The 72089-nt window shown below is 44.6% G+C and overlaps 1 protein-coding gene and 1 long non-coding RNA gene across 2 annotated transcripts; one reads left to right on the forward strand and one right to left on the reverse strand.

The window, feature by feature from the left end:
* Nucleotides 1-11735: 11735 nt before the first annotated feature.
* On the reverse strand, nt 11736-13646 carry LOC135384693 (uncharacterized). The gene is made up of 3 exons (XM_064613884.1): nt 13467-13646; nt 12249-13031; nt 11736-12179 (listed from the first exon to the last, which is right to left on the reverse strand). Exons 1-3 carry the CDS (start codon nt 13635-13637, stop codon nt 11796-11798), a joined length of 1338 nt encoding a protein of 445 aa, XP_064469954.1. The 5' UTR covers nt 13638-13646; the 3' UTR covers nt 11736-11795.
* Nucleotides 13647-34932: 21286 nt separating this feature from the next.
* Nucleotides 34933-35452, forward strand: LOC135368602 (uncharacterized). The gene is made up of 4 exons (XR_010414828.1): nt 34933-35048; nt 35106-35196; nt 35257-35330; nt 35413-35452. It is a non-coding gene; the product is annotated as an uncharacterized LOC135368602 (long non-coding RNA).
* Nucleotides 35453-72089: the final 36637 nt, after the last annotated feature.

The raw sequence follows: 72089 nt of genomic DNA on the forward strand, positions 1-72089 counted from the left end.
CCATCGTTCATATTACTCGCAGACGTTCATGACGACTCAACACTCGCAGCCGAGTGTTACAACAGCCTCCGCGTGGAAAAACATTCACAGTGCCACTCTGTATCTCGAGGAAATCGGAGACCAGTCGAGCGTGCTTATGCTGACGTTTCTTCTTTGTAAGACTGACACAGCAGAAAGCAAAGCAAAATTACACAATACATTGCATAATAAACAGAGTGTGAATGCGCTAACGTCTCTTCTTTGCAAGATTCACACAACAAAAGGCATGGTCGAAAGCAAAAGAACACAACATATTGCATAATAAACACAATTTCAACCCGCAAGTACTGTTCCATCTAATCCATAATATATACTCACTTAAAGTAACAGTCGCATCCGGAAACGGGTCTATCAAATTGATACCATAACGTTCGGTATCGCACGTTGGTCTACTTGACCAATTGTCATGACTGAGAACTGCTTACATATTAAATAAACGAATTTTAAAGATTAGAGCCACCTCCGTAGCCGCGGAGGCTCCAGCGGGACCGACATCAGCGTGACGTATTTATCTCAGCGAACCAGAGGACTGCGCTGTGTGCGAGCAGTCGACCGTGTTGTTATTGTCTTCAAGTTCGTCTGCTCTGCTTTCGACACTTGTGAATAATGGGAAATTCGCTGACATTTCTTTCACTTCTGGAACATCCGAAGTGAACATGTCAGGGGGTGCACGTTGTTACGGTCCTGTTGTTGAAGACGTTGTTGTTGAAGACGTCCACAGCGAACCCAGGGGTGTTTCACGAGTCGAGGGACCGCGAGACGAAGCGAAAGTGGGAAGATGCAATTTCCTGTGCAAACCCTGACCTACGAGAAAAACTACGCGTCTGTTCTTCGCATTTTTCGAACGACGTCTACAGGTTCACTGACATTAAGCGAATGCGCGTAGGGATTCCAGTAAAAGCAAAGCGTTTGAGTTGACGCCGTGTCGACAATATCCACGGAACAAAGGCAACTACTCAGCAAACCATTGCCCGAGGTAAGTGACATTTGTTTCGCAGCCCCAATGCGCTAATGATTTGAAGATATACTGCTACGACGACGCTTTCGCGGAGTTCGTGTGTGCCAGCTAGGATGTACGGCCCGTTGTAAAACAATAAAATGAGCAGGGGCTCAGCCACATACCATGGGCGAAAGATAGATAGCTGATCCAACCCCGCGCACTCAGTAGTACTGCAGGGCGTTATGCCTTTTGCAGTTAAGGTTTGCGTGAAATTCAAAATGTTGTCTGCGCACACTTGGAACACACCCACTGGTTCAAATCTATGCAGAAGAAGTTGATTAATTTCAGCTGGGGAATTTGATCTTATATATCGAATAAAATCAGTTGGTCAGATTAGAAGTAACTTTTTCCCACAATAAAAATTACTTCAAATTCAAATTCAATGGGGTTCCATATATGACACAGAGCCATAAATGGTACATTATTAGCATGGAATAAGATTTCTTGTTCAGAGCAATATTGGATTATTGCTGCCTAAAACAGCAGACTGCATAAGGCAACCATCTGCACTGTAGAATATGACTCATCCAAATAGTATTATAGTGTCATTTTATCATGAATTGATGCCACATTACGATACAGTTACACTTTTCAGAAACCCACAACTGTTTGCAACCTTGCCTTGCAGGTGCTCAGACCCACTTCCTGATGCCACGTAGGGCAAGCCTTCCACCTTCTAGCCCTCTAACATAATGTCAGTCGTTCTTGGGGTTGCAGAGACAAGAACAGCTGAAAGGGTGCAACTGGCATCCTTTGGCGATGTCAGCTGTTTCACACCAGCACCTCGAGATCCTGATATAACAGCTGCGTCAACGTGGTATGGTGAAGCATACGTTGTTGGAGCATAATTATTTGACAATACTACTGCTGATGTTTGAAGGGAATTGCGTCAGGACGAGAGCCCCTGATAGTTTCAACAAAGACTGTTCTTCTTCTGGGCACCATCCTCATCATTGGCATGGTGTTTAATGGGTTTGGTAACCCTTTAAATACCATGCCAATGATCCGGACGGTGCCTAGGAGAAATATCGGCAGCTGTCGTCTTGAGGCAATTCCCTTCATACTTCCTTGTACCGGTTCGCTGGATTTCTACCAGTCTATGTATTACTGATGTGCTACATGCCACAGCGATGTGACATGCATAGCATGACAAAAGCAAATTAATCGCCCTTGGTGCAGCCCGACTGACCCTCAGGATCTGAGCTTCCCCCTTTCCGAAATAACAGTGAGCTCAGATTCTGAAAAGCAAGTTTAAGTCCTGTGCTGGCACATCTCATATCTGAATACGTTCACCTTGTCTAGTGAAGAGTATAAAAAACAGTTACAGTCACAGTCTCGCGAAATCTTATGTGCATGTGACGTAGGGCATACTTTCCTCAGTATGCCCATAAGCTATACAGATATACATCTACATTGTAGATGAAATCCAGAAGAATGCTTGCATCTCATGGCTGAGTTGAGACATGTGCCGTTGGAGATATAAGAGGTGCAATAGTAAAATTTGGAGTTTTCTCATACAAGAATAAGATGCAACTGGCAATAGTGAAATAGATACAGTCACTTATCTGGCACAGTGATTGAGCGCAATCTCTCTGCACCCAACCATCCTATCTGTCGTGCACTAATATTTTGAGAGCTGATGTCTAACTAAGTCGAACAAGACTAGAGAACCCCCTAAACCCTTATCGAAGGGCCCATCTTGTGCCAAAAACACACGTCATAATAACAACAAGAGGCACATGGCTGAAAGCAACAACTGCCTGCAGTTGCGGCATCCAGAGCACATCGTCAAGCCAGCCCTGGGTAGAAAATAGGTCACTGGGAAGCACCCTCCTGGGCTCAGCCATTCTCTTTTAGGGCATTATTGTTGCAAAGGCGCTTCGCATGTTTGACATCATGAAAGTGTCTACCCTGACGAAATCACAGTATTTAAGGGCACAAAGCAGCATTTCTTATTTCATGCTGCGAATGCATGAGTGCATTAATGTGGTACAACTTTGGACAGTATAAGTCTTATTCTCGTAACTGTTCCTATTTCCTACATGTAATTAAGACTTAAGCACACTAAGAGGCGAAACTTTGATGCTGCCTTATGTGTCTTTTGTTGAGATGTTTTCATATTCTGCACAGGGCCTGTAATTCTAATTCTCCCATTATATTTGTTCTCGAGTCCTTCCATGCCCTTGAAATACCGTGGCAATGATGAGGACAGTGCACAGAAGAACAACAGTCAAAACATTGGTAGCTGTCCTCCAGGCTCCAGAGGCACTTTCCTTCACATTTCCTAACCAATTTTCATTTATGGACAAACATACTGAAAGTGGCATCAGGGAGAAATTGTTTCATAGACTACTTGTTATTTGGGACATATTTTGTGTGGGTTAGTTGCTCGTACATTTGCCTTTCACTTGTACTGCTGTTGCATTTCAGGGATGCGTTAGGTTGACCCTCCCCTGTGCACATCTGATGCCCACCTTGGACCTACTGGCTAGGCTGCTAGCCCTTGATACATCAGCCCATCACACAAGCAAATGGGAATACAGGGCCCTGCACCTGAATGAATCACTATGAAGCTGACCATGATGGAGAACTCACAGGGGCATGTACAACAAACATACACAGCGTTCAACTAGCATCTGGTTGATTTGGACAAATAGACCACCCTAGTCCAAATAAATCTGTTGCTACTTGAATGCTCTGTGTTTGTTGGCCTTGTCCCTGTCCATTCTCCAATATGTTAAGTCCTAACAGACATGCTCTATTATTGCACTGTAAAGTTCTCGAGATAAAGTAAAATTTCAGTAATGCTTTGCTTATCCTTTTATTGTGCAGTTCAGTGTACGTCTACACCACATTACAGAGCTGAAACAAGACATGGACATCAGGAATGAGACAGGTCTCAATGTTCTGCTACATGACATGAGTCACAACTGGACTGATCAGAAAGATTTACTTGCAGCTTGTTAGTTTACAACACGGGCTTGCTGTGGAGCAAAAGGATGCAAAGAGCAGCAATTCTTATGAAAGAAACCTGCGTAAAATAGAATAAGTGTGCGAACACATGTATGCTCATAATTTCCATGACCTACGAATACAGGCAATTATCTTCAGGCAGCAAGAGACAGGGACACAAACATGCACAACAAGGCTATCTACTTCACTATTGTGGAAGACTAGACAGAGAGAGGGTAGACGATGGTAGTTTATTGGAACGAGTGCAAAAAGAATGAATGAGGTGTAAAGCGCGTGCGTGGGAGGCAGGTGAAGATCGTTGTTCTCTTTATATAGATTCAACAACTTGCCGCCCCAGGAGTTGGTTGATCGGATGACTGCTGAACTTCAGCAGACTCGATCTTGTACAGGTGCTGTACTGGCCTGCGTGTATAACAACCGTTTCGCCGTTGATGGCCGACGACGAATCTGCCATTACAAGACCATGCTCCTGAATCTCTTCGTGGAGTACTGTTATTGGTGCTTCAGATTCTGTGCGCAGATCTGTTCGACTACTACTGCAATGACTGTCTGTTGCATGTCCGCAGATGTATTCCTCAATTGAATCTCTACTGCGTCAAGTAGTTGTGAGAGGCTCGCTTGGTTACCAAAAGATCCGATAGAGACCCTTTCTGTTCGTATTTTATTGTATACCAAAGCCTCGGATAAGCTTCTGTTAATAAATGTTCTTTGAGTCGCCATCGAATATCAGTCGTACTGGCCTTTCTTCTCGCGTTCCTATAGCCAGGGCTGTCGCAGATTGCAATAATACGGTACGATGAGTTGACTCAGTGACAGTGGTTTTAATGCTAACCTGTGCTGAGGTTTCTGATGCAGCGTGTGATTTTTTGGGCTTATATTCAGGATCACACATGCTGGATGCGTAGCGTCTGGAACATGTTGCACATCTTGGATTACTTCTGCACTCTTTTACGAAGTGATTGGGTTTTGTACATCTAAAGCATAGATGCCACATCGCTAGCGTTCTCTTTTTCTCATCTACCGACTTGCTGCTAGTACACTCTGCCGTGTTATGCGCTGTATCGTTGCAGATGGCGCACGACTGTCGTTTTCCGTGCTTGGTCACGCTGTGAAATATTGTTACGGGAGCTTCCATTTGCCTTCTAGTTCTATTGCAAAGATCCCCTTTCAAGTGATTCTGCATTGTGGCATGGTCCGAAGTTCGCGATTAAGCTCTTCGCGATATCTGATCTCATTCCCGAGGTAGGTGATGAGTAACTGGAGAGCTTCTATATGATACGAAGAAGCTGTGGATGTCGACGGTTCTCCAGCAGTGCTTTGTGTTTGCGGGAGCTTATCGTTGAGCATTCTGTGGAAATGCAGCGCCATGTCGTTCGGAAGTGCTCTGAGCAGTACTGGGTATGACATAGAGCAGTATGACTCCATCGTAGTGCCAAGGCACTGCAGTCCTCTGATATGAGCATGGATCGTATCATGTAACTTGAGTAGTAGGGATACTTGACGACTGGATCGTACTAGTTCTATATCGGCAAGTTTCTGTAAATGCTCCTGTGTCAGGAGATGGTCATTGCCAAACCGCTCACGTAATATGCTGAGGGTAGCGTCGTAGGTACCCGACGTTAATTGCAACCCTTGCACTGCGTTTGCGGCCTCGCCTTGTAATGCGGCCATCAGGTAATTCATCTTGTCCGCATTGGACAAACTACGGTTTTCATGTATCGTAGACTGGAGCAGGCTCCAAAACTGTTGCCATCTGTGCCGTCCTCCGTCAAACTCCATTACCTCCAATTTAGGAAGTCGAACAGAGTAGTGTTTCGTTCGGTCGTGCATTGTTGGCTTGTGATGGTTGAACATTTTCTCGACTCGTCTCAGACGTTCGATCGGTTGAATCATGCTGTGCTGCGCTTTGTACAGTCGCTGAAGCGTTCCCTTACAAAAATGTTTAATGATTTTTGTGTTGAAAAGTCAATGACTTTTGACACCAGAGCCATCAGAATTTCTTATGAATTTCTGTTTATAATTCGCCATTTTTTTGTGATTCATACTTGATCAATGAGTTTCTCATTGGTTTATGATGCTTTTCTGCCAAGTTTTCAATGCTTTCCTAATTAGTATATGATAGGTTTCTGATTAGTCTACGTGCATTTCTGATGACTTTATGTTGTGCGGCGATATTGCCTACACTGCATGTGTCCATGACATGTGACATGTCTTCTATCCCCAACAACACACTGTCATCCGAGGGATATCCTAAGAGCACCATGCATGGGCGGGGGTGACATCCCCAGGAGGGTGCATCTGATCCTCAAATCATCCTCAACATGTCATTTTGGCACTAGTATAGCGTCCCCTCGGTATCCTCAGAGCGCCCTCAGAGGACGTGAGGACAACTTGAGAACAGTGCCAGAGCACTTCGAGGATGAACCATTCTTTTTATTTTTTATGTGTTGACACATTGAACCGATATCAATGCTTTTTTTATTGCACAGAAAACAGTTGCATACTGATCCCATACACATTGGTTAACTGGCGCAATAAAGTTGGGCTGTTCGTTTCTAGCACATTCCATAGCAGACAATAAGTGCAGCGCTTTAAAAAGGAGGCAGAGAGAAATATAAAAGAATTTGAAAAACCCACTCCGAAAAGTACTAGAATTCCATTCTTTAGAAAAAATCTTCCCGGAAACAACACCGCAAGCGATGCTGCCCCGACGACCGTTTTACGGGCCGCGCATTCCAAGACACGGCCCACCCGGGGGGCGTATATCCGTAACCTAGCCAGCAGCACGCCATGGACGCCTATACGTACCCTGATTGGCTGCTGCAGCGCAGGCGACCCATCAAAACCCGGTGCTTGTTGCACAGCGAGTAACTGTGGTAGAGTTACGAAAAAACTACGCTTGTCTTGTGTTCTGGTTCTGCTTCAGTTGACTTCGCAGATAGTGGATTGTGGCGTACAACGCTCATACAACGCTTTCAGTAGCCGTTATCACGGCATATTATCGACCTATTGTCGCGTTTACTCTGGCATGTGTCCGCTTTCTTAACGAAAGGATAGAGAGGTAGCAAGTTATGGATCCGCTTTCTTGCTGGTGTGTTGGTAGATGGGTGGAGGTGTTTACTTGTACCGCTTAGCACCGCTGTGAAGATTCAATCTTCTGCAATTATCAGCTGCCTGTGTGTTCTGGTTCTGTGTGTACACTTCGTAAAAGCGCCATGGCGCTCTACGCCTGTGCTTTGTTTTGGTTGATTGTGGGTATGGTGAGCTGCCGCTATCACGGTATTACCGCGTTCACACCGCTGTAACATGTGTCCGCTTTCGTTTTGTGTGTTGGTAGATGGGTGACGTTTACTTGCACCGCTGTGAAACTTCAATCTTATGCAATTATCGCCTGTCTATGTTATCTGTTACGCCTATTTGTGTTTGTAGTGCTCTGTCCCTTGGGCGTCGTCTTATTGACAAGATAATGCGATAGTTTTCAATTCGTTCCACTGCAGGCCTACAACGAGCGTCCTGTGCTATTGCACAGTGCGTAAGTCACGTGCTGTTGCCACCCTACGCTTTGGACAGAACTAACTTGACCTTCTTTTATTTACCAATACTACAGCCTACTTGGCCATGTAGGGTTCCGATACAATAGCGTAGCATAGCCACCATAACATTATACCTTACTACTTTAACACGATAACACTTTTATCATCAAACATATTCTATTTCAAACTTTTTCAAAATGCATCAACTGAGATTGATGCACCTATTTTATTAGGCAAGGTATTCAATGCGAATAAGGTGCAAGGGAGAAATGAGTGCAAAAGGCACCTGTTGGGATTATACCAATTTAGTAGCTTCTGATTGGTGTAGCATCGACTTTGTGGTAAAGATGGCTGTGTTTTCTGATCATGTTAGTTTAGATGTGGATCTAAAGGGGCAGTCCAGATCTCCTGACCCTCTGCTATGTTTCTGTCTTGACAAAGCGTTTAATTCCCCCCCTTATGTAATGCCCTCGGGCCTTTAAGGGTTAAATAAATGAAATGAAATTGACACGGGATCAAGTGGCGTAGCCACGGGGGGGCTAGGGGGGGCTTGAGCCCCCCCTACCTGCCACGGACCGACCCACACAAATCGTGCAAATCCGAGAACATAATATATGTGGGGGGGGGGGGGGGACCAGTGTGACGATCGTGAAAGTTCTTGTAGTTCATGGCGTCTATCTAAGAAGCACTCTTGAATGGTTTTTAAAGTATGAGCTTTCAAAATACTTCCAATCTCGTGATACCACCTCATTGGTCATGACAGCCTATACATGTAATCGTACTGTGAACGTCTAAATCAACTATTTTCGTTCCTTTTTTTAATCCTCAGTTTGCAGTGTGCACAAGTATGTGTGTGTTGTCGACACAGGATCAGCGGGGGGGGGGCGAGTTTTCGTATCGAGCCCCCCCTACCTTGGAGGTCTGGCTACGCCACTGACGGGATCATCTGACTGGCATTGTGTCTGAGGCTAGAATCCGTAGAGGAAAATACTGGATATGCCCCTGTATTACAATTTGCATACAAGTGCATCACAGATGGTGCACGATGCCAATTTCTGCTACTGTGAACAGATAACTAACATGTATTTGGCCCATATTATATTTAAAAATGAACGTATTGCCTGTGCATGAACAGCTTCTATTTTGATATTCTGGCCAGTATAAGGATCCCACACTGCATCTGCATATTCAAGCACAGGCTGCACACAGGATCTATAGGCTTGCAGTTTGGTAACTGTTGTTGCATACCTGAGATTCTGCTTTAGCAAACACGCCTTCCTGAAGGCTACATGCGTGATGCGATCAATGTGCCTGTTGTACTTAAATCCTTAGAACAATAACATCAAGGTACAACATCGCAGGACACTTTGCCGAACGTAGAGCGTTCGAGCTGTCTTGACATTATATACTTTTTTCAACTACGTACGTTTTGCCCTTCTTATGTATTATGTTGCTATACCTTGCTTGAATCTTAAATATTAGCAGGCCTTCTGGGCTAACCATAGCTGACAACATATTTTGTAGGAGATAGATGGACCAATGTAGAAGAAATATTGTTTGATGCATTGATTTTAGATATATGTTTTTCCAGTGATGAATGAGATTACATTCCTCATTGGAGGAATCTTTGTGAGTGATCACAAAAGCGAACAAAGCACAAAATGTGATCTTTGCCATATTCTGAGCGTTGGGGAGAAGCTTTAGGGCCTAAACTGAAAATGTAGCGTCGTGAAGCTCTCGAATTTACATAAATCTACCAGACAAGATGTATTTCACACAAATTGAACAATTTCTCTCGATGCTGTGAGCTATTGAAACTCTTATTGCACCTGAAGGGTGTCACATGTTTGAAATAGCTCTTCATCCATTCTTTTCCAATTTTGTGGTCAGAATCACTTTGTGCCAAGTAACTTTCACCTACTGATGCAAAAATAAAACAGAACAGACATGTCAAGTCATGACTAGTCTAGACAATGTCTAGACTAGTTATCATTGGAGCAAGGAGAACAGACTGCCAGTCAATAAAAAGCAAATTAGAAGCACCAAACAGAAAAATTGGACAGTCAAGATACATAACAGATAAAGTCAATCAGAATTCCTGCAATGATTTGTCAAATGAATTGCTATTAGCTAGTGGATAACAAATAATAACACTTTTTATTATGTGCCCAAGAACAGCCACAAGGGCCTTGGTGTTTGTAAACGCTCTGAAAGTTTTTCATATGCTGAAGACAACAGATACCCAGGAAATGGAGCATACACTAGCAGCTTACGTACACATAGGTCACAGAACATATATACAATAATGTTGGTGGACTGCTTATATCTAAAATTACAGGCATGTCTGGAATAACAAACTGCACATTACATATATGTGAAACTAGGACCAAATATATGAGTAAAATATCACAAAAATTATACGCAATAGTGATCAGAAAAACTGCAGTATGTCGGGAAAAGAAAAATTGGCACAAGCAAAATGGGTGAACTTCACAAATGAAAAACTTTAGATACAACTTCTTTGCATACAACGGGAAGGGATACAGAAAAAATATCACATGACAGCGAGTTTATGAGGGTCTTGCATCGCGAGATAGTCACCCTTACATACATTCGAGTAAAAAAATGTAGGATGCTTCCGTGAGGACACACGTGGAATAGCAGAATGCAGAGATCCTAGCAACTGTGGGCAGTCAATTTGAGAATGAATGCACTTATATAAGAAAGTAACTTTGGTAATGTCGGACTGAGTTGAAAGGGGAATGAGACCAACATGTCGGAGTAGATCTTCATAATTGTATGACTGGAGTCCCGGGGTGTTACAGAAATAGATAGTGCAAAATGTGAAGTCTTTTCTTTCGAACATCCAATAATTCGCTTCCCTTTGAGTATACACCTGCAAGCACGCTGAAGTCAGGTAAAAATGCATTCAGTATCCACAAACAGGGAAGTAAAAAGGACTGATCCACACAGCAAGCAAGATGATAAACACATAGTTATAGTTACAGGGATTGAGAAACACATGCAACCCACTAAATGTATGGCTCCATTTCATATGTTGTATTTGTCATACATACGTTATATGCAGCCCACGTTCCCTGCTTTAATGTTTTTTTCAGCCACTGTTGATGGTGGAACAATGCTGCGACACCTCGACAGAAGAATAGGAAGTGACGTTTATCTGTGCAGGCTTGCCCGAAGTCCCCGAAGGTCACCATACTGAAAACAGTCTGGTGGCCTGCCCACTCTTTATAAGTGCTTATGTTGTCATGGCAATGGAAACGAATGTGCTTCCTTTCTCCACTCTCCACTATAAAATGTTGCGTGACCTGGGAGTGACGCAGCTTCTTAAAGGGGCACTAAAATGCAAAAACGAGGTCACTTCAAATTACGTCACATGCTGTGTTAATTTCGTACCTGTTATCATAATTGAAAACTTTGATTCCGTTGTGTAGCTACAATCAAAATTTTACCGAACCCTTTCTTGCGTCGGCGCTAAGCAGTGAACGTCGCTTCAGTTCGTGGTGTTCATCGGTGTTTTTATTCCATTCTGCGCATGCCACGTCATGGAGCAGTCCCGGTGAAATACATAGCGCGTGTTGCGAAATGTCCAAACGACGTGAAGATAAATGTTGTCAGTGGAACATTCGTGAGAACTGTTGTGGCTACAATTCAGTGAATCTGTATTCAAAAATGCAGCAGTGTGCATCATGCCGCACATACATGGAACACTACGATCGGACCCGTTCCAAATCCACACTCCCACGATAGGTATGCGCACGCTTCTCCTGTGGTCTCATTGGATGCCACTAATTTTTGCCTCCTAGGGATCCAATTCGTTGCCGCCAAACTCGGCTCTGTTTTCATTGCACTTTGCTTCTAAATGGTAGCGCTATGTGAACTAATTTTGTTTGAATTGTACCAATTGAAACACTGACTTACTTTTGATAGCATTTTTTTTCATCTTTGTGCCCCTTTAATGCGATATTGCAGGAACAGAGTGTTTTGATGTGCATGTTTAGTACACATACATCAATATTGACACCTTCTAAAGCCTGGCAATGGTTTCACAACCCCTTTAAGGTTTCCAAGCTTGTGTATTGTGCAACAGAAATAATTTTCCCCTGCTGGTACGATACAAAATGATTAGACATGTACCTTGTTCTACACAACTAACAAGGTGGGAACTCAACTTTGGCTTTAAAAAAACCTTTGAACAATTTAAATACTATAATGCAAATGCAACCCAGTTAGTGACCCTGGCCATGCGACTTTGCGTGGCTAACATTGTCTTTGACACTAAGGCTCAGTCTGTGTGTGCGCTTCTTTGCTTTTTTGTGAGAAGGCTGGTTGGAGGGTCGCCCAGCTGCCACCCTCTTGGATCCTCGTGTTAGTCCCTCACGACGCCTGGATATGCTGGTGGGCTGAACTTTTATATGTCCACCACATCTTGTTATGTTACTTAGTGTTGTACCTAGGGACATCATCATCCCAACACATTGGGATGCTGTTTGAATTTTCTTGAGGCTGTGGATTGCCTTTTGGAGGTATTTGTTGTAGGTGCTGTTCCCTTTGACGAGCATATGGCATCGTTCGAGCTCTTTCGAAAGGGCATGGATGTCACCAGTTATGCACTGTAATAAGAAAGCGCTGTTCATTGAATGTTACGAAGGATATACATGAATTACATTAGGAGAACAAACCTTGTCTGCAGTTCCACTTTGGTACGATGTTGATGGCTCTGATGGCTCTGTGAAGCAAGGATCAGCAGGATGCTGCTGAGGTACAGGTGTACTATCGGCATGATGTGTTTCCTCCTGCTGACTTGTCAAGGCCTCATTTACACGAAAGTCCATGAAGAAGGTGACAGGGGGGCAGCGGTCTCCCAAAGCCAGATTCCCCAACTGATGGCGATCTTCTGCAGTAAGTGCTGGTTCATTGGGGAAGATACCACCAACTGTTTTGTGTACCAAAGCTTGATGCTTGCAAAATGCACCTTGCTTTCCTGCCCCACAGGTACATGTTCCAATATCTGCATATACTCTGTACGTCTCTCCTGTTTGTTGAGCACTTGGAACAGAGTACACATTGTGCTCCAGAGAGACAATCTTGTCCGCTGCCCCCTGTGGCATCTTTTTGAGTAGCCTGTCATATAAGAGGCGTCCAGCAGCAACACGGTTGTGAGCGTGTTCAAGGATGCGTGCCTCAAAGTATTTCTCCCATACGATTGCAACAAAATCAACTAGGGCTACGGCATTAAAGGCCTTTGTTCTTCCAAGGATAATGTCTTTGAGAATACGGATGCACGCCTCAAAAAAGTTGTTTGCGTTGTGCCCGCGTGTTGGTAACCAGTTTCGGAAGAACAGTACCCATTCTTCTTCTCTCCGCAGGAAGTCCTGCACGCGGGTAACAAAGGCTTCATGAGAGAGTGTCTGCAGGTGTGCTTTTGCAGATTCCAGGTCTTCTGCAGTAGAGGCATACATAATCTGAAAAGGGTCAAACAGTTACAAAGTATTGCCAAAAGTTGCCAGGAAGAAGAGAGGAAGGCTGATATCTAGAACCTGCTTGTTCTATAGTAGCTTTAAGCTTCTGCTTTGTGCTGTAACTTTATGCTCTGTCAGTTACACATGTTTGAAATCTCAACAAGTTTAATGCGAGTAACTAAAAGAGAATAAATATTGTGCACACGGATAAAATGAGAACTATGCAGATTGATAAATACTGTCACCAGTCTAATTCCTGTAAATCCTGTTTCTCAAAGAGAACGAGTCTGCAGAAAATAAATCACATATCACCCGAGTGACCTAGTATGGGTTCCACATAGTAGCTATGATTATAACTGTCAAAGAAATGTACCTCAGATGCAGGAAATAATAGCATGTTGGAGATGATAATAGTAAATTGTAACACAAGATAAAAACCTTCTGGAATGCAGACATCAGGGGCCTTCTCTCAGCAGGGTTGACTTTGTTTTTTGCTGACATGAGCCACCTCCACTCAGCCTGAGCCACATGGAAATGGCAAAGCAGACATGTGCTGCTAGGCCAAGTTGCTTGCAGAGCAGCCCTTTCTGCAGCTGAATCATCGGTCATAAACACAAGTGGTTCCTGTGGTCAGGTAATGTTAATTAGTTAAACAGCATGTGCTCCATTTCCAGCACACAGTGGGCAGTGTAACAGTTTGGACCTCGTTAGCCTCTCTACATAAAATTCAAACATAATTTTTCACAAAATAAAAGCAGCTCAGGAATTCTAATGTGTACCATACTGTACATTGGGTTCATAACTCGAGGCTTCATGTCTCGAAACAACTAAAAAATTATGTGGAAAATACATTAATGTGAAAGATGTCTACAAAGCACCATCGGACTTGCAGCGTTCATGTACTTGGATGCTGTTCCTAAAACAAACCTTACACAAGAAAATAGAATAACAAAGGTCCTGTCATTATCTTTTGTAGCTGACATTGCTCCGTTTTACTGAATGCATATGTCATACAATACTCTTGAGTTCTTCTGCGTTCTGTCCAAGAAATTACGTTTTACTTTATTTTTCTGAGTTGATATACTTATCCAATATGCCATGCCTTAAACCTGTGTTTTGCAATGCTAAAATTGCTTTCACATTGTTCTTGTGAAGAAATCGATGCAGTGTTTCACAAAGTTATGACTCCCAACAGGGTGTATAGGTATTAACCATCAACCTAGCAGAATTCATAACTTATGACAGGGTCTGGAGACTGGGTCAGGGACTGGCAAGCCTTAAAACAAATAGGAAAGTGTGAGCATGACATAAAAAAATGCCATTTCTTCATGTGCATTTTTCCTGAATAGTGCCAGAGTGACCATCTGCTCACCTCTTTGCCACCAAAGCAATCTGGATAGGCTTTCTTGAGGAGTCTAAATGCCAGAATGTATCCTTCAGTGCTCTGTGCATTGTGAAGTGTCACAGCTATAGGCACTGCACCAGCATTTGTTCCAGCAAGGAGGACTGTGACTGTGCTGTGTGCTGAATCACATGATGAGGTTGAGTCGATGAAAATAACCTCCGCTGCAGTCTCCTTGCCCTGCAGTCTCCTCATTATTGGTGTAACAATGAGGATGGCCCACAAGCTGCTGTCTTCAGACTGGCTGCATTCTAGTGTGATGCCTGTAGAATACAGCAAATGATTGGCAGAAAATCTAGTAAACTGGTAAGGAAGTATGAAGGGAAGTGCCTCAGGACGAGAACCGCCGATACTTCGAACAGAGACTGTTGTTCTTCTGGGCACTTATGAGGGCGGTGCCTAGAGGAACGACCGTCTCTGTTCGAAATGTCGGCAGCTCTCGTCTACACTTCCATTCATACAGCAAATTATAGTCACACACAAGAAAAAAAAAGCAGAATTAAAAAATCTCAAATGAAACACAAATATAAAATGTTATGTGTAAATAGAAGTTGCAAATGACAAAGGTTTTGAATTTGAAGCTTTAGCGTGTATCTTGAGGGTTTACATGATAAGGGATTTTTGTTTCGTGCTGGGTTTTGTTCCTCAATGTCAATGTTCGCTGATCTTCTGCTCCTATGAAGTCAACACAACTGGCAATTCTATTTCAACACATTTTACCATGGTATGCTAAAACCCACTCTTCGTAATACCACTTCGTAACAGTGGTGTTTTGTTCACATAGCTTTCGTGATACTTACAATGCCTATTAAAAGAGGAATGAGGTTACGTTTAACATGGCTTATATGACATGAGGTTACCTTAATACATTAATTAAAATACCCTTATTAATTAATGTTAACTAACATTAATTAACCAAACCTCATCATAATTAAAGATACTTATAATGTTAAATTTCAGCAATAGCTCTGTTGTGCATTATTCTCACTACCTGGAGCGCGTAGGACCTCTTTTATAACCTATAGATTTTGTTCTTATTGCGGAGGTGGTTGTACCATAGTCTAGGAGGCATAGTTCAGATGCGATAAAAACAGGGTTATACAACAAAAGCTTGATCTTAACTTGGATGAGGTAACAATTATGCGAAATAATTCCTGTAATCCGATAAAGTTTAATAACTAGACTGGTCATCTGGTATACTGGTATGCTGGTCATCACAGCTCAAGTAACTAGTGAAAGTAACGAATAAGACTTACCATACGTAGCTGTGGGTCTACTGGTATTGAAACCATTTTGTTTTTAGGTTCTAACGTAATACCTTTTGTCTCGCTAGCATTCTTTTTTAATTTATTAACTTGTGTCCAATGATGTATCCTACTTCATACTGTCTTAGTGTATTCAATCATCTCTCTACTCTACTGCAATATATCACTAACCTCACTGCCTTGGCGGGTCTCCAGTTAAATTTGTGTATCTACCCCAACAGGCATTTTGAACATCAGCACGTTTCCACATTTTGCACAACCGACAGTATGCAAAATTTGAGTAGTACATTACTGCCTGAGTGCAAGAGGTGTTGACCTTTTGCATATCTCGTGGAAGCAGCTACTAGCCGTAATTGCGCAAAGTTAGCAGTTCACTATAAAGCATCGTCACTATCAGTTCCGATACTGTATATACGTTTGTGTACGTAGTCTAGTACTTAATAGTGCCTAGTCTTCCCTATTGAAAAATACTTCAGAAAATCTCATAGAAACATAGCATTCCTTCAGAATTTCTTACAGAAGCGTCTTCGTCTCTCAGAATTTCCCACAAAGGATGCAGATTCGAATACCTATCATCACAGGCACACCAATGTGAGGATATCCTGTGGGATAATTCAGGGTCTGGCCTTGTGATTTCTATGAGAAAACAGCGTTTATTCCAACTGCCAGCAAGTTCGTTAGTCTGCTTTGAAACGTTGAAGCGCATGGACGCAGCTACGCATCTCATGAAAATATCGCCAGGAATTCAGGATTTTCGTCGCTTTTGAGGTATATAGCACGTGTGTGTGTATGGTATATAATCGTCCGTACTACGCATTCTCATTCTTTAAGCGTCTTTACCCCTGTTCGCACGTATTCTGAGGAATGGAAGGTAGAATGCAGTGAGATGGTTATGGCAACTGTGCTTTGGGCAAACGGTATGTTACATATTTCTATGCCTATCTCTCACGCACACACATGTTGTTTTAACCGTGCTTTTTAAAATGCTGTTTCTTCTAGGTTAAACTCGGAAGAAGCGGCAGCGAGCAGAAATTAATTGGATTCGTACGTGGTCGTAACCCATTCTCGTCTCGAGAAAGTTGGATGATGCTTTTACAAAAGAAAGCCTACGCGTTCCCAATGTGCGAAACAAAAAGTTGTCATAATCACATGAAGAAATTTCTTGGTCGTCGCATTGGACATTTCAAGTACGTGTACAATGCGTTGGGTCATACCTTTCTGAACTTATTGGCTGGGCCACAAATGTTCTGCAACATTCCTTACAGTGACGGCATGCGACTTACTCTCAATACTTCTCAGCAAGTAAGTATGGGATCCTTCAATTATCATACGTGGCAGTGCAGCTTTCTTAGGATGTTTCTTGCAGGGTGGCCCATTACACTTTCTCACAGGCTTTCTTGCGGGTCTCGAGGCCTGTAAGAAATCCTGTGAAAAAGCCTCACAGGCCACCCTGTAAGAAGCCCTGTAAGAAAGCTGCATTGCCCCTGCCTGTAAGAAATCCTCCCTGGAATCCTACAGGATCCCTGTGCGAAACTCCGAGAGAAATTTTGTAAGATTTAGTCTCATAACCTCATAGAAATTCCTTCAGCAGTCTGAGATATTTCTTTTGTAAGATTTTCTGAAGTATTTTTCAATAGGGTTGTGCAGCACCTAGTAATGTATATTTAGTCTGTCTTAATCTAGTATTTCCTAGATTGCCCTGTATTCCGTTTATGTGCTGGTATTGGTGTTACTGTATGTATACTGCTTCAGTCGTTAAGCTGCATTTTGCGGCTTGTTTCCCCATCCGCACCCATCGGTGAATGGGAAATAAACAACTGAAGTGAATTTGTGTAATAGAATGAAAGCAAGGGGCATTTTGTGCAGCCAAACTGAGATGACAAAGGGGACAGACAGATAACATGCTGTGCTCACAAAAGAAAAATGGAAACTGAAAAAAGCAGTCAAAGCCATGTAGAATGCCACGATAACCACTCTTGTGCTTCAGAGCATGGTCATTTTAATGCTGAGTCGATTGTATAATTTCTGTTTTCTGAGCCAAAGATGTGCGTTCGTTTATGTGGTTGGAGATATGTGGAGATAGATTTTGGACATATTTAGTTTGGTTTAAAGGATGTTGGTGGCAACGTACACACATCCATACCCACTATATGAGCATGTGCAAACTTCAACATCAGCTCAAATTTGATCAAATCTGAATAGCATTTCATGGTTTCATACCTAGCTCCTTGTACCTGGAGCTCTTCTCCTTCAATTTCAAGATAGGATCGAAGGCTGCTTCTCTTCCTCCATATTGATCTTTCCTCCATGTCTCATACCAGTGGTTGACAGTTCTAGTCGTTGGATTTATTGCTGCATTTGCTAGTAGTTCAGCACCATTAACTTCAACTGCAAGCTTAGACTCATGCAGCCTCTTTGCATTGGCTGCCGTCATGCCTTCATTGAAGTACTCTGAAAGAGAGCAAGAACATGTACATGCCTGGCTGATTCAAAGACACATCATTAACTATTGTTTCTTTGTAAGAGCAGAGCATGCACCACAGTTACTACTTCCAGGGCATGGTTATGTCACATTTCTGATACATAAAGAGAGGTTTCAGCATTCCTTCTCATCTGCAACTGCTAATGACTTCTGTTAAAAAATGATTTTGCTCCAGATTTACATGACCAAGGCCAGGTTTCACCAACGCTGGGCAACTTCGAACCGAGATCAAGGGTTGCTAAAACATTAAGTTAACACCCAATTCTTTTTTTACACATCTTGTTTGGTGATGTGATGAATATTTCAGTGACAATAACGAGCCTTGGAGAAGCAGAGTTAAAGGTAAAATTCAGGATGAGGGATTGCTAGTCTCAGATTTGTTAGTTGGGTTTGAGAAAACTGGGCCCAAATCCGACAAACATAAGATACAGCAAATACGTTTTCTAAAATTTTGCTCATTATTAAATGTGCACTGCTTTAAAATATGACTTACAAAAGTTACGTCAACATTATTTGCATGTATATGTTTGTAACTGTGCGTCTTATTAGCATCATGTAATGCAAAGCTAGGTTATGCACTGAGGTGCATGCATTTCTTTCAGATGCTGGAATTGTTTTCGTTCATGTTACAGTATACTACATGATTTGTCTTCGTACAATTCCTATATGTGCTTTTCCCCAACTATCATGATAAATTTAGTTTAGATTCTTAATCGTACCTACCCATGAATGTTGCCTTTGCTTCTGGGGTGCTACGAAGAAGTCTCAGGGCATCCGCACTTTGCGTACTGTGGTTGTGCCTCGAGTCAATCTTTATGACAGCAGGAAGAGGCACATCTCTCCGCAAAAACTCATCATACCTCTTGGTGTTTCTGTTAGTTTTTTTTATCTTCACGTCTAGTTTTGCTGTACAACCTGTCACACGCGACTACTTGACGACCGCTTGTTGCGTCCATGGTGTTGACAGCGCCAAACCTTGTGAAACACCATCCTATTTGGAAAGATGCATATTTTATGACATATTGTAATTGTAATTGAATTCTAGTCTATAGCATTTCTGTTGTTATTGCAGTCTATGAATTCTAGTCAAGCCTAGTCTCACTATGACAAATCAATACTTTCAGTTAGCCTCACTGAGTAAGTTATCATGCCATGCAGGTATATGCTCAGAGGTGTGATATATTTAATCACAGAAATATTTTTCTCATTGTGATTAATTAGTCGCTTTGGCATTGCACGAGTAGGGCACAGCGACAATTCAGGAAAACTTCTTTTATCGCATTTTGTACAATCAGTAGGGTGTCGTTCTGTGATGTCCGTGGCAGAAGTTGAGTATTGAAACATTTTCCAGGGTAACATAGCAAAAAGGAGAGCAAACAACTGGAGCTTCTGATTACAACACAGTAAATTGGACGTCCTGAGCTGCAGTTTCCAGGAGCTTTGCATAATTAAATCTCAAGCAATTTGTGGTTTACATTATGTAGCCTCAGTGGCGTAGCCAGAAAAATATTTAGGAAAGGGTTCTCTATAGGGACTTCATGGGGGAGGAGGATTTCTCTTTGTTACCCTCTCCCAAATGCGCTACCAAAGGTACTATCTCAGGTGGTTGCACCCCCCCCCCCTCCCCCTGGCTTCGCCATTGGCCTCAGTGGCATTAGCTTTCAACACCTTGAAAATTGCTGGACTTTTGACGCGCGGTGCGCACAGGGCCGCAGAAGTCGCGTGCATATAATTTTTTTTTTTATGTTAGCGGCCGCGAAGTAACTGTCGCGCGCACAGATTGCTGCGTGGCTATGTATATACGTGGTGTTTGCTCTAACGTCTCCAGAAATTATATTGAAAGCGAGCGATAAAAGAAAAGCAAGTGGTGATTTTCTTCTACTTGAGTAAGAAACAGGTACTGCTTCACTACTAGCACCTGTTTCTTAGTCAAGTAGCTGAAAAGTAGCGCTCGTTTCTCTTTTTATCGCTCGCTTTAAATAAACTTTTTGGCATGCAGTTCAGCCGAGGTTATTCGTTTTTCATTTCGAACCAACTAGTCTTCTGTTGCAGTTATGGTAATGAAGTGCTACTTTCTGGGTTGCACCTGACCCACAACGTTCAATTAAGTTCAATTCGTTTATTCTCCCATTCAGCGATGGGATGCGGCCGGAACCGCGCGCTCTAATAAGATGCGCGCCTGTCCGTATCTTATGCTGTTCTAGAACATCTCATCAACTTCGATTATATATATGGCAAGTAGCATTTACCTTTCGCAGTTGCTACGCACAGCATCAACAATCCACGACGTGTTCGTTGATGAACAGTACTGCTTCATCCATTTCCTCTTCGTTCAGCAGATTTCCTCTAAGAATCTCCAACGAAGTTGTTGACGCCTCTTCATCTTTGACAATAATATATTCTTCCATCATCACAGCAAGGCGTAATGTGCAGAGGGAAGCAGAACGTACATATAGACCCCAAACGAGCGCGATGTGAACGTATCGAAGAAAAAGCCTGATCTTGGGCGACGCGGATCGAATAAACAAACACACCAGAGCTCAAACCAGCAAAGCAATTTACTCAAGACAGCACAGCATTTTTACAGTACAGTGTGGGTAAAAGGGACAAGGACCACTGAGAATAAGGGATATGTCACAGCGCATATCATAAAACCGCTTCAAGGGTGGGTGGTTTACAACCGACGTCTCGCGAACACATGTGCCGTTTCCCAAAGCTTGAATTGCCAAGGCTTCTCGTAGCAAGAGTTTGCTTTTAGAGAACATAGCCTGTTCAAAACAACAGTTTCACTCCAGATGGAATCACACATATGGTTTCGTGAGTATAGGGCGGCATAGCAATTCCTATATGCTGCCCCATTCTGTCATTCAAAAACTGCGATGCTTGACTAATATGTACGAAACCATGCTTTAACGGGATACAACACATAACGTTTTTGACGCAATACACTGATTTTTGCCACAACCCGCTTGGCGAGACGAAATCCATTGTAAATTAAAAGTCCGACGTTGTGTTTATCCAAACTTTTTCTTCGATGGATCGCCTTACGCGGAAATCCACTCCTAATTATCATTATATTTGTTATTATTGTTATTATCGTTATTGCTCGATGGATTTCGTCCACCAGCTCGCCTGCCTTTACTTGCGTTTTTCCAATGCGCGAACGCTAGACAACGAGATTTGGTCGAGGCAGACCACACTTAGGGACGACACAAACATGTAAGCCTCATACGCCCGGTCGTGAACGCTCGTCGCATTACAAACGTCTTGCTCAAACCAGTTCAATCTGCGCGCTTCGTTGTCAAGACAACGGCGTCAACACCTGACGAGCATGGGCGAAGCGTGCGCTCCAGGTTTTGATGGGTCGCCCGTGGCGCAGCAGCCAATCAGGGCACGTATAGGCGCGTCATGCGTGCTGCTGGCTAGGTTACGGACATACGCACCCGGGGGCGGACCGCGTTATCAAGGGGCCCTTCTCAAAATATGAATTCTATTCCAAAGCGAAAGCAGAGATATTAGTTGCTTGTTACGCGACCCTCCGTACATTCGAGAGTCCCGCTCGCCTGCAACACAAAACGAAAGGTGTGCTGTCCATGTTTCTTTCGATTGCGCAAACAAAAATACTCAAAGCGAGGAGTTGATTGAAGTATTAGCTCTGCATCACTGCAAAGTCTATGTTTCTTATTCCTTTTGTTGTGAGACATCCAGGTAGGACTTTTGAAGGTGACCTTTGTTTTTTCGTTTTCTTTCTTCTCATTATTTAACTTGATTTTCGTCGCTGTTGAGGTGTATTTTTGACGTTTCGCTCACCACACTGTTCGGTAAATGCCGCTGGCAAATGGGAGCCGGTCCCTGATATACCGGAGAGGGGCTCCTTGATAACGCGGTCCGCCTCCGGGTGGGCCGTGTCTTGGAATGCGCGGCCCGTAAAACGGGCGTCGGGGCAGCATCGCTTGCGGTGTTGTTTCCGGGAAGATTTTTCCTAAAATCCAGTATCTTTCGGTGTGGCTTTTTCTACGTCTTTTATATTTCTCTCTGCCTCCTTTTAAACGGCTGCGCTTATTGGTTGTTGGTTATTGGAAACGTAGTGGTTCCAACCCGATATTGATGTTCTATCTGTCGAGTATACTCTTCTTAATAAAGGTTAATAAAGGTTCAATTTGGGAGTCTACGTCCTTAAGAAGAGCGTTGACGTTGTTGAGACGATCTAAACGTTCCTTCAATTCGGTAAGGTTGCAGTCGGCTGTTGCTATACGCTGTTCGATGTCATGAACGAGGGTTGTTACCTGTGTGCGCAACACCTTTCTCTTCTTGAGGAGTCCACGTCCGGTTCCTCTGACTGCAAAACCCACAGACGCACCAGTTGGGCTGTTGTCTTTGAAGTGGACGTCTGTCAAGCACTTAATCGAGAAGCTGCGCGTAACTGACAAACGGCGTGATCGTCGCAACCAGTTTCGTCTATCTCTAGTATACAGTGTCGTTGCAACGGATCTGTAGAATAAGGATCATTGTCCTCTATTACTGCATCACTGCTGTCCTCCACGAAATCTCTGGATAGCGACGACAGTAGTAGTAATGACAGGACTCTCATAGTGCACAACGCTCAACTGTCCTGAACACGATTTAATTAGCAATTAGAGCTAATTGGGACACCCCACATTAATCAGCACCTTCCAGGGAGTCACAACACTACCCTAGTGAAAATGTATCTGAGAGGCCTCTCAGGATTTTTTAAGAGGTCTGAGAGGACCTTTTAAGAAATTCTGAGAGGTCTGAGAGGACCTCTCAAGCAGTCCTAAGAGGTCTCAGAGGTCCTTCTACGAAATTCTGAGGGGTCTGAGAGGACCTCTCAAGCAGTCCTAAGAGGTCTGAGAGGACCTTTTAAGAAATCTTGAAAGGTCTGGTAGGACCCTTTAGCACTTCTGAAGGGTCTGAGAGGTCCTTTCAAGAAATTTTGAAAGGTCTGGTAGGACCTTTCAGGCAGCACAGAGGGGTCTGAGAGGACCTCTTAGAAAATCTGTAAGACGTTGTATAATCATTCATGTAGCCCTGAGAGGTTTGGGGGGACCTCTCAGACAGCTTTGCGACAGTGCGTCGTGCAACACCTCCCAGAGCAAGTTGCTACTTGTTTTCCGCGCCGCGGAACATGCTACCTCGTCCGCTTTGGAAAATAGATCGCAAGATTTCACGTGTTTGTGCATTATTCCTTCAAGGAACACGTGCCGTGATAACCTTGTAATGCCTTCCCCCCTTGAAGCTATTGTTCTTGCAATCCGTGCATTATTGCACTGCACGTAAGTGGAAGCGTTTCGGCCAGTCGCCAGCGGTTGAATCAGTCTGTTTTTAAACGTTGAAGTGTGAGGACGTCGGCCGCGGATCTCAAGTAATTTGCGTCTTGTCTTCGGGATTGTAACTGTTTTTGAGGTATGTAGACGATGTCTCAAATATGCTTTTGTGGTTGACAGCCATTCCTCTTCACTTTAGGCTTTTACTACTGTTCGCAGACACGCATTATGAGCGCCGATAGGAAGATTACCAACCACGTAACGTTACCAACGGCGCTGGGTGCCAAACGGTGTGTTATATATTTCGATGCCTACACACTGACTTACACTGACATTTTGAAGTTGTATTTCTTACAGATGAATCTCGTACGAAGTGGCAGGTGGTGAGAACACAAGGTGGTGAGAACCCAATCTCTCCAGTTAGTTGGTGGCTTACGCAAGCGAGGGAAACTAGACGGTGCATCGCAAGTCCCGAAGTATACGTAAAACACATGAACTTGATCACCGAGAAGCAGAGTTCCTCAAGAATATTTTTCATCGCCGCTGTACGGACATTGTGAATATGTGTCCCATGAGTTCACGCTTTGTGGAATACGACAGTATGTGTTGATGATGACTCGTACGCTTTCGTAGACATGTAAGTGCTAAATCTAGTTTCTGTTGGTGCAATTTACTGTTTCGTGTAGTTTCTTGCGAGCGATCCTTCAACAAATATTAGATATTCACAATTCTGTAAGACATTTGAAATAACTGTTACATAATCAGATAGCAGTGTGCATGCCTTGAGTGTATCTGTACAATCGAAGCAACTCAATATATGTGGAGTTTTGTGACATGTACTTGTCTGTACCTATGTCTGGTGTATCATAGCACTGTATGATTATACCACTCCGACGACAGGTGCAGCGCAGACGGCGAAATTGAACATTGATGTTCCGATGTCAGATCTGGGCATTAGCTTCTGAGAGGTCCTGTCAATCTGAGAGGTCCTCTCAACCTGAGAGGTCAGCCTGAGAGGTCGTCTCAGTCCCATAACATATTAGACCTGAGAGGCCTCTCAGATACATTTTCACTAGGGTAATTGCGGATCGTCTAACTCGTGTCCAGACCAGCTGAGCGTTGTGCACTACGAGAGTCCATAAAAAAGAAAAAAATAGATAGAGATAGAGTGGAGAGAAGGAGTTTAGTTGAAGACCAACGACGGTCATCTTGAAAAAAGTGGTCCCGAACGGCCGCTGACCATCGCCGGGCGACGGAGCACAGAGGCAGGTTGCAAAGCATCGCAGCTATGACCACAAGTGACATGTCTGGGCAGGTTAGGACAGCTCTAGACACGCGAAGAGAAAAACACTTATAATACAGAGGCTGGAAAAGCAAGAGTATGCTAACCATCAATAGTAATCAACAAAAAGAATTAATTACACAACAAATCATCCCACCACAACAGGAGCGCAGAATGATGCAACTGCTCCATCCAATAGCCATGCAGGGAACTGACTCGTAATGGTTTTTTCTCCTGTATAATGTCCCGCAGCTGCACACCCTAGCGGTTACTTTCTCAACTAATCTCACGACAAAATTATTAAGAATCACACCTGCACTACTCTCATTCCCAAGGCAGAAGAAGATAGAAAATGGCGGGGATGCCCGGACAACAGCAACCAGCGCCCGACGTGCACGGGCATGAAAATTGCAAACAAAGCGGGGACAAAGTTGGCGAAAGCATTAGTTACACAACAAATCAGCTCACCACAACAGGAGCGCAGACCGATGTGACTGCTCCATCCGACAGCCTGACACAAACTGAGCCGCGCGGGGACTGCGGAGCGACCGAGGACACGTCTGCACTACGCGAGATCCAGCGAGGAAGTGACTGGGGCGCCGCGCCGCGGCCGCTACGCATTCGCGCGCTCTTAGCGCCCTCTGCGGCGACCACCTGCGAGGAGGAGGAGGAGTGTCGTTGGGAGGAACTCGAGAGGTCTGCCTGCCTGGTTAGGCGGCATGTTTCTCGGGAAGGGAAAGATGGTGGAGAGGAGGAGAGGAAAGCGTGAAGTGGAAGACCGAGTGGAATCCGCTCGGGGGGAGGATAGCTGCGTCCATGGGCCGACTTCAGGGGAACTGTGCCGGCATACGCCTATTACACATCTGAGGAAAACCCAGGAAAAACCCCAGACGGCACAGCCGGCCCGCGGATTTGAACCGCGGACCTCCCAGTCTCCAAGCGCACGCGTTACCGCTGCGCCATCGGAGCTGGTCCCCACCACCTGCGAGAGGCTAAGAGAGAAGAGCATTCCTGCGCCCTCCTCTTACGTTGCTCATTGGTCGTGACGTCATCCCTTTGTCCCAAGGCTACACCGATTTTTTTTTTCACACGGTCGGTCGACACAACTGGACAAGGTCAACCTGCAATGAAGCCATGGCATGACGTCATCATGTACCTGCGTGGCTCAAGGACGCGTACGCTCTAGACAGGGGACCTATTATTTATTGAATCACTATCCCAAGATTATTTCCTTTATTCTTCTATAACGATTGCATAGGAAACTATTGCGAATTCCAAAGTCTTACTAGATGGGACTTGCAAAAGAACAAAATATCCTAACACCTAACTCAATCAAAGGCTAATAAGAGGACTAGGCACTCAACAAATCAACACAGAGTACGGGTAACAAGGAGCGCGGAACGATGCGTCTACTCCATCCGACAGCCAAGCACGGAACTGAATCTTAATGCCTTTTCTCCTCTATAAAGTCATGCATGTGTCCCTCTTGCGGTTGATTTCTGAACTAATTTAATCGCAAAATTATTAAGTATTGTTTTAGCACTATTCCCATTCAGAGCAGCACTATCGACATCGTCAAGACAAGAATATTCCTTGTCAAAAAAGAAAAAATACAAAGCGTCAACAAAGGAAAGCATGCATGTCAGGGCATGTCAGGACACGTCAGGACAAATCGTACGACTGCTGGGCAACAGAGGAAAACAAACACAGATACACTTGAACAGAGGGAAAAAGCACCGCATTCCCTCATTGTAAATCCGTTCGTCACAAAGTCCACCACAATCGTCACACACCATTCACCAGTGATGAACCACACATCCGCACCCCATCAGAGGCAGACGGAACCCCACCGAAGCTACGCTCTCCCACTGAGGGCCAACGCAATTGCTAGGAGCAAAATTAAGTAAGAGACCAAGTAACCAAGAAAGAAGTGAATCCTTGCGCCCCCTGCAGGCCGTGCTCATTGGTCGTGACGTCATCCTATTGTCTCAGGGCTACACTGTTTTTTTTTTCACTAATGCTCCTCTGGACAATGTCCGCCTGAAACAATAGTGTTCGTGGTATTACGTCATCATGCAGCTGCGTGGCTCAAGGGCGCGTACGCTCTAGACAGGGGACCTGTTATTTATTTATTTATTGAATCACTATCCCAAGATTATTTTCTTTATTCTACTATAATGATTGCATAGGGAACTATTGCAGAAAAACACACATGAGAGGTGATTGTAGGAATTAAGCATTTCATTCCCAAAGTCTTACTAAATTAGACTTGCAAAAGAACAAAATATCCCAACATCTTCAATGCCTACATACAACGAGCTAATTGAGACATGTCCATCCCTTCCGAGAGCCAGGCAGAAAACTGAATAATGTCGCTTTGTTCCTTGACTGGATAAAGCCATGCACCTGTCCCCCTTGCGGTTACTCTCTGAACTAAATGAATTGCAAAATTATTAAGAATAGCACTACTCCCATTCAAGGCAGCACTATCGACATCGTCAAGAATGTTCCTTGTCAAAAAGAAAAACTAGATGTAGAAGGAAAACATGGCACAACAGGTCAGGACATGTCAGCGCATGTTTGTCAGACAACAAGGGGGGAAAAAGCAAGGAGAAACACTTGAAGAAAGCAGAAAACCAACATCAAACTATTTCTAAGCACACGCACTCCTCTTATTCAAAAACAGTGCTCATCATAAATCCGTCCAGGACAATACTCACGATTTTTCTATGGCTACATTTTTTTCCAGTAACGGTCAATGCATTGCTGCAGACTGCATAACGTGATCACGTCCTGTCTGAAGAAGACAGCGGCAAAGACAAAGACTCCTATTATTTATTGAATCGCAAGATTATTTCCTTTGTCCGATTCTTAGTGACGTTCACTTTTACAATAAAATTCAACAAAAAAAAGCACCGTGCATATTAGCGATTTTTACCCCAAACGCTCATCATGGTCCTTAGAATCACAACACCAGTTAACTACCACTGCTCTTTTGAAATAATAAGTGAGACCACTCAACATCATCCCCAGGCTTATGTAATACACATAGATTGAGAAGTTACCCGCCAAAAAGACTCGTTAAAAGTTAAGTTACCGTGTGAAAAATGTAACTAAGTTAATAACGAAGTTCTTCAGCCTGAAACGTAACTCGCAGTTACTTGGTTACTTAAAAAAAAAGAACGAGTTACTTCCAAGTTACTTCGGACACAAGATAGCATTACGCAGGTGCAGCGCGCATGAACAATTGTCTTAGACCTTGAGTTGCCTGCGGAGGAGTGCAACACGCTTAAATCGTTTTCCCTTATGTCCAACAATGGACCTCTCCCTGTTTGTAAACAAATGACGTCATAGTGTTCGACAGCACCACAAATTTGGTAGAATTGAACTACGCTCGAAGCTAGAGGTGAACAAGGTCGCGCCCGAAAGCCACGGTCTTGAGGGGATTACGATGGTTCCTTAAAGGGACGCGACCTTCGATCCTGCTTTTCTTTCAATGGGAGGCAGAGAACAAGTGTCCGTTCGTGGAACCCAGCCGTCTCCTCCCGATTTGTTTCGGTTTCAGTCTGTCTACCAATGTCATGATGACGTTTCTCTGGTAGAGGTCTGTTCGAACGCTTCGCATCTTACTCCCTGTGGGTGCACAATGGTTCGGCTTCATTTCAATGGCAGCGGTTCTTACTTCCTGAATAAAATACTGTCATTGATTGAATATCACGTTTCATGGCCAAAAATGCCATGAAGGAACCGGAGAGAAAGGAAGAAAATATATGGACATGAGTGAAAAGCGAGTTAAAAGTAACTTGGAACTTAAGTTACTTTGGCAAAGTTACCTGAAAAAGGAACGAGTTCCGCTGAAAGTTACCACGGTGCAAAAGTACCGAGTTAAAGGGACTCTGACCAGAAACTGTGGGAGCTCTTTCGTACTTGCAGCCGATAAAGCGCCCAACAAGGACTCTCCATGCGAAAATTCATGCATTAAAACCCCACGGTTTCTCTAAACTCGAATTTTAAACATTCGACTTCATCCGAGTGCAGCACGCCTAGCATCAAACCGAGAAAACATACGTTTATATAGAATATCCACCCCGGCCCACCATCAAGATGACGTTAAAGGGTCTCTGACCAGAACCTGGTCAATGTCTTTGTTTGTATGGATAACGAACCTACATGGCGCCTCCAGGTTACAACTGAAACGTTTCGTCTCTGCGCAGCCGCCAACTATTCCAAACAAGGAGCCGAAAAGCGGTTTCGATTTCTGCCCTCAACTCGTGCGATCAGCGCAAAACTCTAGCTATTATGCAGTGGTTTTCCCATGTGTATGACGTCAAACGCCCGCGACGTTTATTGGTGGAAAGTCCACACCGGAAGTTCGGGAGGTTTCCGCAACTTCCGTATTGCTGGGTGCTTTTTCAATATGGACGCGGAAGCACAGCGGAGTCGACAAGTCAGCTTTTCAGCTACCTTTTAGCAGCTGAGAGGCACCTGCTACGTGCAGCAGAGTTTGGAGGCCTTGCTTTTGAAATGTTGAGCCGCGAATCGACTTCAGCATGAAGAGGAAGTTCCAACGACAGACTGTTAGATGAGCTTTCAGCATCGATCACGATGAAGCACATGAACAGTTTGTGTAAATTTCATGTTTGACGGCGCCGTGTAAAGGGGCCGGAGTGGTTCATTGCATAATAATGCCGAAAGAAGTCGAGTGCTTATGTTGCAAGGAGCTGCTCTTAAAGTAGCATATTTAGAACTTCGAGGGCAGCACGAACCTAGCGCTCATATTCACAAGTAGGAAGCGTACGTGTCTCGTGCACAATCATGCTGGTTGGTTTCAATACAAAATAGTTTTTCTGAACTTTTCGTTATTGTTCGTCACATATTCAGAAAGAGTGCAGCTGAATTAATACTCGGCGTCCTACTAGCTTTAGCTTTGTTCAAAGCTTGCGTGTCTCATACAGGAAATAGATATGTACACTACATACCAACAGTTCGTGAGATGGATGTTGCACAGACTTGAAAAAAACAAGAGAATCGTTATACCAGTCTGCGCGGTGAACAGGATACGCAAAGCCTTTCCCATAGTAACTACTACATGCTTTAAATACCCAAGATACTAGGTGGAAGTACCCCCTACAGGGGGTGCCCTTGCAATTTCAGCTGTAGACACATGTCGGTAATGATGCAACTATAATAATGACCCCCCCCCCCTCCCTCCGAACCTTTTTCAACACTCCTCCATGCTTGGGATTCTGGATAAACCACTGTGCTGACCCCTGACACAAAGCATCATCTCATCACCCTGCTCCGCCTAGTAAGAATTACATTGGGCTCTCAATTCCACCACAGACACAAATCCAATCCTGTTCTGACGCATCCTTTTGTCCACCCATTCAGTCAATATGTCGTAAGTGTTCGAACTCTTACTGTCTGATAGCACCCAAATAGTATTGTTTAAGCACCTCAAGTATTTTAATGATCGTTATGTGGAAGTAAATCAGACTGTTATGCAGGTTACCCTGTGTGTGACCTCGGTTCCTGCTCTCAGTCCTCCAGAAGTGCTCACTACACAAGTGGACTATCGAAAACCTCAATCTTCTATGCATGATGTAAAACCCCAGTTCGCTTGCTTCCTAGCCATTTTTTCATTCTCAATTTTCCTTTTGTGTGCAAAGTGCACACCCAGTTCGAGTAGGATGTAGACCTTGAGGAACCAAGCTTTGTATCTTGGGCTGCTCAAATACTCAAATAGGCGTGTTGTAGTCGAAGATGATGTAACATGAAATGTGGTTCATATAGTTTATTGTGGCACTCAGATAATATCTTCATAATATGTCTGCAGAGATTGCTCCAAAATAGCATATGTGATGCAGCGTTATACATTATTGGGCTTCTGGGAAAAATCATGATTCACCTGATACAGACGGCAGCCTTTGTAACGGTGTCTGACACATTTTTAGCAGCCACTGTTTTAAAATATGCATTAAAAATGCTCCAACTATGAAAGTATCACGAAGTTCTTCATTTCATTTGTTTACTTAAACACCCTTGTAAAGGGATTTACATAAATGCAGAGATTGCTCCAAAATAGCATATGTGATACAGCGTTATACATTATTGGGCTTCTGGGAAAAATCATGATTCACCTGATACAGACGGCAGCCTTTGTAACGGTGTCTGACACATTTTTAGCAGCCACTGTTTTAAAATATGCATTAAAAATGCTCCAACTATGAAAGTATCACGAAGTTCTTCATTTCATTTGTTTACTTAAACAACCTTGTGAAGGGATTTACATAAATGCGGGAGGTTTTTTATCCAAAAAAGACAAATACCAAACTGATGCAAACAAAATTCGTTCACTCACCACAAAGAAATTCATTCGATCTGAAAACGATCGTAGCACTTGGAAATAAATGACGATACATTTTGTTCTGATGCTATGTGGGCAGGAACGTCATTCCAGTTTGACACCATCAGCTGGTGCGGAGAGTAGAGGAATTTTTTTGTTTGTGTAGGTGGAGCAAGTACTTTGTGCGAGTCATCAAGTCTTGGAAGTAACTTGTGAGGGGATTGACAGTAAGTGGGGTGGGGAGGAGTGTGACTGTAATATAACTTATGAAAGAATGCCAGGCGTGATACCTTTCATCTGGTAATTAAAGGAGTAAGAAAGCGTTTGGCTTTAATGGCTGAGACGCTGGAAAAAGGATGATAATCACGAGCAACAAACCGTGCGGTTCTGTACAAATTCTACATTGTCGATTAAGAGATGTTGGGATGGGTTCCAGATTGCAGAGGCATATTCCACTTCTTTTGAACATGGCAGTTGATTTTCTGAGACTGGAACACATAGAAAAGGCAAATACATACAAAGCATCAAGTGCCTAAGAAATGAACGATGAAAGAAGGCAGTCACTGGAAAGGTTAGCCAGTAGTAGGACTTGAACCCACATCTTCTGTATTACCGATCCAGGGCCCCTACCAATTGAGCTAAGCTAACACGCCTCTCCAGTGACTTCCAAGGGTGCAGATGTACCCTAGGAATAGGTTTATGGGCAGGAGAACATTAGTCACTGTTATTATACAGGCATAGCTCTCTGTCCAGTATGATCACCGCAGAGCACATTTACAGGAACTCACAGGCACAAAACTTGCATAATAAATATGTAATAGCCTCAAACAGCTATTATATATAATAACTGGGACATGGAACTCCAACGGCAGATGGTCTGGCAGTACAACACAGGTAATCTTGCCATCACTATATTTTTCCCAAAATGCTGAAAATAAATCTATAGAATTACTGCAGTGAACTGCTCAATTTTTCACCTCAGATATATTTTTAGCACTCTGTCTTTCATGCTTCAAAATATACATGCATCGAACCTGCAGATGCTTCCCAGTAAACCACCGATGTCCCATGGACGTCCTGAAAAGATCCCGAAGTCCTGATCCGCGAAAAATGTCCCAATGATGTAAATAAGACGTCGTTCGAAACGTCCTAGCGTTGTCGAGCCAGGATGTATTTTAATGATATCGCTGGGACTTCGAAATGGCGTCCCGATCGGATGTTGATTTAGAAGTAGAATACAAACATACTTTCGATGCTCATTATATTTTTGTATCCTTATGATAACGTTCAACAGCGTGCAGCAAGAAACTAAAACAGTGACACTAATTTTTATCCCTGTTACCGAAGTGGCAACACACAAAAATTATTCATCTGAATTTACAAAGAAACTCCCGACATGGTCCGAGCTTAGCAGATGTACCACAGTATCTAGCTTCTGTTTCCTTTTACTGTAGTGCTAATAAAGGTAGTTGGGAAGGCCGAGAAGACCTTGATATCTCTTGCAATATCTCCATGTAGAACGGAACACACACAACTACATCTCCAGATGTGCTTCCCTGCCGGAACGAGAAGACATAACATCATTGGATTGTCGCCACAATTCCAACGAGATCCAAAGACAAATCAGACAGTCAATTCGTTCATTATGTAGCCGTCAGGTACAAGTTCCTCATTGACAGAATCAGGGTTTTGAAGATAAGCTATACCTTCGCGACATCATCTTCCACTATGTTGTGTGGCGAAGACCGTACCCACGGAATAAAGAAGCAATTCAATGAATTGGCTTAATGGATATAAATGCTAAACGCTGATTTCCACTTGATTTAATGTAATCCAACATGTTTTGTACACACTGCACCAGTTCAAAGAATGCGAAACCAATTGAAGGAATTGGCCTAGAGTATCAATAAAACAACAACTTTATTTCTAAGGTTAATAATGAGGAGTTTCGTCGCTAGTGTGGATACCCGAGCGATAAAATGCGATGAAATGTGCCCCTTCACCATAAGGATCGAAGTCCTGACGTGTCTAAAGAGACCAAAAAAGCTCTCATCACAAAGTGTTGATGGGCTGGATTTCACCAGGGGCCAAGCTATTTTCATAGAGATAGAAAGTGTGAAATTCCAACTGACTAAGGATCCGAGAGAGCGCGGTTCGGGAAGGTTGGTAGCATGGACAAATAAGAAGAATGTGCCCAGGTCCCCTACGGCACCGTAGTGACATCATCGGTCAGAATAGATCAGATATGCATAGAGATTCCAACTGAGCACTGCACATGCCACTTGAGGTGGCGGTTGATACCGCGGCGTCTTTTAGCCATCCAGTGATGGTTTAACCCCATCAGAGTGACATCGCTGTGTTTCGCGATGGGTTCCCGTGTCTAATATCTTGGCCTGCAGCGGCGATATCGGGATGCTGTTTCTTGTGACGAATTTCCCTTCCATCCCCCTACGCGTGCATCTTGCGGCTTGTGAGAAATCCTGGCGGTTGTCCAGATATTTGAAAATTCTAGGCAACCGTCGGTGCTTCTGACACCTTCAAAGTCTTGTAAATCCCGCCCGGACTGTTGGATCGAGACCAAAATTCAGGTTCGAACGTACCTGGATTAGCTGTGTGATCGCGCAAATCACACAGGAACTGATCTGTAGTGGTTTCGAACTCGTAGGCGGAGACGCGTTAGTAAAATTCGTTTTTCCTAACTTCAGTGCCCTTGTTGGAAAGAAGTTCGCCTCGGACAGGGTTCATACTTGGAGAACCCACTGTTCTCGACGCGGAGCACGTTATAAAATTCACTGCGTCTCTCTAAATTTAGCAGTTCTCGAGTTAGAGGATTCCGCGTTCACACTCCTCCCAATACATGGGACCAGCGGCTTCCCCGCCCCCCCCCCAAAAAAAAGCCTTCCCGTTGCTGCCACATGGTCATGTTTGCCTTCGTTATGAAGGTCTCAATGTGCTCTTTCCAACAGCGTTTGTCCCGCAGGCGCGCGATGTTCCGTTCTCCCGATATCGGCTTAAGAGCATGACGAGCTGCGAGGCTGGCTAGAGCCACCCTGAAACGCTTCCCACTTTTCGGTGTCGTAAGTCGATTACCCGATGTCCGATTTAGTCGAAATTTTATGTGCGCGTGCTCTGTTCCCTGCTCTACAACTTTCCAATTGAGACCAGCCGTCGATTTCCAGTGGTTAAGACGTCATTCTCGAAATTCCTGACACCGACCACCGTTCACCGATTTTTGTCCCTGTCTTCAGGCTTGAAGCCCACGGCGGATCCGACTTCCTTTTAATGGGCACACGCACTCGACATGGGAAACGCGTAGAAACTTGCCGCATCTTTCTATCCCTCTCGGTTCTCGAGTTAGAACACCGTGGCAACGGCGGTTCTCTGATACATGGGCCTGGGGCATTTTTTTCGATATCGGGTTCTTGCTGGCGTAGGAAGGTGATTGAGATGTGTTTTTGAAGAGGAAAACGTCATCTTTCCGATAGCGTTGGTCCCGTCTTCGCGCGACTTTCCGTTCCCTTGCTACATTCCGAGGAGCGCCTGGGCATCGCCTGGCGGGCAGGTGGCCTTCCTGTCGTTTCTGCGCTGCGGGCGGCGTCCATTTCGCTTGCAAGCTTCGTTGCGTTCGCACGCCTTTTTCTGGCTCCCGTTGTCTCGCGTTCCGTCGTTGCTCTGGTGCCCTGGTCTGCTGTGAATGTGTTTTTATGCCCCACAAGTGTTGCCTGGGGGTGCTTTTATGTGTGCACCCTGGAAGATAGGTCCAGAAGCCTTGCGATTTCTTAGATTAAAGGTTAGTTCTATGTTTGTACAATTCGTGCAACTTTTGTTTGGTATCATTCCTAGCGTGTGGGTTCTATTACTTTATGCTAGCAGTGTGATTATTACCCTTTTGATTCCTATTACCCTATGCTTTATCTTTCAGCTAAGTGAACTCGTGACCCTACCAGCACTTTTCAAGGTGAACATGCAACATCGTCAGTGGCCCCGTTACTAATGTCTAATCTATGAATTTCAGATACTTTCGACGTATTCATTGCGGTGAACAACGCGGTTGGGACAGCACACTCACGACGTGGGAAGGTCACAGAAATGTTGAAAGACATCAGGTAAGTTACGCTAAAGTGCGTTTCAGAGCTCTTCAGTGACTAGTGTTTACTGCGAAACAGATTGGGCATACGCTTCACCCGTGCAACTTCGTCATGTGCTCCACGGCAGCACAAGCCTTTACGGCTGTGCCACTGTATGTAAAAAATGCTGAGTGATTTTAATAAAGAATTTGCAGGGAAGTACAAATTTGTCGCACCTTGTTGACTCTTTTACAGATGTGTGGAAACGTCGTAGCGGATGAATGTGAATTATGGATCTCTAAGTGGCGTCGCCCGCGTCATTTTCAAGATTTTACCCGTTTTGAAGGTACGTAGTGAATGTGCGAGGCATTCACGTTCCTACTACGTGGTTATCCATGCGTTTCCCGTCTTCGCAGGCAATAGGGCTGTTGACAGGGAGAATGCTAGGCTACTGCAGACTGCAACCATAGGCGCTGTGTCTAAAGGTATGCGTATACGTCGATGCGTACTTCACAGTGACATTTTGCTGTAGCAGTGTTTTTGAAATTACATTTCTTGCAGGTTAAGCTCACATGACGCGGCAGGGAAGGGAGTCCGTGGCGAAAAGTGAATATAGCCGAAGTTGGATAGCGTTAATTTTTGCGCACGAAAGGCAAGCTGGACACATCGCAAATCTCCAGTTGTACGAAACACAGTGCAGCATGGTCGTCGGTTATGCCAGTGCTTCAACATATGTTTCAGCGTCGCACTTCGGACATTGCGGGCATATACCTTTAAGTTTTTCCCCTTGTGGACCGATGCTGTGTGTGTTCATGGACATAATGTTTTCAAAGACATGTAAGTTCTCAATAATAATGCGAAAAAAATGCTGGTCATGTTACGCTGTGATATAATACCTGGTGAGGTAATACGATGCTATAACGCTCAGTTTCATACGAAATAAAGTGTTTGATCTGATGTTGCTTGTTTGTGCCACTGATACGCACTGCTGTGCGGTGTTGATGTAATGTTCAGAGAACGCCAGTAAGCCTGGCTAAGGCACGGGAAAAAGGTCCACTAGAGGTCCGTAAAAGGTCGTCATTGACGTACTATGGACTTCCTTGGGACGTGCGCGGATGTTATTTTGGCAGTTCTGAGTACGTCCCAAGTATGTCAAAATTATGTTTCAGGATGTCCTCAGGATGTCTTCATCGTCCTGAAGGTAACATCATGTAGACGTCCTTGGGACATCGGTGGTTTACTGGGTTGTGTGTGTAAGTAGAGTCACACATCTCATGTGCAACAGGCAGGTCTAAGTTGTACTGAGATATGTCAATTCCTTACGCATGCTCACCACCTGTAGATTCCTTTAAAGGGAACAGAAAACTTTTGGTTAGTAACAACTTCACGCTATATACCACATTTATAAAAGAAATTGGTCCCGTACCTGACGGACAACTGTCATGACTATTGCCAGATGTCTTCCTCTCCTGTTCCTTCCACTTCCATGAAGTCATCACTCTAACATTGTTAAAAAAAAGCCATATAAATGCGATAACTGAGATATTACCATTACGAGCATACAGCAAATCACAACCACATAAATAAAATACACAAATGCACCGAGCTGTCCACATTTTCACACACACACACACACACACAAATACATAACAGAGTGGACTGTCTCTAATAACACTTCAACAAGTTTGTGTAACTCTGTTTTGAAACTGGACACAGGAAGGCCATTTCCAATCAGCTGAAAAAAATTGTTCGGAAGAGGAACAGTTTCTGCTGATTTTTGTAGTTGGTCCGTAGCAGTGGAACCTTGTAAGGTGGTACAGTGATAGATTTCATACCGTAATGGCAAGTGTTTGGGATGGTGCTAAAAGATCCTGAATTTGCAAGGCAATTTTGTGTAAATGTCTGATTTCCAAGTGAACACTTTGTCTACTGTATTTTACATGTCTTGAAAGCTGAGGGGCTGGATGGATGGATTGTAAGTGGCACCCCTGCTGGGCCTCTTTGCAACGAGGGTCCAGCACATTGCACCTGTAGACAGCCTGTAGACATGGTTGTCGTATACCAGGCATTCTTTCTTTCTTTTTTTGTGCACTGCAATTTTATCGTAGTTGCCCTCTTTGGTGTTTCCCCAGATTAGACAACAATAGTACAGCTTGGGGTAAACTAAGGATTTCAACTGCGTTGGTTTAGAATCCAGAACCCTTCTTTACTATGTGCAGTATGCTGCATATTATAAGGAAAACAAATAGAAGATAACTTGTACCTGATCACTGCCTTGTATTTCCAACATTTGGTTCCACATCTTGTCCAAGGAAGTCATGAACTACATTGGTGCACACTGCTGTGACAATTGTTATGTTACATCTAGATGCTGAATACACAGCTTCATTTTACGTACTGTGAATGTTGCTTACTGCATTGGCATGGCTGCATTCAACAACACTCAGAATTGTACAGTAATATTTTGATTTAGTGCGTAAACTTCAATTTTCTTTAATCCGTATTTTTCTTTGTTGCGTAAATGGTCTCCTAACATCTGCATGCCACAACGTAATTCTCACAAGGAGAGTAATCACTGTATAAATTATACAGAAGACACTAACCTCGTCACGTCCAGATGCAACAGTCTTGGAAGATAGATTCAAGGAAAGCACTGCGGGCTGCTGTAGGCGGAGGTTCTTTGTACTCAAACTGAGGGGTCCGTCTCATAGTCTGCATTCTTCAAATATGATTGGCAAAATCCGCCGCGGTATTATCCTGCCGCTGCGGTTGAACGCGCAGTATCGTACGGAACTGAATGCCCGCCGAGAAATCTCGCTTTGACGACACAACCGAGGCACGTCAAATGAAGTAAGGGCTGTACCTCGATAAATTGGTCGTTGTTCCAAAAGATATAAATAAAGAAAACTTGGAAATACACACACTACGCTAACGCAGTGAAATTGCGCACTGGATCCCGAAAGTCGTCGTAGCTCGTAGCCTCGTAGAGCTCTCCTCTTTCACGGAAGTCGCTAATTGGATTATCGCAGTCATAAAACAGGTCGTAGATTTCGAAGTATATACATACTTCTTATTTCCAGACATTGTGACAACAGTATATCGGCGTAAAAATGTTGGTTCTTGCTGAAAGTAGTTGTTGTAGTGCTCGATCACGTGACGGCATTCTGCGCGCTGATTGCATGGGCGATTGACGTCATCCCAGTGGGATGACCAGATGAGTTTTCTATATATGCGTACGTTTTCTTGATTTGACGCTAGGTGTGCCAGCGTCGGCGTGAACCGCGATGTTCAAAATTCGAGTTTACGAAAACTACGAGGTGTTGAGGCATGCATTTTCGTATGTGAAGTTGCTTTTGTGTATTCTATCGGTAGCCACTGCGGAAAAGGCTCTCCAGCTTCTGGTCAGAGACCCTTTAACACGAGGGCCACTGCCAACACCCATAATTGGCTCAAACGCGTCACGTGGTCACGCAATACCTGTCAGTTTCCTTCATGAAATGGAATTTATATGTTAATGTTTTTGATACAGAGCCTCAAAAAGAAGAATATACCCAACATTTATCACCTGCAATAGGTTCTACGATTTTCTTTTCAATCTGTGCACGGCGTTCCATACGCTTCCGTATCCGGTCAGCTGTAATGGATGCCGTATGACGACGAGCTTGCGAACTGCGAACTTGTGTGACTCCCGGCTCATCCTGCTTTTTTCGGGTCATTGAGTTGGTGTTGGAGTTGTTCGCCATAATCTGAACATTTTACCTATCATTGCGGTGTACTGTTCGTGATCTGCTGCACAGCAACGAACCGCAACGGCAGTCACTCGCCTCAGCGAAATTGTCTGCTGCATCTCAAAGGAGCATCGGGACCTCATGATACCGTCACCTACACCTTGATCTAAAGAAACCAAGTGTGCTCTCGTGTGGTCCTGACGGAAAAGTAGTTTCAACAAGGTTAGCACATTTATTTTTCAGTTCCAAGTCTACGCACTGAAAACCATGCAAGTGCAGCCGATCCTTCTCGTAGCTGTTGTGCAACGCGTATGCTTTCTTACGCATCCCACAGAACCCTCCGCTTTTTCAACCCAGTTATCCTTATGTGATCCTTCTGATGGCTTCTTACTAGGCTATGCCGCTCTGACGCATTGAGATGACGAAGCGTCGTGGTGGCTGCACCTGTGCTTTCGAAAGATGAAACAGTCATTCCACACTGCAGTACTTACTGGCTTTGTATCGAGTCTGACAAATCCGACAGACTTGGACTGCCTTTTTCAAGAAAGTTTGAAATGTAAGTATATGTGTATTGGTTTCACATATCCACCACATATTGAGTGTGTGTATCATTGTATTTTATATGCTACAGCATATTAGCGTACGTTATTATACAACACCTGGTGTGGCAAACTCGACATCAGTCACACAATGCCCACAATTGTTTCTGCCTTTTCTTCAACTGCTTATTTTTATCATATCATGTTTTTGTCTATATCTCAATTTACCAACCAACCAAGTATAATATTTTAGTATAATAGTCTGATTTTTAACTAGTCAGTTTTACCATGGTTTTGGCGCACTATACGTAGCCCGAGTTGCTTATGCGCCATTAAATTGAATCATCATCATCATCATCATCTTCAACTGCCATTATTCAATTCAAGAGCCAGGTCTCAGTTGGATACAATGATATGGCGAGATATATTTTTTGCTTTCATTCTTGAATAGCTCACTTCAGAATAGTCACTGTGAAGTTTGTTTTCGTTTTCGGAAACATTAAGAGGACTCAAACCAAACACTTTTCTTTCAGAGCATCCCTTATGCACCTGCATTTCAATTCCAATCTGCATTACAAGAATGACAGACCACTCAACAGCGATGAACATTTGAAGGTGAAAGAGCAGGAACGAAGATGCGTTAATCTGTGTGAAAGGTGCTTTGTATGTGTCTGAGTCGAGGACATAGGTCTCAAGCTAATTCCTGTCTTCAGAAAAGGTGACAACTACGCTCCTTCTATCTACCAACCAGCTCCACCTTTTAGGGTTCCCTGTAAACTAATGGAGCACATCATATACTAGCATGTTGTTAACCATGTTGAGTCTATCAATTTGTTTTTTTAAATTCTAGCATGGTTTTAGAAAAGGGTATTCAGGCAAAACTAACGTAGTGGAATTCACTCACAGCATTTTAAACTGTCTTGATTTCTGGGTCCACATAGATGCAGTATTTTTTTATTTTGTAAGGGATTTTGACACTGTGCTTTATGCTCGCGTGTTGGCCAAACTAGCTTAATTAAAATTTGATCCTGCTGCCATTAACTGGATATGCAGTTTCTCAACTAACCGCAACCGTGGCAACAACTCGTGAGGAGAACCTATCATATCGCCACCGTGCAGCAATGTTATGTTATGTTACAATCGCTTCACATTTTAATCTAGTCAAAAGCAAGGCCTTTTGGTGATCGGTCTTGTATGATTACATGCCCCTCCCTTATGTAACACCACACTGGGTTCTTCAACCTATGAGAAATAAATATATTGCCAAGTAAATTGTTTACAAGGCTCGTTATTCCATTTCGCCACACTACCAGAAGCAATTGTTAGAGTAGTGGCCGAGGGTATTAAGCTCGCGACTAATCATCATTCAAACAAAGTTCATAATGTAAAATCCTTTACTGAGAACACCGCAGTACAACAATTAAGAACAAAGAGAGTAAGCGTTTCGTTGCCTATCCAGGTGGCATCATGCCTACAACAGAGAACAATCAAGAACAACATCAAAGGAGTCAAATCGGTGGTGCGCATTCCTTTCATCCAACGTGTTTCATACGCCATTTGGAGGGCACTGTGCCCATCAGGCATTTCGACTGTATATGTCAAGTTGAGTGCATAGAATGTGGTGCAACCTACATTGGCGAGATAGACAAAAGACGTGGGACAAGACTAAAAGAGCACACAAGGGACGTTGCCAGGACTACTAATGCTTAGCTTAACTAACCAGGACCAAATTACTCTACCATTGCTGGCCTAAGGAACATATCTTTAATTTTGATGGTGCAGTAACCTTTGCACATGACTAGCGATGGGGCCCTAGAAAATTCTTAGAGTCCTGCTTGATCAGGCGTGATGCTTCAGCCTGTAATACAAACCGTGACTTCCTATGGCCGTGGCTCCCTAACCGTGGCCTCTGTTGTACTGATGATGCCACCCGGATAGGCAGCAAAACGTTTACGCTCTGTTTTTAATGGTTGTGTTGAGCGATGTTTGCAGTAAAGGACGTTAGATTATGAGGTCGTCACCCGACTTTTGGAATATATTCTCAAATAAACTTGTTGTTTTACAAAGCTCAGTACATTGCAGAAACCATTCTTGATTGAAGATGTGGAGATGATGTAAGAGGTGGAACTAGGCTTTAGGCACAATGAGGCAAAGTGTGACTACATATCTTCTGAGAATGTTTATGTATCATTCACACAAAGAGAGGATAGGTGTTACAATAGTTGCTACATCTTTTTCCGGTTTTGATATTTATTTATTTATGAATATACCTCAAAGGCCCTTGCAGACATTACATGAGGGGAGACATCAACATGGGTCACTTAACAAATATGGAAGTTACAAGGAAGATACATATTTGGAAGGGAAGACAAACTCTGTTTTTCGTTTGTTCATCAGTCTTGCTCAAGAAATTGTTCACTGTAGCAATGGTACACAATGTCACGAAAGGAGTGCTCATCTATCGTTCCGCAAGACTCATTAAAAAGGACTAGTGTTGTGTTTCAACACAACATATTGGACTCATGAACCATGCATCATCCTGAGAGCTATAAATCATCCTAAATACAGATGCTGAATTATTTTAGATGCGATAGACGAGCTGTGCGAAGAGGTACCTCCAGTTAGGATCTTGGGTACTTGAAGCCTGTGGCAGTTTCTGTGGGGAAGGCTTGCCAGACCCTCTTCACTGCACAGGCTGGGATGACCATGCTCTTGTTTTCCCCAAGCTTCTGCCAGACTCACATTGTGAACTGGTGATACGCAGTGTATCTGTATCGTCTACTCAGATGTACATAAAATATAGTTTAGGCAAATAGGTAACCGGTTACAGTACACTGTGTGTGTGCCGTGTCATTTCCACATGTACCTGAGAGCAACTGCAGTTTACCTGCCCACACCCTGTATATTACTACATATGCTGTGTTCTTTTAGAAACCAACATTGTTTTACTTTTCACTGAATCGACAATCAAGAACACTCAATATCGCTAAAAACCTAGGCTAAAACCCTATGCACAGGGCAATACATAAAAAGGTGACTCAGGACACAGCACACTGACAATTACAAAATTGCCTATATTGCTTTTCTCCAGTTCAGAGTTGTGTATTCTATAGTCTTTTTATGTGCTGCGCCCCGTGCTGGAGCTTTTAGCGACTTTAATGCAGGACCAAACCAGTTTTGAGCTCCCAAATTTTAACATCGTTCGACAAGGACACATGTGACTTACTTGTGAATATAGTCGCTCATAGGTTCGCGCTGCTCACGAAGTTCAAAATATGCCACCTTCAGGACAGTCATATTTGAAGCATAGAAGTTGGAACTCTTCGTGGGTTGTAATGCACTCATACTGCAGTCATTCGGCAGTGTTTTCGAGCTCCTTGCAGCACAAGCATTCGATCTCCTTCGGCATTATGACACACCAGCCGCACCGGCACCATAAACAGCAAGTGCGAATTAAATATCAGGACACGAAATTTCAGAGAACGTTTACATGTTCGATCACAGTGTGCGTTAAAAAGCTGATCGCTTACCTGTCTGTCGAAGACAGGCGACTGATGCTCTTTGCTTCATCTGTGACCGATGTTCGTAGAGCTCTAACTTCGTCTCGCATTCGCGGCATCGGCGACGTTTCGAAAGCAAGGCTACCGAGCTGTTCAGCACGCAGAATTTCCTTCTCGATCGCAGAAAGGTCAGAAAAAAGTTCCGGGCTCGAAGTCTCGGCATTTCTTGCTTCGACGTCCATATTGAAGACCGCTTTCCGGACGGATGCCGCCGCTCTCACAAACTCACTAACAACAGAACTTCCGGTCCGGGCGCCCAATGAAACATGGACCTCGTGCTTTCGTCACGCACACGGAATTTGGAGGATGTCCACTAAAAAGAGGCTAGATTTCTGCGCCGATTGTGCGAGTTGAGGAGGAAAAGCGAAGCCGGTTTTTTAACTCCCCGTTTGGCGAACTTTGCCGCTGCGCACAGCCAAAATATTTCGCATGTGGCTTGGAGGCATATTATACCTTCGTAATAGATGCAAATGAAAGATTTGTCGAACTTCTGGTCAGAGTCCCTTTAAGTTACAAGTTACTAAAAAAATAAACTTAGTTACAGTAACGAGTTACTTGTAACGAGTAACCTCGAACTCTGGTAATACATGACCTTTTCTATGCTTGTATGTATACTCATTGTCTGAGGCTACACCTGCGAGCAAAAAGGCGCGAAAGCCGGGGTCAAAGTTCCATTCGCGCACGACAAAGCACAAGACAGAACGCCTTTACGGGAACATGGTGGCATTCCCACCATATTAATGATTTTTTTAATGCATTGCAGTTTAGAAAAACTACTACTACAAAACTATAATTTTAGGAGTCTATTAAAATTCTACTTTCTATGGGAACTATAATTGCCCTATTACTTGGATCGCTATTAATGAAGCGCTCCAATTTTTTCTCTCTTCCCATTTCAGGCTTGTCATGCAGTGAAGCAGACTCACATCCAAAATAATTAATTTACACTGAGGGTGCCGTGCTTCAGGAATTCCTATCCTGCTCTCAGATGCAAGCATTTCTGCACGGATACCTATAACAGCTTACTTCTTCAACATACCGAGCTCCTAACAACATCTAACAAACAAGCAAAGAAACCCACTTCTCAGCTTTACCATGCGACTTTCTTCTGCACAAAAGCAGTGATTTGAGGAAAGAGCAGCAAAAATTGCGCGCACTTGTGTTTGACTTCGAAAAACTGAAGCATATGCTAATAAACTAAGAAAAAGACACTCATGTCTGGTATCAGATAATGCTACATACACAGCCGCATTGTCCCTTCGTAAAGGAAGCACAGGACAAGGGCACACAAATTCCTTTAAGCGAGAAGGGAAAATGCTTAAGACGGAGCGCTCAGGAATAATAGCAGAGTCACCGGGCATCGCTACGTGGGTAAGACAAGATAACAACAAGATAATAGCGGCGGGTAAAATTGCAACACTGCTAAACAAGCCTCAACATGCCACATGACGACACAAACCAGGAAAAAAAGCACGCACACACAGTCATCAGCTCAGGAATGCACAAGGAGAGGTGCTATATTGTAATTTCTCCTCCACGCTCACATACCAGCATTTCTGCGCAAATACTTATAACTGCATACAGCTTACTTCATCAACATATCAAGCAAAGTGAATACTGGCACTCAAAAACAACATATAACAAAAAACAAACACATTCCATTCTCATGAATGGCCGAGCGGCTGTCTCCTGCTCTACCTGGATGCTGACTTTTCCCCTCACCTACATTCTCAGTAAAAGCAGTGAAAGAAGAAAAGAACCGCGAAAAATTACATGCTTTTGTGTCCCAACAGCTGTAACTGCAAAAAACCGTAGCGCACGCTAATAAACTGGGAAAAAGACACCCATTTCTGCCACCAGATAATTATTGCATAATGCCACATACACAGTCGCATTGGCATTGCGCAAAGAAAGCACACGACAGGGATACACAAATAAGCCTTAAGACCTTAAGTGAGCAGGGAAAAGGCTTAAGTCCCCCCCCGTACACTGAGTAAAATGGCAACACTACTGAACAAGTCCAGACATGCGACATCGCATACAAAATACTGCTCATCGGGGAAAAGGCCTAAGCCTGCGACGGAAAATCATAGAGCATACACAACTTATTTCGCGTAAACTAAACGCGGTCTGCTTGGAAGACGATGTCACTGGACGATGTAACACGATGACGATGTCACACTTACTTGTCAAGTGGGACCGCTGGTTCAGAAAAGCGCGCGTGCGCGCGTACACACACAGACACACACTCACATTTTCACACTCACAAACACAGTCTATTTTCACAACCACATAAATCCATATTATTCCTCAGGTCAATAATTTTTCTACCATCGTCAAACGACGGCACAGACATGTATGCGAGCTGAGCTGACATTGTAGTAGATTTTGTGTAGACTCAGCAGAGACATTGTGTAGACTCAGCAGAGCTGACATTGTAGTAGCTTCGCGATAAATATTTTATAACGGCGACAGCAGAATGTATTCAAGAAGGCTTCGGGTGTGTAAGTTCAGCCGAAGGCGTGTTGATGGGAGCGCACTGCTCTGTTGGGTACGCAAGCTTGCAGCCAGCGATGCTGGAATGATTATTTTATTTGATTTTATTTTGAGTTATTATCGGCTCACCTATTTAGTAAAGACCTATGAACACATGTTAAGTGGTTTGGTTTAAAAATTATAAGAGCTAAAGAGTGTAGCGAATGATGTTCACATTTACCCGTTCTTCTCTATAATATTCTTGCAAAATATATGGGTGTAAGGAAATAAAAACGAAGTGAATTCACTCCTGTATAATGATCGCTGCGTAGAAGCACGGCACTGTTTTCTCCCTGGATGTATAGCGAACGTGCATTCCTTTCTTTTTTTTCGGTTTGCGCCGGCCGAGTGGCGGTATCCTATTACATCCGGAACGAGGACCTATTGTTTTGCGTACGCATACATGTCTGTGCCGTCTTTTGACGATGGTAGGATAATTATTGACCTGAGGAATAATGTGGAGTTATGTGGTTGTGAAAATAGACTGTGTTTGTGAGTGCGTGTCTGTGTGTGTGCGCGCGCACGCGCGCTTTTCTGAACCAGGGACCCCACATGACAAGGAAGTGCTATCTGTTTGCCTTTTCGTGTGACACGAGTGATACATTTATGTAGTATTGCGTGAAATAGTGGTTTAAAAAAATAAGGGTAGTCGCGTTTGCATTGCTATCTGTAGGATAGGACGAGCGTTTTTAATGGAATTGCCTCGCGAACCTGGTGAAGCCTTTGTTTTGGACAGGGTATTTTATGAGTGCCCGACGCCGGTCCTGCTGTTGTTTGTTTGTTAGTATGTATCTGTCACGTTCGTAGCGCTGCTCAAGCTTTGTTTTCTTTGCAAAAATTCAGACTTTATGGTATTAAGCTGTCCGATTAGAATTGACTTTTCCTGCTCGCTTAAGATAAATTGAGTGCCCTTTTTCTGTGCTTTCTTCACGCAGGGACAATGCAATTGGGTATTTAGCATTATGCAATAATTATCTGATAGCAGAAATGTGTGTCTTTGTCACAGTTTATTAGCGTGTGCCTCGTTATTTTATTTTTTCTTGTTATCGCTATGCGAGCAAAAGTGCGTGTAATTTTTTCGCGGCTCTTTTCTTATTTTCTCTACTTTTACGCAGAAGAAAGCCTCCTGGTAAAAGCTGAGTGGTGTTCTATCAGTGGAAGTGGGGTTGTTTGTTTGATTTTGTTGGGTGTTCGATATCTTGATGAAGTAAGCAGTGCTTAATTTTGCAGGTTTTTGAGCAGAAATGCTGGTATCTGAGCACGGAGTAGAAATTCGTATATTTCTCTGCTCCCTAAGAAAATTTGTGCATCGTTTTCCAAGCAGACCACGTTTAGTTTACGCGAAATAAGTTGTGTATGCTGTATGATTTTCTGTCGCAGGCTTAGGCCTTTTCCCCGATGAACAGTATTTTGTATGCGATGTCGCATGTCTGGACTTGTTCAGTAGTGTTGCCATTTTTACCCTTCGCTAATATCTTCTTGCTGTCATGTTGTGCTAGCCGCGTAGCGATAGGAGGTGTTTCTCCGATTATTCCTGAGCGGTACGGGGGGGGGGGGGGACTTAAGCCTTTTCGCCTGCTCACTTAAGGAAATTAGTATATCCCTGTCCTGTGCTTTCTTTACGCAAGGGCAATGCGACTGTGTATATGGCATTATGCAAGAATTATCTGGTGGCAGAAATGGGTGTCTTTTTCTCAGTTTATTGGCGTGCGCTACGGTTTCTTGCAGTTACAGCTATTGGGACACAAAAGCATGTAATTTTTCGCGGTTCTTTTCTTCTTTCACTGCTTTTACTCAGAATGTAGGTGAGGGGACAAGTCAGCATCCAGGTAGAGCAGGAGAAAACCGCTCGGCTGAGGAGAGTTCATGAGAATGGAATTTGTTTGTTTTTTGTTATATGTTGTTGTTGAATGCCAGTATTCACTTTGCTTGATATGTTGAGGGAGTAAGCTATATGCAGTTATAAGTATTTGCGCAGAAATGCTGGTATGGAAGCGTGGAGGAGAAATTACAATATAGCACCTCTCCTTGTGCATTCCTGAGCTGATGACTGTGTGTGCGTGCTTTTTTTCCTGGTTTGTGTCGTCATCATGGCATGTTGGGGCTTCTTTAGCAGTGTTGCAATTTTACCCGCTGCTGTTATCTTGTTGTTATCTTGTCTTAGCCGCGTAGCGATGCCCGGTGACTCTGCTATTATTCCTGAGCGCTCCGTCTTAAGCCTTTTCTCTTCTCGCTTAAAGGAATTTGTGTGCCCTTGTCCTCTGCTTTCTTTACGAAGGGACAATGCGGATGTGTATGTAGCATTATCTGATACCAGACATGAGTGTCTTTTTCTTAGTTTATTAGCATATGCTTCAGTTTTTTGAAGTCAAGCACAAGTGCGCGCAATTTTTGCTGCTCTTTCCTGAAATCACTGCTTTTGTGCAGAAGAAAGTCGCATGGTAAAGCTGAGAAGTGGGTTTCTCTGCTTGTTTGTTAGATGTAGTTAGGAGCTCCGTATGTTGAAGAACTAAGCTGTTATAGGTATCCGTGCAGAAATGCTTGCATCTGAGCGCCGGGTAGGAACTCCTAAAGCACGGCACCCTCAGTGTAAATTAATTATTTTGGATGTGAGTCTGCTTCACTGCATGACAAGGCTGAAATGGGAAGAGAGAAAAAATTGGAGCGCTTCATTAATAGCGATCCAAGTAATAGGGCAATTATAGTTTCCATAGAAAGTAGAATTTTAATAGACTCCTAAAATTATAGTTTTGTAGTAGTGGTAGTTTTTCTAAACTGCAATGCAAGGTAGAAAATTCGCGCCTTTTTGCTCGCAGGTGCAGCCTCAGGCAATGAGTATACGAGCATAGAAAGGGTCATGTATTAGTCCAGAGTTCGAGGTAACTCGTTACTGTAACTAAGTTCATTTTTTTGGTAACTTGTAACATAACTCGGTACTTTTGCACCGTGGTGACTTTCAGAGGAACTCGTTCCTTTTTCAGGTAACTTTGCCAAAGTAACTTAAGTTAACTTTTAACTCGCCAAGTTACCCAGTAACTTGACCCAGTAGTAACTTAACCAAGTTACTTTTAACTCGCTTTTCACTCACGTCCATATATTTTCTTGCTTTCTCTCCGGTTCCACCATTGAATTTTTTGCCATGAAACGTGATATTCAATCAATGACAGTATTTTATTCAGGAAGTAAGAACCGCTGCCATTGAAATGAAGCTGAACCATTGTGCACCCACAGGGAGTAAGATGCAAAGCGTTCGAACAGACCTCTACCAGAGAAACGTCATCATGACATTGGTAGACAGACTGAAACCGAAACAAATCGGGAGGAGACGGCTGGGTTCCAGGAACGGGCACTTGTTCTCTGCCTCCCATTGAAAGAAAAGCAGGACCGAAGGTCGCGTTCCTTTAAGGGACCATCGTAATCCCCTCAAGACCGTGGCTTTCGGGCGCGACCTTGTTCACCTCTAGCTTCGAGCGTAGTTCAATTCTACCAAATTTGTGGTGCTGTCGAACACTATGACGTCATTTGTTTACAAACAGGGAGAGGTCCATTGTTGGACATAAGCGAAAACGATTTAAGCGTGTTGCACTCCTCCGCAGGCAACTCAAGGTCTGAGACAACTGCTCATGCGCGCTGCACCTGCGTAATGTTATCTTGTGTCCGAAGTAACTTGGAAGTAACTCGTTCTTTTTTTTAAGTAACCAAGTAACTGCGAGTTACGTTTCAGGCTGAAGAACTTCGTTATTAACTTAGTTACATTTTTCACACGGTAACTTAAGTTTTAACGAGTTCTTTTTGGCGGGTAACTTCTCAATCTATGTGTGTTACATAAGCCTGGGGATGATGTTGAGTGGTCTCACTTATTATTTTAAAAGAGCAGTGGTAGTTTACTGGTGTTGTGATTCTAAGGACCATGATGACCCTTTGGGGTGAAAATCGCTAATATGCACGGTGCTTTTTTTGTTGAATTTTATTGTGAAAGCGAACGTCATTAAGAATCGGACAAAGCAAATAATCTTGCGATTCAAGAAATAATAGGAGTCTTTGTCTTTGCCGTTGTCTTCCTTCAGGCAGGATGTGATGACGTCTCGCAGTCTGTAGCAATGCATTGACCGTTACTGGAAAAAAGTGTAGCAATAGAAAAATGGTGTGTATTGTCCTGGACGGATTTATGATGAACACTGTTTTTGAATATGAGGAGTGCGTGTGCTTAGAAATAGTTTGATGTTGGTTTTCTGCTTTGTTCAAGTGTTTCTCTTCGCTTTTTTCCCCCTTGTTGTCTCACAAACATGCGCTGACATGTCCTGACCTGTTCTGTCATGTTTTCCTTCTACATGTTTTTTTTTCTTTTTGACAAGGAACATTCTTCACGATGTCGCTGGTGCTGCCTTGAATGGGAGTAGTGCTATTCTTGATAATTTTGCGATTCATTTAGTTCAGAGAGTAACCGCAAGTGGGACAGGTGCATCGCTTTATCCAGTCGAGGAAAAAAGCGACATTATTCAGTTTGCTGCCTGGCTCTCGGAAGGGATAGACATGTCTCGATTCGCTCGTTGTATGTAATCATTGAAGGTGTTAGGATATTTTGTTCTTTTGCTAGTCTAATTTAGTAAGACTTTGGGAATGAAATGCTTAATTCCTACAATACCTCTCATTTATGGTGTTTTTCTGCAATAGTTCTCTATGCAATCATTATAGTAGGAAATAATCTTGGGATAGTGATTCAATAAATAAATAAATAACAGGTCCCCTGTCTAGAGCGTACGCGCCCTTGAGCCACGCAGCTGCATGATGACGTAATACCGCGACATTATTGTTTCAGGTGGATATTGTCCAGAGGAGCATTAGTGAAAAAAAAAACAGTGTAGCCCTGAGACAATAGGATGACGTCACGACCAATGAGCACGGCCTGCAGGGGGCGCAAGAATTTACTTCTTTCTTGGACACTGGTGGGTGTGGACACGTTAATTTTGCTCCTAGCAATTGCGTTGGCCGTCAGTGGGAGAGCGTAGCTTCGGTAAGGTTCCGTCTGCCTCTGATGGGGTGCGGATGTGTGGTTCGTCACTGGTGAATGGTGTGTAACGATTGTGGTGGACTTTGTGACGAACGGATTTACAATGAGGGAATGCGGTGAACGTGAAAAATGATGGTGAGTGTCTTTTTCACTCTGTTCAAGTGTATCTGTGTTTGTTTTCCTCTGTTGCCCAGCAGTCGTACGATTTGTCCTGACGTGTCCTGACATGCCCTGACATGCATGCTTTCCTTTGTTGACGCTTTGTATTTTTTTCTTTTTTGACAAGGAATATTCTTGTCTTGACGATGTCGATAGTGCTGCTCTGAATGGGAATAGTGCTAAAACAATACTTAATAATTTTGCGATTAAATTAGTTCAGAAATCAACCGCAAGAGGGACACATGCATGACTTTATAGAGGAGAAAAGGCATTAAGATTCAGTTCCGTGCTTGGCTGTCGGATGGAGTAGACGCACCGTTCTGCGCTCCTTGTTACCCGTACCTGTGTTGATTTGTTGAGTGCTTAGTCCTCTTATTAGCCATTGATCGAGTTACGTGTTAGGATATTTTGTTCTTTTGCAAGTCTCATTTAGTAAGACTTTGGAATTCGCAATAGTTTCCTATGCAATCGTTATAGAAGAATAAAGGAAATAATCTTGGGATAGTGATTCAATAAATAATAGGTCCCCTGTCTAGAGCGTACGCGTCCTTGAGCCACGCAGGTGCATGATGACGTCATGCCATGGCTTCATTGCAGATTGACCTTGTCCAGTTGTGTCGACCGACCGTGTGAAAAAAATCGGTGTAGCCTTGGGACAACGGGATAACGTCACGACCAATGAGCAACGTAAGAGGAGAGCGCAGGAATGCTCTTCTCTCTTGGCCTCTCGCAGGTGGTCGCCGCAGAGGGCGCTAAGAGCGCGCGCATGCGTAGCGGCCGCGGCGTTGCGCCCCAGTCATTCAGTCGCTCCGCAGTCCCCGCGCGGCTCCGTTTGTGTCAGGCTGTCGGATGGAGCAGTCGCATCGGTCTGCACTCCTGTTATGGTGGGATGATTTGTTGTGTAACTAATTCTTTTTGTTGATTGCTATTGATGGTTAGCATACTCTTGCTTTCCCAGCCTTTGTATTACGAGTGTTTTTCTCTTCGTATGTCCAGAGCTGTCCTAACCTGCCCAGACATGTCATAATGACATCACAGCTGACGTCACAGGATGTCCGGAACTTGTGGTCATAGCTGCGATGCCTTGCAACCTGCTACTGTGCTCCGTCGCCCGGCGATGGTCAGCGGCCGTTCGGGACCGCTTTCTTCAAGATGGTGTCGTTGATCTTCAACTAAACTCCTTCTCTCCACTTTTTCTCTATCTATTTTTTTTATTTTTTATGGACTCTCGTAGTGCACAATGCTCAGCTGGTCTGGACACGAGTTAGACGCTCCCCAATTAGTGTGGTGACACGCTGGAGGGTGCTGATTAATGTGGGGGGTCTCAATTAGCTCATATTGCTAATTAAATCGTGTTCAGGAGAGTTGAGCGTTGTGCACTATGAGAGTCCAGTCATTTCTACTGACGACAGGCAACATTCGCTCGCATCGGACATGTTGACATCCAAATGCTTTGCAGAGCTTGCAGATGACGGCAGAAAAGCGTCCGGGTCCAGATTCTGGAGGCCGTGCCCTGATTGGTTCTCAGATGAATACGTTTCCACGCTTCTTGGGAGAGCGATTAGCGGAATACGCACAACAACCGGCGCAGCAATCTGCTCTTGTCGTGTATTCCATCGAATAAGAGCCAAACAACTGCCCTATTTCGTGTGGGGTTTTCGATGGCGTGTTCAGCAGTCCATAAGGAATAAAATGCACTGAAGTTTCGGAACCTCCCGAAACGGATGCGACTGTCACTTTAACGAAACCCTCGATTTATGAGTTCCTCGACCTGTGAACGATTGTTCTGGGAACCAAGGCTGTTCATAAATCGAGGGTTGACTGTATAGGACAAATGCCTAAACATCCGGGCCCTACTAATTACGGGTCTTGTCTACACTTTGGGAGAGGGGATGATGTCCGAAGTACTCCTCTAAACCGTTTCGAACTACGCTCTAAATCTCACGCGGCTTGACTACCGCTTATTCAGGAATGACAAAATTGCAAAAATGTCGCCGCTGAATTAGGGCGTTTCTACGTAGCTTTGAACCATGTCCTCGGTGTTCGGCTACAGGCAGTTCCCAGGAGTTTTTATTTTCCCTCGCGCTCTTTCACACCCTCTCCCATGCTATGTTCCACCTTTCCCCCACTTCGCCCATCTACCACGGAGGGTTGCCCCGCACGGCTGACAAAAAGCAACAACTTTATTACGAGATGATGACTGCGGAGCTCCATCGCCAGGGGCGATACTTTACCCCACTGCTGGTGGTGATGCGCGGAATTAAATAATGAGCCCCTTCACAATAAGGATCGAAGTCCTGATAAAAATGTGTCCTGATAAGTCCTGATCGAATAAAGATCGAAGTCGAAGTTGGTGACAAAATGTACACAATATACAAACCAAATATCCACTTTATTTTCCAGTGTCACACCCCCACAACACAGATCGCTCCTGCGATCGTCCCCAGGATGTCAACCCCGGACGACGATGACATCGTCAGGAAGTTATCAAACTGGTGGTGTTACCTCCGTGTTAAAGTGGGACTCCCGGTCATATCACCTGCACATCCTCAGGGTGTCAACCTGGAACACTCGCAGGACCTTGTGAGGACAACTTCACCTGCACCCACCTGTACCTCATTTTTCTGCGTATAATTTATACGAAACCAGACGCCGTGAACTTCTCTTTTTCCATACATCTTGATTAACTTCCGCAATAGAATCTCGCTGTTTGTTTCTAGTACAATTCATAACGAACAACGAGCGCAGCGGTTTAAAGAGAAAGCAGACAGAAATATAAAAGACGAAAAAAATAAATAAAAATCTTGTCACGTCTAGCCTCATCTACTAATCCTCTATCTACTATCTATCACCATCTACTAAGCCTCATCAAACACGTCTAGCCTCATTTACTAATTTTTTTAATGGCTTTTACCCCCTCTTTATATATATATATCTATATATATATCTATATCTATATATATATATTGCAGGGGAAAAAGCCATTAAAGAAACAAGTAAATGACACCAGATGTATTTGAAATTCAAAATTACAGATTAAGATGGCTTCTATGGCTGCACTCAGAGAAACAGATACTCATGGAACGATTCGACAGCACCAGAGGACACGTGTTTCGCCGTGTTTGCGGCTCGTCAGTTCTGGGTAGCTGCGCGTCGTTCGGGCTTGGAAAACCAGAGTCACTCAGCGAGCGATATACACGTGGGAGGGTGACTGAGCACTCCTCAATGCCACAGTGTAAGCCAGTGAATTATAAAGAGAAGGTAAAAGCCATTAAAAAATAAGTAAATGAGGCTAGACGTGTTTGAAATTCAAACTTACAGATTAAGATGGCTTCTATGACTGCACGTAGAGAAACAGATACTCATAGAACGATGCGACAGCACCAGAGGACACGTGTTTCGCCGTGTTTGCGGCTCGTCAGCCCTGGGTAGGAGCGCATCGTTCGGGATTGGAAAACCAGGGTCACTCAGCGAGCGATATACACCTGGGAGGGTGAGTGAGCACTCCTCAATGCCACAGTGCGAGCCAGTGTATTATAAGGGGAAAAAGGTATTAAAGAAACAAGTAGATGACACGAGACGTGTTTGAAATTCAAAATTGCAGATTAAAATGGCTTCTATGGCTGCACGCAGAGAAACAGATACTCATAGAACGATGCGACAGCACCAGAGGACACGTGTTTCGCTGTGTTTGCGGCTCGTCAGCCCTGGGTAGGAGCGCATCGTTCGGGATTGGAAAACCAGGGTCACTCAGCGAGCGATATACACCTGGGAGGGTGAGTGAGCACTCCTCAATGCCACAGTGCGAGCCAGTGTATTATAAGGGGAAAAAGGTATTAAAGAAACAAGCAAATGACACTAGACGTGTTTGAAATTCAAAATTGCAGATTAAGATGGCTTCTATGGCTGCACGCAGAGAAACAGATACTCATGGAACGATGCGACAGCACCAGAGGACACGTGTTTCGCTGTGTTTGCGGCTCGTCAGCTCTGGGTAGCTGCGCATCGTTCGGAATTGGCAAACCAGGGGTCGCTCAGCGAGCGATATACACCTGGGAGGGTGACTGAGCACTCCTCAATGCCACAGTGCAAGCCAGTGAATTATAAAGAGGGCGTAAAAGCCATTAAAAAAATAAGTAAGTGAGGCTAGACGTGTTTGAAATTCAAACCTACAGATTAAGATGGCTTCTATGGCTGCACGTAGAGAAACAGATACTCATGGAACGATGCGACAGCACCAGAGGACACGTGTTTCGCCGTGTTTGTGGCTCGTCAGCTCTGGGTAGCTGCGCATCGTTCGGAATTGGCAAACCAGGGGTCGCTCAGCGAGCGATATACACCTGGGAGGGTGACTGAGCACTCCTCAATGCCACAGTGAGAGCCAGTGTATTATAAGGGGAAAAAGGTATTAAAGAAACAAGTAGATGACACTAGACGTGTTTGAAATTCAAAATTGCAGATTAAAATGACTTCTATGGCTGCACGTAGAGAAACAGATACTCATGGAACGATGCGACAGCACCAGAGGACACGTGTTTCGCCGTGTTTGCGGCTCGTCAGTTCTGGGTAGCTGCGCGTCGTTCGGGCTTGGAAAACCAGAGTCACTCAGCGAGCGATATACACGTGGGAGGGTGACTGAGCACTCCTCAATGCCACAGTGTAAGCCAGTGAATTATAAAGAGAAGGTAAAAGCCATCAAAAAATAAGTAAATGAGGCTAGACGTGTTTGAAATTCAAACTTACAGATTAAGATGGCTTCTATGACTGCACGTAGAGAAACAGATACTCATAGAACGATGCGACAGCACCAGAGGACACGTGTTTCGCCGTGTTTGCGGCTCGTCAGCCCTGGGTAGGAGCGCATCGTTCGGGATTGGAAAACCAGGGTCACTCAGCGAGCGATATACACCTGGGAGGGTGAGTGAGCACTCCTCAATGCCACAGTGCGAGCCAGTGTATTATAAGGGGAAAAAGGTATTAAAGAAACAAGTAGATGACACGAGACGTGTTTGAAATTCAAAATTGCAGATTAAAATGGCTTCTATGGCTGCACGCAGAGAAACAGATACTCATAGAACGATGCGACAGCACCAGAGGACACGTGTTTCGCCGTGTTTGCGGCTCGTCAGCCCTGGGTAGGAGCGCATCGTTCGGGATTGGAAAACCAGGGTCACTCAGCGAGCGATATACACCTGGGAGGGTGAGTGAGCACTCCTCAATGCCACAGTGCGAGCCAGTGTATTATAAGGGGAAAAAGGTATTAAAGAAACAAGCAAATGACACTAGACGTGTTTGAAATTCAAAATTGCAGATTAAGATGGCTTCTATGGCTGCACGCAGAGAAACAGATACTCATGGAACGATGCGACAGCACCAGAGGACACGTGTTTCGCTGTGTTTGCGGCTCGTCAGCTCTGGGTAGCAGCGCATCGTCCGGAATTGGCAAACCAGGGGTCGCTCAGCGAGCGATATACACCTGGGAGGGTGACTGAGCACTCCTCAATGCCACAGTGCAAGCCAGTGAATTATAAAGAGGGGGTAAAAGCCATTAAAAAATTAAGTAAGTGAGGCTAGACGTGTTTGAAATTCAAACCTACAGATTAAGATGGCTTCTATGGCTGCACGTAGAGAAACAGATACTCATGGAACGATGCGACAGCACCAGAGGACACGTGTTTCGCCGTGTTTGCGGCTCGTCAGCTCTGGGTAGCTGCGCATCGTTCGGAATTGGCAAACCAGGGGTCGCTCAGCGAGCGATATACACCTGGGAGGGTGACTGAGCACTCCTCAATGCCACAGTGAGAGCCAGTGTATTATAAGGGGGAAAAGGTATTAAAGAAACAAGTAGATGACACTAGACGTGTTTGAAATTCAAAATTGCAGATTAAAATGACTTCTATGGCTGCACGTAGAGAAACAGATACTCATGGAACGATGCGACAGCACCAGAGGACACGTGTTTCGCCGTGTTTGCGGCTCGTCAGCTCTGGGTAGCTGCGCATCGTTCGGAATTGGCAAACCAGGGGTCGCTCAGCGAGCGATATACACCTGGGAGGGTGACTGAGCACTCCTCAATGCCACAGTGAGAGCCAGTGTATTATAAGGGGAAAAAGGTATTAAAGAAACAAGTAGATGACACTAGACGTGTTTGAAATTCAAAATTGCAGATTAAAATGACTTCTATGGCTGCACACAGAGAAACAGATACTCATGGAACGATGCGACAGAACCAGAGGACACGTGTTTCGCCGTGTTTGCGGCTTGTCAGCTCTGGGTAGCTGCGCATCGTTCGGAATTGGCAAACCAGGGGTCGCTCAGCGAGCGATATACACCTGGGAGGGTGACTGAGCACTCCTCAATGCCACAGTGCGAGCCAGTGTATTATAATGAGGGGAAAAAGCCATTAAAGAAACAAGTAGATGACACTAGACGTGTTTGAAATTCAAAATTGCAGATTAAAATGGCTTCTATGGCTGCACGCAGAGAAACAGATACTCATGGAACGATGCGACAGCACCAGAGGACACGTGTTTCGCCGTGATTTGCGGCTCGTCAGCTCTGGGTAGCTGCGCATCGTTCGGAATCGGCAAACCAGGGGTCGCTCAGCGAGCGATATACACCTGGGAGGGTGACTGAGCACTCCTCAATGCCACAGTGCGAGCCAGTGTATTATAATGAGGGGAAAAAAGCCATCAAAGAAACAATTAGATGACACTAGACGTGTTTTGAAATTCAAAATTGCAGATTAAGATGGCTTCTATGGCTGCACGCAGACAAACAGATACTCATGGAACGATGCCACAGCACCAGAGGACACGTGTTTCGCCGTGTTTGCGGCTCGTCAGTTCTGGGTAGCTGCGCATCGTTCGGAATTGGCAAACCAGGGGTCGCTCAGCGAGCGATATACACGTGGGAGGGTGACTGAGCACTCCTCAATGCCACAGTGCAAGCCAGTGAATTATAAAGAGGGGGTAAAAGCCATTAAAAAAATAAGTAAGTGAGGCTAGACGTGTTTGAAATTCAAACCTACAGATTAAGATGGCTTCTATGGCTGCACGTAGAGAAACAGATACTCATGGAACGATGCGACAGCACCAGAGGACACGTGTTTCGCCGTGCTTGCGGCTCGTCAGCTCTGGGTAGCTGCGCATCGTTCGGAATTGGCAAACCAGGGGTCGCTCAGCGAGCGATATACACCTGGGAGGGTGACTGAGCACTCCTCAATGCCACAGTGAGAGCCAGTGTATTATAAGGGGAAAAAGGTATTAAAGAAACAAGTAGATGACACTAGACGTGTTTGAAATTCAAAATTGCAGATTAAAATGACTTCTATGGCTGCACGTAGAGAAACAGATACTCATGGAACGATGCGACAGCACCAGAGGACACGTGTTTCGCCGTGTTTGCGGCTCGTCAGCTCTGGGTAGCTGCGCATCGTTCGGAATTGGCAAACCAGGGGTCGCTCAGCGAGCGATATACACCTGGGAGGGTGACTGAGCACTCCTCAATGCCACAGTGAGAGCCAGTGTATTATAAGGGGAAAAAGGTATTAAAGAAACAAGTAGATGACACTAGACGTGTTTGAAATTCAAAATTGCAGATTAAAATGACTTCTATGGCTGCACACAGAGAAACAGATACTCATGGAACGATGCGACAGAACCAGAGGACACGTGTTTCGCCGTGTTTGCGGCTTGTCAGCTCTGGGTAGCTGCGCATCGTTCGGAATTGGCAAACCAGGGGTCGCTCAGCGAGCGATATACACCTGGGAGGGTGACTGAGCACTCCTCAATGCCACAGTGCGAGCCAGTGTATTATAATGAGGGGAAAAAGCCATTAAAGAAACAAGTAGATGACACTAGACGTGTTTGAAATTCAAAATTGCAGATTAAAATGGCTTCTATGGCTGCACGCAGAGAAACAGATACTCATGGAACGATGCGACAGCACCAGAGGACACGTGTTTCGCCGTGATTTGCGGCTCGTCAGCTCTGGGTAGCTGCGCATCGTTCGGAATCGGCAAACCAGGGGTCGCTCAGCGAGCGATATACACCTGGGAGGGTGACTGAGCACTCCTCAATGCCACAGTGCGAGCCAGTGTATTATAATGAGGGGAAAAAAGCCATCAAAGAAACAATTAGATGACACTAGACGTGTTTTGAAATTCAAAATTGCAGATTAAGATGGCTTCTATGGCTGCACGCAGACAAACAGATACTCATGGAACGATGCCACAGCACCAGAGGACACGTGTTTCGCCGTGTTTGCGGCTCGTCAGTTCTGGGTAGCTGCGCATCGTTCGGAATTGGCAAACCAGGGGTCGCTCAGCGAGCGATATACACGTGGGAGGGTGACTGAGCACTCCTCAATGCCACAGTGCAAGCCAGTGAATTATAAAGAGGGGGTAAAAGCCATTAAAAAAATAAGTAAGTGAGGCTAGACGTGTTTGAAATTCAAACCTACAGATTAAGATGGCTTCTATGGCTGCACGTAGAGAAACAGATACTCATGGAACGATGCGACAGCACCAGAGGACACGTGTTTCGCCGTGCTTGCGGCTCGTCAGCTCTGGGTAGCTGCGCATCGTTCGGAATTGGCAAACCAGGGGTCGCTCAGCGAGCGATATACACCTGGGAGGGTGACTGAGCACTCCTCAATGCCACAGTGCGAGCCAGTGTATTATAAGGGGAAAAAGGTATTAAAGAAACAAGTAGATGACACGAGACGTGTTTGAAATTCAAAATTGCAGATTAAAATGGCTTCTATGGCTGCACGCAGAGAAACAGATACTCATGGAACGATGCGACAGAACCAGAGGACACGTGTTTCGCCGTGTTTGCGGCTCGTCAGCTCTGGGTAGCTGCGCATCGTTCGCAATTGGCAAACCAGGGGTCGCTCAGCGAGCGATATACACCTGGGAGGGTGACTGAGCACTCCTCAATGCCACAGTGCGAGCCAGTGTATTATAATGAGGGGAAAAAGCCATTAAAGAAACAAGTAGATGACACTAGACATGTTTGAAATTCAAAATTGCAGATTAAAATGGCTCCTATGGCTGCACGCAGAGAAACAGATACTCATGGAACGATGCGACAGCACCAGAGGACACGTGTTTCGCCGTGATTTGCGGCTCGTCAGCTCTGGGTAGCTGCGCATCGTTCGGAATCGGCAAACCAGCATAGCTGGGCGGCCTCACTCATGAGGACCCTCATGAGGACCCTCATGAGGACGCCTCACCCTCACCTCACGACGATGAGGTGAGGATGAGTGAGGCCAGACCACGCTGAAAGTTCCTCATGAGGACAGTCGTGAGGCATTCTCCCTCATGAGGCCCACCGTGGGGGCCCTCATGAGGCCAGTCGTCGTGAGGCCATCAGTATGTGAGGGTACAACGTATTCCGTGAGGAGCCTCACAGATGAGGCCGTGAGGCCCTTCGTGAGTAGCCTCACCGATGAGGCCGTGAGGCCCTTCGTGAGTAGCCTCACCGATGAGGCCGTGAGGCTATTTGTGAGGAGCCTCACCGATGAGGCCGTGAGGCCCTTTGTGAAGAACCTCACCGATGAGGCCGTGAGGCTCTTTGTGAGGGACCTCACGGTTGAGGCCGTGAGGCCCTTTGTGAGGAACCTCACGGATGAGGCCGTGAGGCCTTTCGTGAGGAACCTCACGGATGAGGTCATGGGTCCATTCGTGAAGAGCCTCACGGATGAAGGGGAAGCCACTGTATCCCCTCACTTGAAGAAGGTGTGCGGCAGGTGACACCACTCTGCGCGAAAGCCAATGGAAATTCGAAGATCTTCGAGGATCGCCATGTTCCGTTCTTAGGTTTCATTCCTCCATATACAGGGTGGTCCACCAACCATGATAGAAATTCATAGTAAAAAAAGCGCTGGCCCCGGAGAGACATGCTGTCAGGGGATTTTTTTTCTGCCAATAACTTTTGCCACATTATGGTAACATTTTTATTTCATTTTAATTGACGGAATGTTAATTTCTTGAATTGAACTCCGAAATTTTCCAAGGCACCCTAACGTTTTCTTTGCGGAAATGGGTTCCCCGTGGTCATTTTTCTCAGTATAGCACATAATCCCACTCGTAATGCAATGGCAATTGCCGAAATAAATTCGTCGAAAATCCATGGAGACTGCGCCCTTGGCTCCGCCTCTTTTTGGCCGGCCCCAAGTTTGAGCGCAAAGCTGCGAAGAAATGAGGTTACATTGACACGCCACACGAGGGGGGAAAGGGTTACAAGCCTTACCCACGGAAGAAACATCCGCGGTGAGTGCGGGAATCAGAGCTATTTTATCAAAAATGAGGTCACCCGACGTGTTCACGGGTAGGGAAGGAAATACATTTTTGGACCGTTTTGCACTCCCGTCTCAGTGAATGCAGTGAACAAGTAAACGGCAGCGATAGCAAGCACCGTGTATTCCAACCAAGAAAAAACAAGGATGATCATTGCTCTGCAAGCTGCAGGTATGGACTATGACAGAGCAGTCCTCAAATACAGTGAAATGCTTCCAGGAACTAGGGTGGTGAGCTCTTGTACCACAAGGCGTGCATTTGTGAGACTGTCCACAACAGGAAGTTTCCATTCCAGTACCCAGAGCCGGTCACACCCATTCTCTGCCAGTGAGAACACAAACAGACCAGGCCCTGAAAGAAGTAGGAGATGATCTCCACGTAAAGACTGCGCGCCCTGGCAAAGTGAGTACAGACATCAAAGTCAAGTGTGCGGAGGATACTACATAAGCACAAACTTCACCCGTACCACGTGAGCCTTCATCAACATTTCCAGGCGGGCGACAACCAGAAACGGCTGGATTTCTGTAACTGGGTCCGATGTCGGACCCAGGAAAGCAGAAACTTTGTGAACAGGGTCATCTGGGCTGATGAGGCCCATTTCTGCCATAGCGCTCACGTGAATCGCCACAACGCGCATTATTGGAGCCAAACAAACCCACACTGACTACGGGACTGCAAGCATCAGTAGAGTGGGGATCGAATGTATGGGCCGGGATTTATAACGGAGCCATTATTGGGGCAATCTTTTTCACGGGGCCCCTAAATGCCAACCGCTACTGTAGCGAAATTTTAGATGCCGTGTTCAGCTTTATTGATGACCTGCCTCTTGCTGAACAGACCCGCGTGTGGTTTCAGCACGATGGGGCTCCACCTCACAGCGCGCGGCGTGCAGTACAGCTGCTCCGCCACATGTTCCGGGAGAAGTGGGCTGGCCGATTTGGTCCAGTGGCGTGGCCCGCCAGGTCTCCTGGCTTAACGCCGATGGACTTTTACCTCTGGGGTCCCGTCGAAGACGAAGTATACAAAAGCGAACCACGATCGCTGGCTGACCAGCAGGGGAAATCACTGCTTTCTACTCGTCGCTTTCCAGATCCGAAATAAAAAGGGCCGTGGAAGATACAATTCGGAGAGCCCACCTGTGCATTGCAGCAGGTGGCGAACGCTTCGAACGCTTTTACGCTAATAATAACCTAATCAAAGTACACAGGAAGTGTGTTGAATGTGAAGAAATCCGTAGCATGTTGAAACAAACGAATTGAAAAAAGACGAGAGCTGACAGGCTTTCGTGCATACAACTCTCTCTCTCTCACTCTCTCTCACATACACAGGTTCATGACAATAAGGTGGTGCAGAAAAACTACAAGACCGGCTATCAGCGGTCATAGTGAAAACTGCCGCGTACGCACCCAGAAGCAAACAAACACACTGAGCAAAACACGAATAAAGGAAAAAGAGCGTGACCCTGAAACTGACGTGGGCAAAGCTGATACCTGGCAGCGGAACTCTTCTGTGGGTTGGGTTTGTCACCCTTTCCCCCTCGTGTGGCGTGTCAATGCAACCTCCTTTCTTCGCAGCTTTGCGCTCAAACTTAGAGCCGTCAAAAAAGAGGTGGTGCCAAGGGCTCTCATTTCGACGATTTTCGGCGAATTTATTTCAGCAATTGCCATTGCATTAGGAGTGGGGTTATGCGCTATACTGAGTAAAATGACGACGCGGAACCCATTTCCGCAATAAATACGTTAGATTGCCTTGGGAAATTTCAGAGTTCAATTCAAGAAATTAACTTCCCGTCAATTGAAATGAAATAAAAATATTACAAATATGTGACAAAAGTTACTGTCAGAAAAAAATCCCTTCACCGCATGTCTCTCCAGGGCCTACGTTTTTTACTATGAATTTCTATCATGGTTGGTGGACCACCTTGTATGAAGGCTACCATGAAGAATATCACTTCAAAGGGGCATGCGACTTTTTCATGAGTGGCCTTACAGATAAGTCATGACTCTCTTATGCGGTCACGTTATTTTGTTGCATAAGATAAAACCCCGAGAATAGGGAACACGATTTCGAAGTCGTGTTTTGAGCTCCACACTACCTCTTGTGGATTCGTTTTTCTGCCTGTTTACTGGAATAGCAGCCTCGTTTGGAGAGGCCCTGTACCGCGTTTTCGAAAGCGAGTGCAGCTGCTTTCCCTCGCTAATTTCGAATGATTGCAACTGGACACACGCGTGCTGTGTCGTGCCAAAGGTGCCATGTGCGGTGTTTTTGTATTTTCTTTTTAAACAAATGTTACCGCTGCTGGGAATATAACGAGGCTTTCTTTTTATTTTGACATCGCTTGTTCTTAACAGCATAAAGCTCAATATAAAGCAGCCTTTACCGGGCTCCCCAGAGTCTGGGCGACAGCAATAATGAAGGAAGTACTAAGGAAGGAACTAACAAAGCATAACAAACAAATAACAATCAAAAAGATCTATGATGAAAAACCCGAGACTGGGGAAGAGACGAAAAACAGACGTTGAAATTGAGAGTTTGTGTGCGTCGTCTGTTTTTCGTCTTTTCCCCAGTCTCGGGTTTCTCATCATGGAGTTGTAAGAATTTTCAAATTCGTTCCTTGTCTCCTCAAAACGAAGCCAAGAAAACTGGAATCCCCTTGACCGTAGCGCGCCTTTGAAATGTAAAAGAAGGAGAAGAAAGAACAACAAGAAGAAGACACGACCTGATTGCAGAGTGCGATTAAGTACCATCGTTGTGCCCAAACACTTCAGCTGTGAGCGTATCCTCCGACTCTGGCAGCAGCGTCATACGGTTCTGAGAATCGAGTACAGGATCTCTTCAAGCACTATTCCCCGCCACCACCCGACCATTTCCGTAACGGTACATCTGCACTGTAGTATTTCGGGCTCCACTTTACTGATGCCAAACACTAACGTTAAACCTCACTGTGACAGTAACAACTGTCAGCACATTTACCCAAGCACAGCACGAAACCCTGTAAACAGTTTAATGCCGCGCAGTATCATTAGTACCAACTACCGACACAGTAAATAAACACAGACGTCTCATGTGAACATGACGGAAAGTTCTTTTGAGGCTCACGTGTCTCCTAGTGACTTGAAGACACATGGGGCCATGTGGGTCCTCATGAGGTGAAGGTACGTGAGGCCATGAGGGCCCTCATGAGGTGAGGGCACGTGAGGATGAGGACACGTGAGGCCGTGTGGGTCCTCATTAGGCGAAAGTACGTGAGGCGCCGTGAGGACATGAGGCCCCTCATGAGGTGAGGGCACGTGAGGCCATGAGGGTCGTGAATAGCCTCATGAGGTGAAGGCACGTGAGGATGAGGACGGTGAGGCCTTTCGGGATCCAGATGCCCTGCAGTGAGGTTCGTGAGGGAAAAATTTGAAATGGAATGTGAGGGCGACTGAGGTTAAGTTACTGGTGAGCAAAATTTGGTGAGGGTGAGTGAGGCTGATAAAGTCTGTGCTTCGTGAGGTGAGGATGAGTGAGGTCACAGGAAAATGCCCACCTATGCAAACCAGGGGTCGCTCAGCGAGCGATATACACCTGGGAGGGTGACTGAGCACTCCTCAATGCCACAGTGCGAGCCAGTGTATTATAATGAGGGGAAAAAAGCCATCAAAGAAACAAGTAGATGACACTAGACGTGTTTGAAATTCAAAATTGCAGATTAAAATGGCTTCTATGGCTGCACGCAGACAAACAGATACTCATGGAACGATGCGACAGCACCAGAGGACACGTGTTTCGCCGTGTTTGCGGCTCGTCAGCTGTGGGTAACTGCGCATCGTTCGGAATTGGCAAACCAGGGGTCGCTCAGCGATATCTAGTGTCGGAGAACGCTTTTGACGAGTGCCACAACACTTCCCTGTTTCGCCGCCAGATGAAGTTTGTTTCACCGGACAAAGGGCACTGGAACCTCGTCTTGAATGAATATATCTATCGAAAACAATAGAATTTAACCAATGGATAAAGCTGGTGCTGTGCGAAACGTGGACAGTGCAAAGGAACCGTGACCGAGCGGAACAACACATACGACGTAAGTGTTCAGCATAACCATCCACACGATCATGCGAATGTCACAGTGCTAAAGTCGCGCATCTACATGAGTTATGCGAGGAGCTTCACGAACGAGCATCCCGCTGCTATTGTGTCTGACAGCCTAAAGGGTCTCAGACCAGAAGACATAGCTCAAATGCCGAGCCAGGAAGCGCTGAGGAGGCCCACCCGGCATCAGCGATGCTTGTTGTACCCGGATAGCCCAAACGCCTCAACGAGGTAATTTTTACTGAGGAGTGCAAACTCTCTTCGGGACCCGAAGCGGAACCCTCTATGTTCTACGGCAGCGGTGCGGAGTCACTATCAAGGCTTGTAGTGTTCGGAACCAGCAAATGCTTGCAAAAGCTGGCGAGTATCAACACATGGTTCATGGACGGCAATTTCCCGCTGTTTCCAGGATGTGTCTTCATTTATACGTCATACGCTTTCCTATAGAAGAGTGCGCAATAGCCTAGGGGCTGCTTTTTTCATCTTACGCGAAGCACGTATAGAAAAATCCAGTCTTTGGGGCTGGTATCTCGATGAAGCGTTCCACGTGTTCATCGGAATGCTCGACGACCTGGCTTTCCTCCCTTCCGTAGAGATAAGGAGCGGCTCCGTATGCTGAAAGCGACCACGCCCTCTGACACGGAGAATCTTGTGGATTACCTCGACAGCACATACGTGAATGGAGTGTTCAGGTCAAGTACCGATACTGTGGTCAGATTGAGGCGAGTACCACCACTGTTGCCACCAGAGACGTTGACTATGCATAACGTCACCTTACAAGGTGGCCCAAGGACGAACAATTAAGCTGAGGCCTGGAACAGGAAACTCAACACAGTCGTAGGCTACAGTCACCCGTCCGTCTGGCGAGCCATTGACGCTCTGCGGGCAGACCATGCTGCTTTGGCGACCGTAATAGCGCAGCATGTCGTTGCGTTGGTGTGCTGCCAACGAAACGATCAAAACGGTGCACCGTTCATCTGTAACAGCGTATTCGTGTGCTCTGCACGGACTATGTTGAAGGACGTAAGCCCATGGAGGAGTTTCTGCAGAGCGTCAGCTACATCATCAGATTTCAGTAAAACGTGTGCGGACAGTGTAGTAATACATGTGGTAAATGCATCATATGCAATATAATAATAGCTGATGTATGTATGTATGTTTCAGTATTTCTTAATTAACGGGATGAAAATACAGCACGTGTAATGCAACCACGTTCCTGCTTTGTGTGTTGTCTTTTATACATTTGCGCATGTTGGCAACACAATCTTTCATACTATGCACACAGTGTCTTCCCCAAAGTGCTAATAATGGCGCACTAAAAGCTCCTGAGTCCTGAAATATGCATGTAATCATGAATTAAAACCTCTAAAGTACCTGCTATGAAAGCACGGCACCGAATACACAGAATCGAACGTCCTCGTAATATGACTATTATGCTCGGGAATCATTCCGTCCCCATGTTAATCCTATGTGGCTCATACTCGTAAATATTTATTTTATTTATGGACATTCCTCAAAGGCCCCGATGGCGTGTTACTTGACAGGAAGTTTAGAAAAGTTTAAACAAGTATTGCAGTACATACACCAGTACATTTGTCTACACACAATAATGCACAACTATTCCACAACTACAGAAGTAGAGACACAACTAGCACACAGATATACGCAAAAATGCACGATTTATATGTTCAATATACATATACAGGGTGTTTCACTTAAAGTGATAAAAATTCTAACTGGCGACGTATTCGCCGGAGGATTGTGGGACTTTTCGGCAATTAACCCCGCCTGCTTGATTGCCGCAAAGAGGAGGGCATGGAAGGTGCGGGGAGAGGTGGAAGTGTTCCCGATTCTTGTTTTACCTTTCTTTCCCCTGCTTTGGCCTTGATGCTGATGACAACCGTCTTATCACAAAAAGGCAAAACAAATAAAAGCGGGGACACTTCCTCCTCTAGACGCACATTTGGCATGAGCTTCTTTTCGACAATCAAGCACGCTCGGCTAAAGCGCGCGCGGCACAATTTTTTTCGCCTATTTCTGTTGCGATACTAGAAGTATACGTTGGGTGTCCAGACGACGACATTACCACCAGGACAGCGCCACCGTCGACTGCGCCGACTTCACTCGCTAATTTTTTCCCGCACGCGATGGGTGGCGCTCGGGTGGAGGGCTGCTAGCGCGCTTACTTTTTCCGCCTGGGCCGACTTTACTCGCCAGTTTTGCTTGCTACCACAGGTGTGCAGTAGGCGGTTTACATGCAAGCATAGACATGCAAAGTATAGCCATACACAAAAGTACAAGTAAAAATATATTTATTAAAGCCAATGCTGTAATGCCACTCTGTGAACGGGGAAAATCTGAAAATCATATGCTGCTGCACTAAGCTAAGTGTTGTTCCTTCAGGACTGCCAGTAGCTTTTGTAGCTTGTCCAAAGATGTTGCCACCAGGTGTAGCCAATCACATAGCCCTGACGCTGCTGTCTTCCACGAAGATCACGAGTTGAAGTGCTGCGATGCAGTGATGGGCAAAGTATCTCAAAATTATACTTAAAGTAAAGTACCAAGTACCTGGCGTCATTAGTACTTCAAGTATAGTACTAAGTACCCAATTCCACATGTACTTCAAGTAAAGTACAAAGTACTAGGCAAAGTACTTCAAGTATTCGTCAAGTACATTGCGAATTTAATTTGTATCACTTTGCATTTCACTGTTTAGTACAGGGATCGGAACCGAAACTGAACCCGAACCGAAAACCGGAAAAAAACGTTATTTTCTGACGAACCCGAACCGAACCGAACCCGAACGATTTTTTTGCTTATCCTGAGCCGAACCGGAACTGAACCGAAAAAAATTGATACGGTTACCGGTTCGGAAATCGGTTCAGAGGTGAATTAATTGTACTACTGACCGACCTTTTTTTTTTGCTCACCTGAACGGTTATCTCACACCTTTCTCTTACAATCGTGTACGGTGAGCCGTGAGCGTAAGCTTGCTTGCGTAGCAATATTACTGCCCGTGGGCCGGTTAAACCGAGGCCGAAAAAAGTAACTGTTCCAATCCCTGTAAATGCCCCGACCGCTGACAGATTTTTTTTTTGTCTGTGTATGTGCGGGGGTGGGGGGTTCTCCCTGAGCCGAACCCGAACCGAACCGATATACCTGAACCGGTTCAAGCTGATAATTTCGGTTCAGCGGAGCTAAACCCGAACCGAACCAATATGCCTGAACCCGAACCTGAACCGGACCGAAAAAAATACCGGTTCCGATCCCTGGTTTAGTATCTGTGTCTTGCTTTTTTGGCAAAACTTTAGCGAGCATTCTTGACAAATGCTCTAAAGCCGTAAAGTCCTAGGTTAACTGCTAACCCGTGAATATGAACGTAATCAGATGACGTAGTTTGCAGTTACATGTAAAGACGTAATCAGTCGGCTGTGCTGTGATTATGTATTATACCATGACTGATCCAAGATCACCCGCCTAGTGTGGTGTTCCGGTACTAATCGTCTGCTATAACAGGCTAGGAAATTTGAAGGAAAAAAAAAGTACAAGCCAACAGAGATTATATATTTCTGGGCATTCCATGCTGCTTTTTGAAATACCACATATTTAAAAAAGAATATGAAGAAAGTAAAAAAGGATGAGGCAAATGTAAGCCATCATTTTTATATGACCGCAATCTGCAGCAATGTAATCCATGTGACCAATTTAAAAAAACGTAAAATGTAAAAATGAAAGCATGTATGTCTTTCAGAGTGTTCATCATGTAATGCAATCACACATTGTGATATAAAATGATTATTTATTGTCAATGAAGGAAACAATAAAAAAGAGCATAGAACCATGCATTGGGAGAACTGAAATGTCAGTTTTCTTCTCTTTTCATCCATTTCATTTCCTTTGTGGGAGTAGCAGAATTCGTCAGGTGACGAATTCAATATCTTCCGTTTTTTTTCTATAATAAAACTCGAATTCAAGAACTGAAATGACAATTGACCAAGTCATTGTGCTGCCGGTTGCAGTGTCATAATTGTGTGCGTGTCTTTTCATTCCATTCGTTTTACATAATCATAGAAGCGTTGATACTTTTTCAACATTTCAAGCCCCTCAACAATAAATTTGCTTCAACAAATCACAAAAATCCTTTTTGGTAAAATGTCAGACTCGGACTCTTGGTACTGCATCCCACTAAAAGGGCTAAAATTACGTCAAGAAGTCGAAAACGCGTAGATAGCGCTATCTGTGTGTTTTCGTTTTCTTGTTGTCACTTTAGCGCGTTTAGTAGGGTGCGTTTTTGATGCTCTTTTGTGATTTTTTGTCTGGAGTCCAAGTTTGGGTACTTGAGTACTTGATGGGAAAGTGCTCCGGAAAAAAGTACTTTAAGTATGGTACAAAATACAACATTTAAAATGTACTACAGACAGTAACAGAAATGTACTTAAAGTACTACTTGGGTACTTGGTACTTCAAGTACTGCCCATCACTGCTGCGATGCGTGAACGATGATATCAAGAACCATGGGGGTCCGGCTACATTGCTGCAGAAAAAAGTAGGCGATACGACAACTGCCTAGTAGCACATGCTGCTGCCGCAAGCTAAGTGTTGTTCCTCCAGGGCTACCAGTTACCTTTGTAGCTTGTCCAACAGTTGTAGCCAGTCACATAGCCCTGACGTTGGTGTCTTCCACAAAGATCACGAGTTGAAGTGCTGCGATGCGTGAACGATGATAGCAGGAACGATAGGGGTCCGGCTAGATTGCTTCAGAAAAAAGCAGGCGATGAGACAAATGTCTAGCCGCAAACTAAGTGTATTATCCGGGGGAACAAAAGTTTCTTTCAGACTTTGAAGCCTAAATAGATGTGTACAGTAGTCGCCAAAAATTTCAAGACACACATTTTAATTGTTGTTTCATAGTTTCCTGATAGATATTCTCGCGGGATATGTATCCGTGGTGTGATCCAGGAAGAACTGCCCGGCCACGTGTACCTCGGGCGAAAGCAGGTCACACAGCCACACGTTTGTTTTCGACATTTTTCAAACCAGGAAGTGGGGGTTGTACTACCATATGGTACACAGCTGCAACAATGCCAGCCTATTTTACATTGAGTTGCTCAGGAACGGTCTGCAGACGTTTCTAAAATGTCAGCAGCAATGGAAGCTATAGCCGCCGCATTGATTTGTGTGGCCTTTTGGGACGGCGCCTATGGGGCGACATGTGGACCGAACGTCGCTCACGAAGTGAGAAATTTCGTTTCTCACGGAGCGAGTCGACCCGACCTGTCGAGGTATCAGGATATCGAAAGAGTAAGTGGGTAGCTCATACGCAATTCAACAGACAGCCCCTAAACCTTAACAATTGATGTCATGCCTGAAGCATGACGTCGTATTATAGATATCGAGGTATTTCCAGAAGCTCCTTTAGCCAAACTAAAAATGAAAAAGACTTGTGGATATTGCCAAATCCTTTTGCCGTGTGTTACCTTCGGAGACCTACACGCTTTCCGACTCTAGTATTCTCGGCAATCATCTAAGTGTCATGTAATTTGTATCGATCTCACTTCTTCAAGAAATACAATATGCCCGTGTCCGAAAGTATTTGCTAAGGAACTTCTAAGAAGCATGCTAAGCATGTATTTTCAGTGTTGTGGCGTCGCTACAAGCCTCTCAAAAAGGTACGTTTGCTTTGAACTTGCGAAGACAACAACAACATAGATGAATTGATGATGATGATGATGATGATGTGGGATGTTTCCCTGCTTTGAGTGCACGACCCTACCCCACTCCAAAAAGGTTCATATGAAAGGATCAAGAGGGAAGGAAAACAAAACAAACCCCTACAGGTCTCGAAGGAGGCCGGTGGCCCTCAGAAAGGAAAGAAAAGCGCGAAGTGCACGGCACTGATGCGCAGGGTTACTTTACTCCATGGGCCGAGAACTTTGCAGATGGTTCGCGATGAGAGAAAATTACGAAAGCGGAAAATATATGTTTCGCAGCCATTACGTATTGCAAGCGCGAAAAGCTGCAAACGTTATGCCCCAGTTATATACCCTTGCTTAGCTACATCGGAAAAATCTACAGTAGATAACCAATTCTTAAGCTTACACGATTTCTTTATAATTCTGCCGACGTGTTCTTTCGCAGAAGAACTTTGAACATTCTCAAAAAAGTGGTGCTGGGTTGGGTTTCGCAAGTTCTGTAGCGTCTTCCAAAGTACAAAGTGGTGTGAAACCTGTACATTCTAAGAAAAAAAGGATTGCTAGGTGACTCCCTATGCTCATACTGAAACACACATATAACACCCCACACGGAGTCATGTGACTCCCTTCGCCGAGGGAAATAGCTTTACCCTCATTGTTCCTTGAGAAGTCACCATCAAACACAGCACAACACACGACAAGCTGCTCCATCTACCAACACGTTTGTGTTGGTAGATGGAGCACCTTGTTGTCATTTTGGGTTGTCGTTCCGTTGTCGTAGAGTAGTGTGTGTGTTGTGCTGTGTTCGTGTGATGGTGGCTCTTCAAATAACAACGATCTTTTACCAACAGGTCCAAATGAACCTTTTTAACACTCGAGTCGCATCCTAGCGGCTATCCACCGAAGCACAGCCAGCGCCATCTATTGAATATTTAGGGAACGCTCTCTGGCGCCGTCAAGGTAACAGAGTATACGCTAGTAAATGCGCCATTGCGGTGTCGATAGCTATACCCTCCCGTGGGGCCGTTTGACGTTTGGTATAGCCATATGACCCCATGACTTCAGATCAGTTTCTGCATGTTTATCATCATACTTTCTGTCAGTTTTGTCGGTGGCGTGGTTTAGTTGGGCGTGTATTATTGGTGCAGGTGCATGAATTTCCCACAGATGTTTATTACCCTTTCAAAAAAAAAATACTTTTCAGGACTGCTGCAGCTCAACTGCATTATGATAATAATACAAAAGAGCATGTGCATGCAAACTTTCAGTACACAAGTAAGTACTGGCTTCCAAGCGTTCATTACATGGTTTCCTGATATGCTACAGCGCTACTCTA

Source organism: Ornithodoros turicata, chromosome 1 (assembly GCF_037126465.1).
Source record: "Ornithodoros turicata isolate Travis chromosome 1, ASM3712646v1, whole genome shotgun sequence".
Lineage (NCBI taxonomy): Eukaryota > Metazoa > Arthropoda > Arachnida > Ixodida > Argasidae > Ornithodoros > Ornithodoros turicata.

Excerpts from the sequence above, each read along its gene's own strand:
- LOC135384693 (XM_064613884.1), bottom strand. The coding sequence starts at position 13,637 with ATGACCGATGATTCAGCTGCAGAAAGGGCTGCTCTGCAAGCAACTTGG. Across the intron at positions 13,032-13,466 it reads TGATGTCTGCATTCCAGAAG|ATTATGTATGCCTCTACTGC; the intron begins GTTTTTATCTTG and ends GACCCTTTTCAG. Across the intron at positions 12,180-12,248 it reads AAAGTGGAACTGCAGACAAG|TGCATAACTGGTGACATCCA; the intron begins GTTTGTTCTCCT and ends TTCTTATTACAG.